This window comes from Zea mays, chromosome 2, assembly GCF_902167145.1.
Source record: "Zea mays cultivar B73 chromosome 2, Zm-B73-REFERENCE-NAM-5.0, whole genome shotgun sequence".
In the NCBI taxonomy this organism is placed as follows: domain Eukaryota; kingdom Viridiplantae; phylum Streptophyta; class Magnoliopsida; order Poales; family Poaceae; genus Zea; species Zea mays.
Window position 1 is genome coordinate 73,608,630 of NC_050097.1, and position 72,089 is coordinate 73,680,718.

The following is a 72,089-nucleotide window of genomic DNA, read 5'->3' on the forward strand; positions in this document are numbered from 1 at the left end:
CACTTTCTACTACATTATTATTTGAAAAATGCCAAACAGCTGATCTCCTATTTTTCCTAAGTTCTTAATAACAAAACATTAGTTATCCCAAGGGGGGGTGTTTTTACCTTGGGGTTTTTTTGTAGAGTTTTTCTAAGTTTCACTTGTTTTATTAAAACAAAAGGGATCCTACTTATTTTACACTAAAACAGGGTATGATATATTTTTCCAGTGAACTATATTGAATAAGTAACCTAACAAAAATAGAGGTACTATCTGGTTCATTAATTAAATTACATTTTCTATTTTCCTTATCCTTAAGCATATTATAGAATAAGGGGTAAAACTAACTTAAATGGAGTGGACAGAGAGGTTTAGCATTTTTATTTGGTTTAGTAGGTAGATACAAACTTCTCAAAATTTTTCTAACCCCAGTCAAATAGTGCAACTAATTTTGGCCCAATTATTAAGCTTTTGGTCAAAACTAAAATTAAATCAAAGCTTTAAAGTTTTCTATAGTACATAGGGGGTTTAATATTTTTCTTAAGTAGGTTACATTATTTAGAGTCTGACAAAATTGGTTTGACCAAATTTGGATCAATTAAACAGAAGTTATGCTTTTTTAAAGTTTCTGTCCAATTTAAAAACAGATTAAATAAAGGTTTTCTGGAAAAACAGTTTACACCGAGGTCCCTGGGTTTAAACTAAATTAACTTGCGCAAATCTACCCTCGCGCCACTATTCCCCTGTGTCTCTGACATTTCACAAAACCCCCTAACCTTCTCTCCCTCTCACCCGCAGTCCTTCCCCTTATGCAAACAGTAACCGCGGGAAAGAAAAGGGTGGTGCGGCTTACCGGCGGCGAGGGAGGTCCGACGAAGGGTGGGGTTGGCTCGGGGAGACTCTGGCGATCACGTCGAGGTACGGCTTGACGTCGGGGATGGTCGGAATCGCCCGGTCCACACGTGCAGGCGGGTGTCCTCGTCGGCGGCGAGTATACCGGCCAAACCACGGCGAACTGGTTCAATCCGAGGGCATGGTGAGCTTCACGGGGTAACGTAGCGACCGTGTGCACAAGGAATCGAAGGATGGTGGAGTGGTTTACCAGGTCCACGTACTCCGACGGGGTTGAGAGCTCCGGCGAGCGTGGACTGGCCTCTCCGGCGAAGCAAACTCCGATTCCTCGCTCGGGGAGCCTCACGGAGGTGTGCACAGTCTTCTCCGAGGGCTGGATGGAGTTGGGAATGGCTCCACTGGCCGGTCTACGGTGGCAGAGGGATTGGGCGGCCGCGGACTCGCTGCGCACGGGCAAACGGCGACGAGCTAGACTCCGGTGAGGTTTGAGGGTGCGCGGAAGGGTACAATCTAAGTCTGGGAGGGTTTTATAAGCGCGGGCGCGGGCCATGGCGCTGGCTTGGCTCGTGCGCGGCGCTGGGCATGCGGGGGCGCGCGTGAGCGTGCTCTGGCGCGGGCAGAAGGCGTCGAACACGTGGAGGTGTGTTTCTTCCATTGTTCAAACGTCTCCAGAGATCGCAAACGTGCGAATCTTGCCATGAATCTGGCGCAGACCTCTTCCTGGCACCTAGGGCTATCTCACATGTGTGAGTTCCAATGGAGGATACGCCCTAGATCAGGAGATAGACGGGCGCCAAATCTGGCTTGTCTCACTGCCCACATTGCGACAAAACTGATGTCAAGAGCTGTCAAACGTCCGAGTCTCGGCTTCCACTTTTTCCAGGGGGTGCCTTAAGTGGTATACCACATTTTTGGTATAGAACCCAAGTGGTTTTGGCGCCATCTTCAAAGTGAACACGGTTGAACTTTAACTTAGGGTTAGAATTTGACTTAGAGGGAAATAGAGAGCTCTAGCTCTCTCTCCACTTGGAGATTTGAATTGGGGTTTCTCCAGGGGCCTTTTTGCAATATTTCCCTCCCCTAATTGATGGTTACTAGGTTAGTTAAGGTTTGGGTAAAATTTACTCATGCTTTGCACACTTGTTCACTCTCTTTCCCTTCTTACCTAGGGTTTTGGGAGATAGGGTTTAGGAGAGGTCTAGGGTTCTTCTCCCCTCTTATCCAAGGTAGTAAGTGTGCAAGGATTAGAGTAATGCTTCTTATGTCATTGGCAACTTTATTAGCACTTGATCTCCAAGTTCTTATGTGTTGCCCTAAGCCTTTACCCCCTTGTGATCACAGCTTCTAGTGCCAAGGTGGGCTCTAGCCAAGGTAACACCTGGGGTGTTACATGACGCAGATAGGGCTGTTCCTGCTCCTGAAGAAAACGAAGTTGTGATCTACCGAAGCTTCTTCAAAGCTGGGCTTCGATTTCCGTTGAGCAGATTTGTTGTTGATGTTTTGAAGACATATCCGATTTTCCTTCACCAGATCACACCCAAAGCAATTATTAGAATGGGGATCTTCGTTTGGGCTGTGAGAAGTCAAGGTCTGGAGCCAAGTGAAAAATGCTTTTGCAGTATGCATGAACTGTGCTATGAAACGAAACCCTGGGGTAAAGAACAGTACCATAACAATTTTGGTTGCTACAACTTCGTTGCTCGTTCTGGCTCAAGCTACCCGGTGCCAACTTTTTGGAAGAGGTGGCCCGGGGCCTAGATGGAAGAATGGTTCTATGTAAAAAATGATTTGAAGGCGAGAGAAGATATTAAAGAGATCATCATGCGCCCCATTTGGTCCCGCTTCGGGCTTCGAAAACCGAAGGTAGAGATTGATGAGGCAGCCGAAGCATGCCAACGGGCCTTCAACACAGTCTGTTCTTTTATTGGGACAAGGGACTTAGTCCAAGAACATGTAGCCTACAGGATATGGCCACTGATAGACAGCTGGGAAATTCCAAAGGAGACCATCAGCAACCCTAGCGAAGGTGGTTTAGTTCGATTGAAATATACCTTCAGGTTTGGAGACCAATTTATCAAACCAGACGATGACTGGCTAAAATGTGTTGAAAATACTAGTGATGAACTACTTAGAGCATACTCCAAGTCTGAAGATAATGCACTATCTGCAACCTTCGGGAGCCGAAAAAAGAAAAGGCTAAATAGAGTTTTTGATGCTATTGGATTTGTGTATCCTGATTATCGCTACCCGCCGCGGGGGCAAAAAAGAAAGGGTGCAACTTCTGGGAAGGCTGCTGCTTCGGCTGCTCCAAGCGAGTCCGCACCGAAGAGGAAAAAATTGAAGGTCCTTACTCACCGACCGCGCTACATTGAAGCGGCCATAGTGCCTGAATTTGACGGTGAGACCTCTTCAGCTATTGAAGCCAAAGGACTTGCTCTTACGCAGAGGATTGAAGAGCCGGCTGCAATGCCGAAGATTGACAAAATTGAAGAATCGAGAATCGAAGGGGCAAAAACATTAGAAGTTCTAAGCCCTTCGGCAGGAGTGGAGGTGCCGAAGACACAAAAAGGTCTAGCAACGACCCCCAAGAGAAAAAGGATGGCTAGTGTCCTAGATGTGCTGGAGACAATAAAAGCTTCAAGCTCTACTCTAGGAAAAATTGCCAAGGCTTCGAAAGCGCAAATCGAAACCGAGACAAAGCTGACCGAAGCCGAAGCTACAATGAGCTAGGCCAACGCCGAAGCTGGGCCTTCAGAGTCCGCCACGGAGAAATCCTTGGAAACCGGAGAAAAGGCAGCGGAAGAAGAAGCTATAGAACAGATTCTGCCTGAAAAAGCTGCCACTCCTACTCTCGAAGCGCCTTCCAAAGTTCTTGATTATATTATTCGACACGCTTCGGGAAAAAGATTATCTGAAGAAGAAATTTTTGAAGCTAAACACTACGCCCGAGAACTGAAGTACCCGAAAGGGGCCTTAGTGTTCAATGGCACAGATGAAGATGACTTCTTGTATTGCCTCCCAGACAACAAAGAATTATCTGTCTGCCGGGAGATGACCAGAAGTATGGGCTTTCCGAAGCTCGAAGTTGGCCTTTGTGCCATGACGAAGGACGATCTCGCAGATAGCCTTGCATACAATAGTCTGAAGGTACGAAAATTGTGAATTTGGAATTTTATGAATTTTGAATTAGTCTTTTGTTCTTATATTGATCCATTCATTCTTTCGTGTAGGGCTTAATACTTAGCAACGCCTTAAGGGCGCAAAAGAATGCCGAAGACGAGAGTTGCACTATTGCTCTCAATAACCTTCGAACAGACGTTATTAAGCTGAGGAACGAAGCTTTGGGAAAAGACAAAATTCTTCTTACATTGGTGGACAAAGTAAAGGGGGATGAAGCTAACTTCAAAACCCAATCTGAAGCCCAAAAAATTGAGATTGAGGACCTTCGGAAGCAACTAGCCGAAGCTAAAGAGAAATGTGCGGTCGTAGAAGCTAAACGAGGAATTAGCGAATAGTGGACAAATCATTTAGAGAAAAACGTTGAAGAACTTCGCATATCTAAGGAAAGATGCTTTGAAAAATCTATGGACTGCGTGAAAAAGATAAAAACTAGCTTCGCCAACATTGGCGCATATTCAAGCAAGGACAACTTCATAAGAGGCGATCCTGAGGGCCCAATTGAGTGGATCAGCAGCGAAGCCAAAGCTTTTGAGGAAATTTTGAGTGACCGTGGGGATGTCTGTGCCTTCTCTGGTGCAAGAGGGGTTGCAGCTATTTTGGAGAAAGCAGGGTGCGAACATGTTAAAACTTTGGCCCAAGCCGAAGCTGCTTTCTCTGTTGACGATACGAAGGACCCCTCGGCCGAAGCAAGCTTAATAGGCGGAAAAATTTTCATTGATGTCTGGAAAAATGGCGGCCGAGGGATGGCCCATGAAATAATAAAGAAAAGCGAAAAAGATACTCATGACGCTAGAGAAGCAACGAAAACAGCTGAAAAAACTGCAGAACTCGAAAGACGGATAGGTATTACTTAATGGCTTTTAACTTTGTTATTTATTTTTGTGACTTCGAACTGATTTACGTTTTCTACCGCAGCTGAACTATCTCCTCCCCCAAAGCCCTTTGAGTCATTAGCCGACCCAGAGGCAAAGGAATCAGCAGAAACTATTGTAGACGAAGTCGTTACCCAACTGCTGACCGAAGCTGCAGATAAAGTTTTGAAGGAAGACGAGTAGCTATTGTAAAAACATTGCTAGAATATTAATGTAACATTTGCTGGACCATGCTTGTAATATTTGGTGCTCATGGGTTTTGAATGTAAAAGGAGAATTATATAAAATGTAAGAAATAACACGAATAATCATGTAATATTATCAGCTTATTTCTGTTTTATTACCATGGACAAATGGAAATGAATCAAATTATAAGTGTACCTTTGGCTTGATGGAAGGTAAAAGTACAAGTGTGATGCACCAGCAAATACAAGTCAGCGTGAACAGTACGGGAGCACTGTTCATCTATTTATAGGCACAGGACGCAACCCATGTAAAATTACACCCATGCCCTTTACATTTGCTAATGACTCTATAGTGATCCATCGAGGTCTAAATAGCCTTTTCCCTTTTAAGTCGGTTTCCTTTTCTGCTGTCATGCCGAAGCTCCCTTGCGCGTAGCTTCGGCGCTGCATCAACCTTCGTATCTTTTGTGCTTCTCCTACTGTGGTTCTGATTCGAATCCGAAGGTACCTGTTCATGTATTACAACTCCGGAAACGTTGTTAAATCATGTTTTTGAGGACCTTCGGAAGACGAAGGCCCCCAACAGCCATACACATGAAAACTGCGGGTCCACTGCAATCTTTGCCTATCCTGACTTGGAAATGGGAGGACATTAGCATGGACTTCATTGTGGGGTTACCCAGGACAACAAAAGGGTTTGATTCCATCTGGGTTATCGTTGATCGACTTACCAAGATCACCCACTTTCTTCCAGTCAAGGTAAAGTATACAGTGGCCACATATGCGGAACTATATATTGCATGTATTCTCAGTTTGCACGGTATTCCGAAGACAATAGTGTCGGATCGTGGACCGCAATTCGTATCCAAATTCTACGAGGTACTCCACAAAGCTATGGGTACTAAGTTGCTCCACAGTTTGGCCTATCACCCTCAAACCAGTGGGCAGACTGAAAGAGTAAATCAAATACTCGAGGACATGTTACGGCCATGTGTTCTAGAATTTCCGCAGAAACGGGATGACTGTTTACCATTGGCAGAATTCTCATATAACAATAGTTATTAAGAAAGTATCAAGATGGCACTCTTTGAAGATTTATATGGACGACGGTGCCGTACTCCATTAAATTGGTCTGAACCAGGAGAAAGGTGGTTCTTCAGACCTGATATGGTTAAAGAAATGGAAGAAAAAGTTCAACGAATTATACATAATTTGAAAGAAGCACAAGCTTGACAAAAGAGTTATGCAGACAAACGACACCAACCCTTGTACTTTCAAGTTGAAGATTATGTCTACCTGAAAGTATCACCAATGAAGGGTGTATCTCGTTTTGGTGTAAAAGGAAAGCTTGCACCCCGGTACATTGGTCTATTTCCCATTCTTGAACAATGTGGGCCAGTGGCATACCGACTCTAACTACCCGAAACATTGTCTGCAGTGCACAATGTGTTCCATGTATCCTAATTGAAGAAGTGCCTTCGGGTTCCAGATCGAACCATTGAAGTGATGGATGTTACCTTAGAACCAGACTTAACATATTCAGAATATCCTATTCGAGTCCTGGATCAAAAGGACAGGGTTACCCAAAGAAGAAATCTCAAATTTTATAAGATACAATGGAACCAACACACAGAAGATGAAGCTACATGGGAAACCCAAGACTTTTTAGAAAAGAATTTCCCAGGCTTTTTAGCTTCATGTAAATTGTGAGATATGTACAATTGTTGTAAAAGAGGAGTAGACCCCATACCACCCCTGTCTTGTACAAGAAATAAGGAAATAAAAATATGTCGTGTTTCCTTTTCCACTACTTGTCCTAGGACTTTTAAATCTCGGGACGAGATTCTTTTATGGGGGGAAGGATGTAACACCTCTGGTGTTATTGTCACTAAAACTTGAGCATAACATCATGAGCATTAGCATATCATGTGTTTGTAACACTTAGAGTGCATTCACTAGGCAAAAATTTCAAACAAGTTGTATTGGTGTGATTTGATATGTGTGAAACCCTAGGATAGAGTACTTAACCCTAAACTAGGCTTATGAGTGAAAATGAAGCCTACATAAGTTAAAATCTCAAAACTCATTAGAAATGGTCATAAGATATCACCATTAATGGACTTGGAAAGCACCAAAACCCTGAAGTGTTGAATTGGTTTGAAGTCTGGCCGTCAGACTAAGACTCTATGATATTCAGAGAAAGCAGTGTATTGGATCAACTTTGGGACCATGTGGAGCTTGATTTAATGGATGTTTAACTAAAACCCGTCTGACAAAGTTAGGGCTGGTTTGTTAAACTACAATTTTGATGAAGAATGTTGATCTGGTCACCACACGAAATTTGGAGCAAATTGCCCCCAAATAGGCTATGTCAAACTGACTGAATGGGCAGCGCGGTGGTACAGTGTTCGGATCAGATCGCCAAGTGCAGGTACCTCACCGCCGGTGACCTTGCACGCGGATTCGTGCTATCGCCCCTATTCACGCCCGAATTAAACACGGATAACGATCCCGGGTGAAAAATCTATCGCTGAGGATGAGCTTGGAGCACTGTTGCGTTCGGTCACTCATCCACCGCACCAGCGACGTGGCCAACCGGCCGTCGTCGAGGTAAGCATCGTCGCTGTGATCGTGCCATGACCATGACCCTTTAACCACGTCGCTACTAGCCGCAACAGCTCGCCAATGACCGTCGTAGCCCTCAGCCAGTGAGTGCCATGGTTAACCACACCGGTGACTCATCTCTTCTTCTCGGCCGCCAACGCAATCCTTTCGAATTGGACACCACCGCTCACTGACTCTATAAATTGAGTACGCCATGAGCTCCATAAAGTAATTACCCAGCCAAAGCACCAGCATTTGCCTCCAATTGTTCACCAGAGCCTCCGAATTGCTCACTTCCCCCAAATCGGTTCTCCGCCGCCGTGAAAGACTCTCACCATGGCCAGCGAGTTACAGGTCCATTCCCACTCTCTTTTCCTTTGTTTCAGTGCTCTGATATGTCCTTGAAGCTCATCGGCCCAACCAATTGTACTAGACCAGGGTAGATCGTCGGGAACGCTCCATGCTGTCCAGTAATCGCGCTGTCACCGTGGGCAGTGTGATTTAGAACTCAAATCTTGCAATTAAGTGAGGGGAAATGGCCGTTTAGGGTTGAATTTGGTGTCCAGCAAAGGGAAGGGCTAGCTGTTACTTATTCTGACCAGTACAAGCTCGCCGGAGCTCGACCTGTCGCTGTTCGCTGTCGAGGATCGCGGGTTGTAAAGAAAAAGAAGAAGAAGGGCCTATCTGCATTGGTCAGTGACTCAAACAAATAGTGCACAGGGTTCTTCGCTAGTTATTCGAATTGCTGAGGGCCTTGGTGCAAACCCGCCATGTGGGCACGCGCGCGTGGAGGCATTTTGCCTATCGAGGGCTGGCTCGGGCCAGATTAAGCCCAACACTGTTGATCTTTTTCCTTTTTCTTTTTCTACCAGACTTAGAAAATCCATAGAAAATTCTAGGAAAATACTAAAAATGTGAGACCAATTTTGTTAGGCTCCTAAACTTCTATAGTATTTAATAAAAATGATTTCAAGATTTTTTGTCCAAACCAGAAATTATGAAATATTTAAAATAGCTAAATCCTATACTCCTAAAATTTTAGAAATTAATTAGTAACTCCAAAAATCACCCAACTTTTTGGATAAGCTTAAAATGATATTTAGAAACCTTGGGTAAAGTTTGGCATAATTTGGGCAATGTTTGGTACCTAAACCCCAAAACCCTAGACTTCTAAGTAGTGCCTACCCTATGAACTAAAATACTGACTCCACAAACCCTAGTTTTCTGGAGTACCGTGAAGGAAAATTGTATTCAAGACTTAATACGATGTATCTTTATTATTATTGCATTTTTATAAGCATCACATGAGCATTCATGGTTATATATGATATATATAGAGAACGAGGAAGAAGTAGTGGTTGAAGAAGAAGAAGTTGCAGCACCACCACCTGAAGACCCACCTGCCAGGAACTGCTTTTATTTTGATATTTGAGGAGCAGAGCCCGACTCTCCTATAACACAAGGCAAGCCCCGGTGCATTTGCTACCTCCTTGCTATTTTAAAATATTTCTCACTTGCTTGATGCATTATGTGATAGGAGTTGTGTGCTAAACAATTGATGCATTTCCTTCCTTGGAAAATTGGTTACTTTTCCTTGATCACATGTTTTATGAAAAGGTTTTTCTGATGCTTAGTCTTGCTCTAGAAAAACAAAATGTTTTGTTTTAACAAAAGATAATGCTTCAAGTGGGATGGGAAGATTTTCAAAAATAAAACTGGATGGTGGATCCGTCATGGCCGTGATGGGTTCAACATCGGAAAAGATGTACCTCTGTCAGGTACCAAACTTTGGGTTTGAAATGATAAAGCTGACACCGGGCGGGTGACTTGCACGAGAAGAGAGTCTCGGTGTAGTGTCTCCGTCTGTGACGATTAAGGACCGTGTCGATGTAGGCTTGCTGATCGAGGACCTTTTAACTGGTCACATGCCTCATCATGGGTAAGGTTTGCCTCGGGCAGACTAATACTAGAATAAGAAAACATGCAATGGGAATGGAGAGATGGCAAGGGTAGCGTGTACCCTCCGTGGCAAGAGGCTGGACGATGGTGTATCTGTGCTCTCGGTTGGCGTGAACCTGATCTGGTCTTAAGAACCCAGTGGTGAGTTGACATATGCAAGGGTTAAGTGCTACATATGTCGTGTGATTGGAGATCCCCAGCTGGGTATTAATCGATTCGGATCACCGTTACTTCTCGGACATGAAGACTTGGTCACTTCCCTACACGTAGCAATCCAGTGAACTAAAGGGATGATGAGAAGCCGGCTAGTATAGGTCAAGTGCTTGAACTAGGGTAGAAAGAACTCTAAATTCAGGTAATGACTTAACTTGCTAATAAAACTGGATTTTTAAGGATCCACTATTAGTAAGCATTTTTGCAAACAGAGTCTTGATTCTTGATTCAGCCTTACCTTGACTCCCTCAAGCCAACATATCCTTGAGAGTCTTTTATTTTGACGAGTAAGACTTGCGAAAGTACACTTCGTACTTAGGGTTTTCGAACCCATGTTGTTGTAGGTGAGGAAGCAGCAAACTTTTGTTGCTTTTGTTCTAAGGTGGTGCCATAGGAACAATCTCAAGAGTGAAGCCTCGGGAGGATGTCATCCTCCTTAAAAACTTTATACTTTTAAGCGGGAGGGGTTTTTGCCTCCCGAGTTTGTAATAATATTACTTTTGCACTTATATATTACTGGTCTGTAATAACAACACTCTTTCTATATTTTAATGTAAATTAAGTTACTGTAATTGCTTCCGCTTATTCGTTCCTCCGATGTGTTGTAATATCTACGTGACGGGTGAAACGCTCTTGGGAAAGGTAAAGAATGCAGATACCGAACTTATCAAGTGATCAGGTGCATCTACAGGGCTGTCTAAGGTCCGCTTGACGAGGACAACTGTAGGTGGGCCTAATGACTTGGAAGGTTCCGTCACACAGTCTAGAAGGGTTCTAAGGGTCCCAAGTTGGGTGGTGGTGGGAAGCATTATTTTCATTTTATTTGTGCTATTTTTTGATCCAACGTTGTGATTTTACTACCTCGATGCTCGAGTTGGTTTGCGTCGACATGTAATTAGTCGAATTAGTGGAAAATGTGTATAAGTTTACCTTTTTTAATGTAGAAGATAGATTCATTTTTTGAGCTTCTAATGCTGTGTAGTTGCACCTCTGCATTCCTGCAACTGCACTTTGGATTTCTCTGTCTGCTTGCATTTGAAAAAAGAAACAAAATCCAAATGCTTTGCATTCTATCATTTTATCGATATATTGGTTTCACCTCTGAATTCCTATAACTGCACTTTGGACTTGGAGATCAATCATTTAGTCAAACCAGTGGTGGTTAATTGTAATCTACTGCTAGATGATAGAATTTGGACTTTTAAGCATCAGATGAATTACTAGGACAATTTTATATTGTCTCTAAAAGTTTATCAAATATCTATGTGTCGTAGCAACGCACGGGTATATACCTAGTAAATCATTAGGGACTAGCTAGTATTTTCCTCTTCGGCTCAGCATCATGCTTGATCTTTGACACCACTTTAGGCTGAAGCTGTCACTCTTCGGCTATAGCTTCGGCGTTCATTGTTGTCATTTTCGGGCTATATCTTCGTCTTAAAGACCTTCGACAGAGGAGAAAGCTCCCATCATGAACCTTAGATTGTGACGAAGCTCCTGTAATAACCAACATTTTGCTAGAAGCGAATGGTTAGTCGTGTTTTTGAGGACCTTTGGAAGAGGAAGGCCCCCAACTATATATATATCATGGATGCAAAGAAATATGCTCATCTATATGATTATCTCTAGGGCATATTTCTAACAATAAGGACATCAATAGGCTTCAAGAATGTTCACCTTAACATGTGTGCTAAGGCTCTAAATGACTATTTCAAGATGAAGCTCACTGGAGAACAAGTGAAGAACCATTTGAGGACATGGAAGAGAAGATATGCGAAGATAAACAGACTTAGGAAGTTAAGTGTTGCTTCTTGGAATGAGGATAACTACATGATCACTCTTGATCATGAACATTATGCAAAACTATGTGCAGGTACCATTACTTTTACATGTACTGTTACTATATGTCAGCATATATTATCAGTCATGAAGAGTGTGGTTGGGTAGTGTTATAAGGATATTCAGTTTTGTATTGGCAACATAATTTCCATATGGTTGCTCATATCTTGTTTGGCTAACTACAACTTTAATTGGGAATTACAACTTAAGATGCTTTGTTTATGCTTTAGACCAGAAGTAATGATGATTGTGGTAGTGATTTAATGAAGGCATCCTTCAAAAAAAAGATCTAACTAGCTCATCTTTGTCTGTTTGTGCTTCGATCCACTTTTTACATGTTGAAATCTGACAACACTTCATTACTTTTACATGTTGAAATTTTATTTACCAAAGAACATGTTGCTTTTACATGCATGATCACAAATCTGATGCTGAGTTTTAAACAAGCCTCTAGAGAACTATAAGGAAATGGTCACTATCTTTGGAAAGAGTATGGCTACAGGGAAGTATGCAAAAGGATCAAATGAAGCTCTAGGAACTAAAGATGAAAATAGTATGGCTGAAATAGAGATCGATGAGGGAGATGGCAATGATGTTCATAGTCCTACTGATGATATTGGGACTTTCATCCTTAGCTCCTAGACCTAGGAAGAAGGCAAAGATTACTGGTAATGAAGAGGCGGGGCTAATTGGAGCATTCAAAGATGGTGCTGAAAGGCTTGCAATAGCTATTGAGAAGGCCGGTTCAGATGACCTACCACCTGACTTACTTCAAACATTGCAAAGTATTCTAGGTTTTGATGACTCACACAAGGCCTTTTACTTTGCATATCTAGTGAAAAATCCTAGACTGGCAAGGCAATTCCCTACTCTCCCATTGACATATCAGATAAGTTTGTTTGTTCAGTTCGCACTACACCAAAATAGTGAACTTCCTAGAGCCTAAACCCTAGGAAGTTAGCCCTAAACTCTAGGAAGTTAGCTAAGCTCTCAGAAGTAAAGCCATCCCGTCGGAAGTTTGGCTCTCGAAAAAATTTTGTCGGAAGTTAGCTTAACTTCCTAGAGCCCTCTAGGAAGTTAGCTAACTTCCTACAGCCAAAGGAGCCTCTCGGAAGTTAGTAGGTTCTCAGAAGTTAGTAGCTTCACGCCGTCAGCGCCGTCAGCTGACTAACTTCCTACGACTAACTTCCTACGGCCGACTGTAGCCCCTAGGAAGTTAGACAGCCCAATTGGCCTGTACGAAGTTGATTTGACCAGCATTACAAATGTTGTTTATTTTTATTTTACACCACATTTCACAACATAACAAATATATCAACAGCTATATAGCACAACATATTTTCACATAAAACATCTTACACACAATCACATAACAATATTTAAATCCATAGTCTCATCAATTACATTACAAAAGTCTCATCCATAGTCATAATAAGACACATCTCATTCAGTACTAATAAGAGATAATATCTCATACATAATCATAATAAAAGTCTCAAGTATCAGAACACATAACATGGAAGCTCAAGATCGCCGATCACCATCGGGGTACAGTGACGAGTGATGGTCGATACCTCCACTAGCGAAGAGGGTTTCGACAAAGTCTAACCCGTCTTCTCGTTCATGCGTCGGCAAGGTAGCTGGAGGGGTCTAATATACATGTACAAATGATATTTGCTGAGTTACATCATAATATAACTAACAACAAGTAAATGATGATGAATTTGCATACCTGATGTTTGGTAGGTGGAGATGTAGGTGTAGGTGGAGGTGAAGACCAAGAATAATGAACGGGAGGTCATGGTGGTGGGGGGGCACCGGAACGTGTATCCCTTGGGCACGTGCTAGTTGCTACAAAATTGTCGAACTAATTCTTGTGAATTGGCTTTACCACTCTGAAACCATTCTATTCATCAAAACTGATTCAAAGCAACAACAGAATGAAGGTAACCCCGCTAACCACCAACGGCAATTAGATTTGACCTCAAATAAAATCAGTTCACAACATAGTTGGATCTGTCAACCCACATCATCTAGTTCTCAAGAATCACTAACTCCACAAAACAAAACGAACTAAGTATCACATTAAGCAGCACAAAAATAAGGAGACAAAAGAAAGCACACATGTTAAATAAAGGCTCAGATAAACAATGGGTAGAAAGTTTGCTTGTCGGCCCAAAGAGAGAAAATCCCTCATTCAGAGTGGTGCATGACTTTGCATCATCATTGCCCTTACAACCTAGCTTTCCGCTGCTTTCCTCTGCATCCCAGAAAGAAAAAGGAACAACATAAGAGATAACAGATAAAAAATCAAGCAGTGACACACGATGGCAATCAAAATATAGGACACAAAAGAGAAAACAGATCCAAATAAAACAATAGAAACACATGCAGAATAAAATGACGACTTGGCTGGCTCAGGCAGACAGACATGGCGACGTGCCGAGGCAACCTTAGCTGTTGTGGCAACAAAGACAGGGTAGGACTGAATAACAATTAAACATACATGAGTGTATTGACTACCTAGTAAAGCAGAATTCAAACAAGACAAACCATGTATATAATACAGTTTGCTTGCCCATATCAATGTGTCAACAAATTTTCAAATCCGTAACATAGTTTAAAACTGTTCAACAACCTAGCGAAAGATAGATACAGAATCGCCTAAATAGAAAAGCATATAATGCAGGGCCCAATACAATTACACAATAATCAAACAGAACTATCTCAAACTCCAAACATTTGCCACGCGAGAGAACACAAATTTAAAAGACACAAATAATGAATGTTGTGGTCATTGGAGGCAAGGCTGTGAGGAAGCGATTGATGAGACACCCATCAGTCAAAGTACAGCCTCGTACTATGAGACCACTGCATTTGCTCTAGGGCCCCAACATCCGAGCACCCCGCAGAGAAACTGCGGGTATTTCGAAGCTAAAAGGAGAGCTTCCCCCAAATGGCATGGAACCCTTAGACATAAACAATAGAAGCATCAAATACAGAGCAACCTAATACCACAGCTGCAAATTTGCGTGCCAGGTTATCATGCATACCATGCCATTAAAGGGAACATCACATTGTCCTTAATCATAAGACATTTACATTACCCTTATAAACACTAGGTAAACATGTCTACTAAAGCTCCTTCATATTACTAAGTTCACCATACTCAGAAAAGAAACTCCAAACAAGCACCTTAATCCTTTCTGATTTTTGGACAGCAGAACAGCAACTATTCGTTTAGCTCATAACTCATAAGATATTCATCTAAAAATAGTAAACTAGGACTTTCTAAAAATCTTATAAAGTCTTCTACATCTTTTGTATTACAATAAGAACAAGATTCGACCTTTAGAAAGGTCAAATAGTGCTAAACATAAATTCTGTCCAGATTTGGACATAATTCGACTACTTACTTCAAAAATCCATAACTGGAGTTTCAGGCATCCAAATCAGGTGATCCTATACTTTTTAGAAAGCTAATAGAATTGTCTACAATTCATTTATAAACATCCCAGGTTAATTCAATATATATCAAGGTCAGAAAACATGAGAAAGACTCTACTGTCCAAATTTGGACATATTAAGAGATCGCACTTCAAATAGATGTAACTTAACTTATAGATCACCAAAAAGGGTGATCCAAGACTTTTTGGAAAGCTTAAGAAAAGTACTATAATTCTTCTATAATTACTAAGGGCTGATTGTCAGTTTAGCTTAGCCAAACAGTCCAATTTTCGAAACATGTATAGAATTTGGACAGATTCTGAAACTGGAATTAAGAAAATCGTAACTCCTAAACTACTAAACCTATGGCCATGAAATTTTTACACAAGTAAGATAAAGAAGTTATATACAACTTTCCTATATAACATTTCTACAGAAAACATGGTTTACTTCATTGAACTAGCTGCTTACGAAACTGGACATGCAGTCCCAAATAGCAAGCGTTCCATTTAGCTCCTATTTGGTTTTTACAATTATCATGTGCTTGACACTTTCTAATCGCATATATAGATTTCTGCTATTTTATAGCCATGAATCCATTTACTTCACATAATCTAGTATTTTGAACCTACTCTGACATTATGCAAACAAAGAATCAATTTAAGTACACTATGCATATACATATATACATCCAAGCACATTCCATACAATATCATCACCAAGAAGAACTCATTTTTATTACACTATGCATATAAAGTCGCTCTCTCTATTCACCAAATATATGACATACAACATACCATCACAAGGACAAAAGGGAAAAGAGAGAAACAAGCATTCCCTGACAACCCATATTCGCCTAGAGCCTTTGATTAATCAACATGATAGAAGATAATGATGACTAAGACTGATCTTCAGCTTCATAAAACAATTGGCTAATTTACTTGCAATAACACTACCTCCCTTGTGCATTCCTCGGCACACCACTACACTATATGCCTATCAATAGTATTCATCTCATAATCTTGTAATAACCCATCTAATATTATATCAAATCATACATCTACCTGTCAAACACGCATATAACCATATTACGACATATAAGGAGTCATTTCATCAAAAATTCATATCGAAGCTACTCCTAACAACACTCCGAAACATAAACGACATACCACTTAATTTACTTTTTTTCTACGAATATGCGATCTACACCCAGACACACAATAACAACTTGAAGCTATAGGTACCGGGTGGGGAATGAATGGAGAAGGAACAACGAGTCTCACCATGATTAAACCAAACTGCGGATGCGATGAAAATTTCTGATTCAAACATTTCGTCAAGCTTAAGGTGTGTGATGCACTAGAGTTCCTTTCTTATCCACCTCCCAACTCACATAAAAACATACGTATAAACAACAGTAAGGATTTGATGCTGGTACGGAAATGAGTAGGACAAGAACGACAAGGCCTCACCAGAACTGCAATAAGGTGACGACGCAAGATGAGAGTGCCGTGACGGCCCAAAAGACACAACAAGTCAGGGGATGGGGCGAGCTGCAGGAGCAAGGGAGCGGTCTGCAGGCACGACCGAAGTTGAAACCGAGCAAAGGATGGGCGAGCTCGGACCTTCCTGGTGGTCGGCAAGTAGGGAGGGAGCGGTCTGCAGGCACGACCGAAGTTGAAACCGAGCAAAGGATGGGCGAGCTCGGACCTTCCTGGTGGCCGGCGAGCAGGGAGGGAGCGCTGGCGAGCTGGAGTACTGGGCTCCGAGCGCAGGAGTAGAGAGGGAGGCGCTGGGGAGGGAGGAGATGGAGGAGAGGCCGCCATGGTTGGGAAGTCGAGGGAGCAGGGATGATCAGCGAGGAGAAGGCGCAGCCAGCCGTCTGCGTTGGAGAGCTCGCGGCCGACGGCGACCAGTAGCCAGGGCCGGCGAGGTGAGGGCTGGAGGGAGCGGTTGAGATGGGCCTGGTGAGCTCAACCACCAGAGAGGAGCGGCTTGGGGAGAGAAAGAGACGTGAGGGAGAAGGGGATTTGGGGGGGGGGGCGTCGGCTCTCTACTGCAGGTCGTAGAGTAAAAAATATAACTTCCTAGAGTAAAGCCGTAGAAAGTTAAATAACTTCCTAGAGGTTGTGCATGTACTCTAGAAAGTTAATTAACTTCCTAGAGGCGGCCATAGGAAGCTAGCGGCTCGTTTGACCGCACCCGCGGATCAGCAGCTAAAAGCTAACTTCCTAGAGGAGGCCGTAGAAAGTTAGCTTTTCGTTTGACTGGTCAAAAGCTGAAAGCTAACTTCCTAGAGGAGGTCGTAGGAAGTTAGCATGGGTAGCTAACTTTCTAGAGGCGGTCGTAGGAAGTTAGCGACTCGTTTGACCGCACCCGCGGATGAGCAACTGAAAGCTAACTTCCTAGAGGAGGCCGTAGAAAGTTAGCTGTGCATGTTAACTTCCTAGATGAAGTCGGCCGCCAATAGAAAGTTAGCGGCTCGCTTGACCGCACACACGAGTCAGCATGAGAAAGCTAACTTCCTACAGTTTTTATAAAACACCGTAGGAAGTTATGTTTATTTCGTAGAGCTACCAGTTGCCTCTCGGAAGCTATTTATTTCCTACGGTTTGTTATAAAAGCTGTAGGAAGTTAAAAAACTGTAGGAAGTGTATGATTTTGGTGTAGTGTCGTTAGTGAGACCTTTCCTTAGATTATGAGGGAATTGGTACTATGCTTACAAAGAAATTTCTTTGCCGAGTGTTGAAAAACACTCGGCAAAAAAGTTCTTTGCCAAATGTTTTTTATTTGGCAATCAGCAAAGACCTTTTTTGCCAAGTGCCTGAAAAAAAACACTCGGTAAATCAATTGACACTCGGCAAATAGCCGAATTCCGGTAGTGCTCCATTGTGATATGCATTGTATTCAATTTTTTTTCTCTAAAATCTGACGTGAGGATTAGAGTTGGCTGCCCAACGCTTGAACATGACATATTGCACGTTCCCTAGCTACACGCATGACCAGCATTCTGGTAGTCCTCACGCATATATATAAAGCTAACTCGAGACAGTGTAAGGTCAGCGTCTCTCCCCCTTTTCAAATGAGCTGACCAAATGTGTAGCCTGCAAATGTTGACAACACACCGCCGCACCCTATACATGGAACTCACAGTCACACAGGAACTTGTACTGTGCAGTCTTGTGATGTGCCCAAAGCAGTGGCTTTTTTTTTTTGGAGCGGCGGTTTCCTTGGAAGTGCAAAAGCAGCAAGGGATAGACCGAGCTAGGTCTCGTATATATATGAAAAGTGAAAGAACAGTCCAAGATGGAACGGGCAAAAACCATAGACCGGAGAGTCTGGTTCATGCTATATGCATGCATGCCTAATAATATAAATAATGGCCAAAGGCTCTCCTCTCTCTTTCACCTGGTCAAAAACCATAGACCGGAGTCTTTCACTGCTGCTGGCCGCCTCTCTGGGCAACGTTGATGGACCATGATGCATAAATCATTGTCCAAAAGGAGAGGCTCTTTGTTGCCGTCAAGTTTACCAGTGTGTATATATAACCAATAACAGCTCATGAGTAGCAGACTACTAGCAGTGGCACGAATATATTGGTGCAGCATTGTATTGCAGCAGCCAGCAGCAGTATAGCAGAGGCGAGAATTAAGTTAGTGGAGAGCACGTACGTACACAAGGGCCCCCAAAACCAAAAAAAAAGCTGGCCGTGCTAGAGTTTACATGCATGCATGTATACAAATATTCATGGTGGCCTGACATGCTCCATGTCCCCTTTGATCCCAGCTTTTTTCCCCCCCACATAAAGCAAAACCCACGCACTCGGATGCACTTGTTGGATCTTGTGCAGTCTTTTCCTATCCCTTTTAATTTTTTTTCGCCCTGCGCTGCTCTGCCCGGCCTGCCTTCTTTTTACCATGCTCTCCAGCAAAAGCTACTGCGTGCACCCAAAAGTGGGATTTGGCATGCTATATATTCTCTGTAACCTGCTGATAATTAACCAACGACATCACTTTATTTGCTCAGTAGTAAGCTCTCTTGACGACAGGACCTCGGACCTCCTAAATGCAGTACATTTCTTCCACACACAGAGAGAGAGAGAATATATGTACATTTCAGTTCACTGTACTCTCTCCAACCGTAGTTCAAACAGAGTACGTATTTTGTGTAATCTGCTATAAACAGTAAATCGATTTCATATTTAGTTTCTCTCACCTTCAGCAATTAAGATAACCATATGTATGTATATATGGGCATGAATCTATCATAGTTGACGAACAGCCTCTCCAAAATCAGCTGAGCTAATAAGGTCTGTAACACCAGCTGCAGGATGCAGGATCTCTCCCAAAATCGCATGGCAGACAAGGCCTACACATGGTGATGTCATCTCCCGGGCAAAAAGAGAGAGAGGGCAGCCGCGCTTTTACCCCATGCAGACGCGCGCCGTGCGATGATTTCATGCAGGTGTCTGGCCCCTGGCGCCAGCAGCAGCAGCCAGTCGGGGCCGTTAGCCAGTGACTGATTTGGAGTCACCCTCACCCCCTCCCATCTTTTTCTCGCCACTAAGGTCTGTTCTCTGGGAGAACGCGCGACCACCCTCTGCAGGCTGCAGCTGCAGGTAGCAGGTAGCAGGAGCACACAGCACACACTCACACGGCCGGTGTATGTAGCATGCAGCAGAGATCCCCAGGGAAGATAGAATCATGCATCTTTTTATGGCCCTGCAGCAGGGAGGGCTAGCTCTTGTTGATTTTTTTTTTTTGACTAGTATGTATCGATCGATCACTTTGATTGATGCAATGCAAGGGTGAGTTAACAGCTGGGGGCATTGCAGTCTCTACCACTTTGGGCAACAAGCACACAGCAGTTTTTATCTATCTATCTATCTTCTCCATATATACGTTCCATAAACAAAAACAAAAACAAAAATGCTTCGAGCCAATGCAAGAGATCGATCGATCGAGCGACAAATTCTTTACAAGCATGCATGCATGTGTGTGTACATAACTTGTGTACTATTTGCTGCAGCTGTGTCATTAATTCTGTCCTGCATAAAGCAGGGAGATTAATTAGAGCCTGCAGTAACAAGCATATATAGAGACAAACAAGAACACCACACTCGCTCGCACATCAATTAGTGAATGATCCCAATACGCAAAGCAGTAGATCGAAGCTGCAAAAGAGCAAAGGCAATAAGCTCCAAAGAAGAAGGTCCATTGCCTGTAGCCGAATAGTAGTATTTCCATCTCCATCTCTCTCTCTCTCCTCACTTTTCGAACCCGGCTTACCTTTGTGTGGTTTTCTATCTTTTTTACAGGACGGACAACCTAGGCCTACCAGTAAAGCTCTCGCTCAGCATGCACCCAAGCAGGCATGCATGCATGAAACTTCTCCCAAGCTCTCTCTCTCTCGCGCGCGGGAGAACATGTGCATGCATGCAACGCATTATTGCGCCATTGCCAACCCGTAAAGCTAGACACGCAGCATGTGGAACAAAAGCGGCCATGAAACAACATCTTGAGCTCCCCCTGTGCCCCCATTGGGGATTTGGTCGGCAGATCCCTCCATGAGCTCATCAATGGTGGTCATGCATGCATGCATGCATTCAGTGAGCAAGAAAATAAAGTCTTGTATGCATAGTAAAGAGTGAAGAGACTGCAAAGGGGGAAAAAGAAACAAAAGGGCATAGCTTTTTTTTTCCTAAAACAAATAACATATTTTGATAAGATAGAACAAATTTCTTCACTAGCTAGTGATCCTTAAATTTGTCTTGGCTTGTCATTTTGGAGGCTAGGGTGGTATATAGGGGGGTCACAGACTGTCAAATTACTTTACCAAGACATTACAATTGTTCTTAGTTTTTAGCTAGGTTGGTCGAATACGTTGCACTGGACCACTCTTGCATGGTTTGGGAAAGAGTCTTGATCCTTAGGCCTTGTTCGTTTGTATCGGATTACATCCGGAATCGTTCCAGCTAATCAAAGTTTATATAAATTAGAGAAGCAATCCGGTTAGGAATCGTTCCGACCCACCAATCCGGCACAAACGAACAAGGTCTTAATGATTTTTTTAGTTAGCTCTAGCTCCAGTTACTCCATGCACTAAAGCAAGAAGCTGGTTTCCCCTCTCCTCTCAAAATAAACTAAGAGTCAATGAAACCACTATATTTTTTGTCCACCGTCGTCTTCGTCGCTCCACGCAAGCTAGAGTTGGAGCCATTTATGATATTTTGGTTGATTACAAATGGTTCAATGGAAACCAAGGCAGCAGAGAAACAACACGTATATTGAAGTTAGTGTACAATACTACCATGTATATAAGCATGCTCGATCGTATAGAACTTTGAATCATAACAAGTGTTTGATATACTTAACTAGCATGAGCCACACAACATAAAAAGTGAGTTTGTAATAACATGATTTTATTAGCAAAGCTCCGTGTGTTGATTGCTGCCAACTGCAACGAATTTTGGTTTTTGTATGTCCTTTCCCTTCAGAGCTGAAAACAACAATAACAGACAGAATAATTGTAATTTTTGTCAGCTTTATTATTTTTCTGTATATTTTATGACAAACGATAGAATAAATAAAGATTTTTGTAGGTTGATCCCATGCTAACAAGAATATTTGAGGTTTCAGTAGTGAAAGCTTCGAAATTTGGTCGTACTTTGCCTAACTTTTCTGGTTCTTCAATTCGGACGACTAACCTTAGGCAAAATGTAGCACAGTTAGCCACGAACCAAACAAACCATAATGTACCAAAATCGCTAATCACATATACATCCATTTCAAATTATAAGTCGTTTCCCTTTTTTATATATACTCCCTCCGTCCCAAATTAAAATTCACTTTACCTTTTTACTAAATTAATATAATAATTAATGTATGTGTTCTATATATATATGTCTAGACTCATAATCATCCATATGAATATAGACATAAAAATATAGAGTTAAAACGACTACTATTTTAAAATGGAGGGAGTATTTTAGTATATATATTGACATACATTATATCTACTAGTTAGGTGTTCATATGTTGCTACGGTTTGTATTTACATTTGGGTATAAAGTATAAAACACAAATATATGTCTATTCTGTTGGCTAGATGTGTGAATGGGACCAGAGAGAGGTGATGTCCAAGTCCAAGCCTTTTTCACAACACGATGCGGATCAGCGGCTGCCTAAACCATGGATATCCCTAATTAGATATCTAGCTAGCTAGTTAACCTGCAGTGTCTTTCAGATAATAGTAATAACAAGGGCATCCCAGTAAAATCACATCTATCTGCTCACAAGCTAGCGCGCTCCCCTCTTTCTCAGAGAAGATACATATAGACACCCATACTACACGCAGCAATAATATTACAATCCAAACACGCACACACACCCCACCTACCTACCTAGCAAGCTGGAGTAGGAAGCCGGCCAGCAAGGAAGGAATACCTCGTGGCAATTTCGTCCCCTCCTCTCTTGGATTCTTCCATGGAGGAGCAAGGTGAGCGACACATCCAGCTTCAGCTACTGCTCCTCCCTGCGCCTGCAGGTCATCATCAAGTCCTGCGTGACGTACCGGCGGCGGTGCCAGCCAGCGCCGTGGAGCCCCCCCAGCTGGACCTCGATCTGACCATGAGCATCGGGCCGAGGCGGCATCCAGCGGCCCAAACACCGGCGCCTTCGCCGCCGCCGCCGCGCGCGCGGTCGCCACCCACGAACGAGAACAGGAGGGCGTCGGCAATGATGATGAGCACGGTGCTGGCGCCGGTACCGGCCAGCGCGAGGCAGCATCAGAAGCACCAGCAGTATGCGGGCGCTGATGTGCGCGCCGTGAAGCAGCAGGCCGCGGACCAGGCCCGCATGGCGTCTGCCGAGCGCGCCTACGCGGAGCGCGTCCGGGAGCTGGCGCGGCGGGAGCTGGAGCTCGCGGAGCGGGAGTTCGCGCGCGCCAGGGCCATCTGGGAGCGCGCCCGCGAGGAGGTGGAGCGCGTGGAGCGCATGAAGCAGATCGCGGCGAGGCGCCTCGTCGGCTCGGCCGCTTCGTCCGCCGCGGTGCTGGAGATCACCTGCCACGCCTGCATGCAGCGCTTCCACCCCTAGCTAGCTAGCTAGCCCCTGCTGCTCTACTCCGGGCCAGATCCTAGCTAGTACTAGACTACTAGCTCCTACACTTCTTGATGACGAAGTGTAAGGGCCGGGTGCCCGGGTGCCCTCTCTCTCCGCGACGCCGGCAGTTCGACCGTGGATATGGCCACCATTGCTGAAACTCTCTTTCTTCGTCATAGCTTTTGTGCACCTCTTGTGAATTAATGCCGTACGTACGTGTTCAGCTTGAGTTCCAGCGTCTTCATCGTCTGGTTCCTGTGTTTGATCGATGCACGCCTCATATCATCAATGCAACGACGAGCAAGTTCTTCCTTCTCTTATTACATTCTAAGTTTACAGAAGGTGGTTCATGAGAGATGATGAACTAATAAAACAACAGCAGCGTTGTGGAACAAACGCTGAGGTCGTGTGGCGGTCGTTTTGTGATCGGTTGTGTTCCTAATTTTGTGTATAATAGATCTGGTTTTCTATTTTGTCCATGATCGAGCAGTGGAAGTGGAACCCCTGCGGCTGAGGCGTGCAGTCTGACTGAAATTACTGTTCTGCCCATGATGCTTTGGCTGAGTATAGGGCGAGCAGGGAAACCAGCCAAGTCAGACTGCGTGCATTCCATGCATGTATTCAACCTGCTCATTCCAGTCAACCATGATGAGGTATCAGATGCTGCTTGGTTACTTGTCACTCGCGATCGATCTTACTGTATATGCACACTGTGTAATTTGAAAAAAATAAAACTGTACGATCGTGCATATACTTATGCATGCACATGCATGCGAGCGAAGATGGTGCCCTACGCATGCATGCGAGCGTAATAGCCACACATGTCATGTTCACATAGACCTGAATGTAGCACAACAGTTTCCTTCCATGCCTTTTGAGTTGAATGGTCTTTAAATCGTGCATGTGCAAAATACGGTTTTACACCGTAGATCATACTATTCACAAAGATAAGTTTGAAATAGAAGATAGAATAGAGATAGAATGAATAAAGTTGCTCGAGACATTTTAAATGTAGCACAGTAATTTCTACATATATATCTTCTAATTTCCTTCAGAGATTAAGGAAAAAAATTAGTTCATTTCTCCGTCAAATTGGTTAACACATTATCAAATTGGTTAACACATTATTACACCGGTGGTTCCAACGAGATATATAACATATAGATATTGTACGTACATATATAGAGAAAGTACCCTTTTCGAATAAAAATTCATCTGAGTAAGTAAATAAAAGTTACATAATTTCTAAAATAATAATTAAAAATACATATAACTTGAAAAGATAAAAATAATATAATTTACAAAAAATAAAATCTAATTATCAAGAGCTTATATATTTTTGAAAGGGAAATGTGCCTTTGGGCCATTTCTAAGTATTTTGGTGATTGAGTGCCAACACAAGTGGACTTATGTTAATCTATGCAAAGTGATGGACAAAGTGCAAATCAAGTAAAAAGGTATGTTTCTAAGACTTAGTACATTGTTTTTGAGACTAATGTATTGTGTCTAAGTGCTGGAAACAGAAGAAATCAAGTTGGAAAAGAGATGACTTTGTTCAGCCAAAGACAACTCGGTCTGGGTGCACCGGACTGTCCGGTGGTACACCGGACGGTGTCCGGTGCGCCAGGCCGGAGTCTGTCAACTGGCTGCTCTCGGGAAGCAATTAACGGCGTACGACTATAAATCACCGGACTGTCCGGTGGTGCACCGGACTGTCCGGTGAGCCAACAGTCAGCCGGGCCAACGGTCGGCCGCGGAATCCGCGCGCGACGCGTGGCAAGTGCCAACGGTCGGAAGGGGCACCGGACAATGTCTGGTGCGCCAACGGCTCCAAGACTGCAACGGTCGGCTTCGCCAAATAAGGAAAGAGATCCGCACCGGACAGTGTCCGGTGGTGCACCGGACTGTCCGGTGCGCCAGGCGACAGAAGGCAAGAATTGCCTTCTTGAAATGCTCTCAACGGCTCCTAGCTGCCTTGGGGCTATAAAAGGGACCCCTAGACGCATGGAGGAGTATACCAAGCAACCTTTGAGTATTGTTGATCACTCACACTTCATTCTTGCGCACTTGTTCGACATTCTTAGTGATTTGAGCTCCATTCTAGTGAGAACATCGAGATATTGTCTTGAGCTCAAGTCTTGATCTTGTGTGTGCGTATTTGCTGTGGATTTGAGTGTGTTGCTTCCCTCCCTTACTCTTTGTGCTTCATATTGATTCTTATTGTAAGGGCGAGAGACTCCAAGTTGTGGAGATTCCTCGCAAACGGGAAAAGAGCAAAGTAAAGAATAACACAGTGGTATTCAAGTTGATCTTTGGATCACTTGAGAGGAGTTGAGTGCAACTCTCGTCCGTTGGGACGCCACAACGTGGAGTAGGCAAGTTTTGTACTTGGCCGAACCACGGGATAAATCCTCGTGTCTCTTGTGCTTGTCCTTATTGTGTCTATTGTGCTTCACAAGAGTTCTCCTCTCTACTTACTTGATTTCATTATACTAACTCTTAATCAAGTTTGTTGTGTTAAGTTTTAAGTTTTACAGGATCACCTATTCACCCCCCCTCTAGGTGCTCTCAATTGGTATCAGAGCCGTTCTCTTCAAGAAAGGGACTAATCGCCCGAAGAGATGGATCCTAGGGGCAAGGGGATGGTGGTCAATGATAAGGAGAAGGAGTCATTCGTCAATGATCCAAAAGATGACAAGCCTACTGACTCGGGCTCAAGCCACAAAAGAAAAGACGGGAAGAAGAAGAAAACAAGGCGCATCAAGGAGATCGTCTACTACGACGACAGCGACGAGTCCTCTTCTTCCCAAAAGGATGACGACAACTACGAGAAAAAGAAAACAGTCAATTCAAACTTTTCTTTTGATTATTCTAGAATTCCGCAAAATACAAATGCTCATTTACTCTCCATTACACTTGGTAAACCTCCTCACTTTGATGGAGAGGACTACAGATTTTGGAGTCACAAAATGCGTAGTCACTTGTTCTCTCTTCATCCAAGCATATGGGAGATAGTAGAGAGTGGAATGCAATTTGATAGTACTGATAGTCCCACATTTATCAATGAGCAAATTCACAAAAATGCACAAGCTACTACTGTTCTTCTAGCATCTTTGTGCAGGGAGGAATACCATAAGGTGAGCGGCTTGGATAACGCCAAGAAAATTTGGGACACCCTCAAGATCTCTCATGAGGGAAATGACGTAACCATGCTCACCAAGATGGAGTTATTGGAGGGCGAACTTGGGAGATTCGCAATGATCAGGGGCGAGGAGCCAACCCAGACGTACAATCGGCTCAAGACCCTTGTCAACAAAATAAGGAGCTATGGAAGCACGCGATGGACAGACCACGACGTCGTCCGCCTAATGCTAAGGTCTTTTACTGTCCTTGATCCGCATCTTGTGAACAATATTCGTGAAAATCCTAGGTACACCAAGATGACTCCCGAGGAGATACTTGGAAAGTTCGTGAGCGGGCGGATGATGATCAAGGAGGCAAGATACGTTGACGATGCGTTGAATGGCCCAATCCAAGAGCCTCAAACCATTGCTCTCAAAGCAACGAGAAGCAAGGAGGCGCTACCTAGCATGGTGGCACAAATTGAGGCGGTCGGGCTTAATGATGAAGAGATGGCCCTCATCATCAAGCGCTTCAAGACGGCGCTAAGGGGTCGCAAGGAGCATCCCAACAAGACCAAGACAAAGGGGAAGCACTCATGCTTCAAATGTGGTAAGATTGGTCATTTTATCGCTAATTGTCCCGATAATGATAGTGACCAGGAACAAGGGAACAAGAGGGAAAAGAAGAAGGCTTACAAGAAAGCTAAGGGCGAGGCACACCTTGGAAAGGAGTGGGACTCGGATTGTTCGTCGTCCGACTCCGACAACGAAGGACTCGCTGCCACCGCCTTCAACAAAGTGTCCCTCTTCCCCAATGAGCATCACACCTGCCTCATGGCAAAGGAGAAGAAGGTAAACTCTCAAAAATCCACTTATGTTTCTTCTAGTGAGGATGAGTCTAGTGATGATGATGAAATAGACTATGCTAGTTTATTCAAGGGACTAGATAGAACTAAGATTGATAAAATAAATGAATTGATTGATGCTTTGAATGATAAGAATAGATTGTTAGAAAAGCAAGAGGATCTCTTATATGATGAGCATGATAAGTTTGTAGAGGCACAAAACTCCCTTGCGTTAGAAATTAAAAGAAATGAAATGCTCTCTTGTGAATTGTCTACATGCCATGACTCTATTTCTAGCTTAAAGAGCATAAATGATGATTTGAATGCTAAGTTAGAAATAGCCAATAAATCAACATCTTGTGTAGAACATGTTGCAATTTGCAATAGGTGTAAAGATTTTAATATTGATGCTTGTAGTGAACACCTAGTTTCAATTTCTAAATTGAATGATGAAGTGGCTAGTCTTAATGCCCAACTTAAGACTAGCAAAAATGATTTTGATAAACTAAAATTTGCAAGGGATGCCTACACGGTTGGTAGACACCCCTCAATTAAGGATGGTCTTGGCTTCAAGAGGGAAGTTAAGAACTTAACAAGCCATAAGGCTTCCATCTCCATCAAGGAGAAAGGGAAGGCCCCTATGGCAAATAGTATTCAAAAGAACCATGCTTTCTTATACCATGATAGGAGATATTCTAGGAATGTTTATCATGATAGGAGTTGCAATGATGTTGTTTCACATGCTTATGATTCAAATGCAATGTTTGCTTCTAGTTCTTCTATGCATCATAGAAATTTGGCTAGGAAAAACGCTATGCCTAGAAGAAATATTGTTCATGTTCCTAGGAAAGTAATGAATGAACCTTCTACAATTTATTATGCTTGCAATGCTTCCTTTACTATTTGTAGAAAGGATAAGAAGGTAATTGCTAGGAAATTAGGGGCCAAATGTAAGGGAGACAAGACTTGCATTTGGGTCCCTAAGACTATTGTAACTAACCTTGTAGGACCCAACATGAGTTGGGTACCTAAGACCCAAGCCTAAATTTGCCTTGCAGGTTTATGCATCCGGGGGCTCAAGCTGGATTATCGACAGCGGATGCACAAACCACATGACGGGAGAGAAGAGGATGTTCTCTTCCTACGTCAAGAACAAGGATCCCCAAGATTCAATCATATTCGATGATGGGAACCAAGGCAAGGTGAAAGGGTTAGGAAAAATTGCTATTTCATCCGAGCACTCTATTTCTAATGTGTTCTTAGTTGAGTCACTTGGTTAAAACTTGTTGTCTGTGAGTCAACTGTGTAATATGGGATATAACTGTCTATTCACAAATGTAGATGTGTCTGTCTTTAGAAGAAGTGACGGTTCATTAGCTTTTAAGGGTGTACTAGACGACAAACTTTATTTAGTTGATTTTGCAAAAGAGGAGGCCGGTCTAGATGCATGCTTAATTGCTAAGACTAGCATGGGCTGGCTGTGGCATCGCCGTTTGGCACATGTGGGGATAAAGAACCTTCACAAGCTTCTAAAGGGAGAACATGTGATAGGTCTAACTAATGTAACTTTCGAAAAAGATAGACCTTGTGCAGCTTGTCAAGCAGGTAAACAGGTGGGAAGCTCTCACCATGCCAAAAATGTGATGACAACATCAAGACCTCTGGAGTTACTTCATATGGACCTCTTTGGACCCGTCGCCTATCTAAGTACAGGAGGAAGTAAGTATGGTCTTGTTATAGTTGATGATTTTTCCCGCTTCACTTGGGTATTCTTTTTGCAGGATAAATCTGAAACCCAAGGGACCCTCAAGCGCTTCCTAAGGAGAGCTCAAAATGAGTTTGAGCTCAAGGTGAAGAAGATAAGGAGCGACAATGGGTCCGAGTTCAAGAACCTTCAAGTGGAGGAGTATCTTGAGGAGGAAGGAATCAAGCACGAGTTCTCCGCTCCCTACACACCACAACAAAATGGCGTGGTAGAGAGGAAGAACAGGACGCTACTAGACATGGCGAGGACGATGCTTGGTGAATTCAAGACGCCCGAACGATTTTGGACGGAAGCCGTGAGCACGGCTTGCCACGCCATAAACCGGGTCTATCTTCATCGCCTCCTCAAGAGGACTTCATATGAGCTTCTAACCGGTAACAAACCCAATGTGTCTTACTTTCGTGTATTTGGGAGCAAATGTTACATTCTAGTGAAGAAAGGTAGAAATTCTAAGTTTGCTCCCAAAGCTGTAGAAGGGTTTTTGTTAGGTTATGACTCAAATACAAAGGCGTATAGGGTCTTCAACAAATCATCAGGTTCGGTTGAAGTCTCTAGCGACGTTGTATTTGATGAGACTAATGGCTCTCCAAGAGAGCAAGTTGTTGATCTTGATGATGTAGATGAAGAAGACATTCCAATGGCCGTAATGCGCACCATGGAGATGTGAGGCCACTGGAACAAAAGGAGCAAGATCAACCTTCTTCCTCAACAATGGTGCATCCCCCAATTCAAGATGATGAACAGGTTCATCAAGAAGAGGCGTGTGATCAAGGGGGAGCACAAGATGTTCATGTGATAGAGGAAGAAGCGCAACTGGCACCTCCAACCCAAGTTCGAGCGACGATTCAAAGGAATCATCCCGTCGACCAAATATTGGGTGACATAAGCAAGGGAGTAACTACTCGTTCAAGATTGGTTAATTTTTGTGAGCATTACTCCTTTGTCTCTTCTATTGAGCCTTTCAGGGTAGAAGAGGCCTTGCTAGATCCGGACTGGGTGTTGGCCATGCAAGAGGAGCTCAATAACTTCAAGAGAAATGAAGTTTGGACACTAGTGCCTCGTCCCAAGCAAAATGTTGTGGGAACCAAGTGGGTGTTCCGCAATAAACAAGACGAGCACGGAGTGGTGACAAGGAACAAGGCACGACTTGTGGCAAAAGGTTATGCCCAAGTCACAGGTTTGGACTTTGAGGAGACTTTTGCTCATGTGGCTAGGCTAGAGTCTATTCGCATATTGTTAGCCTATGCTACTCACCATTCTTTCAGGTTGTTCCAAATGAATGTGAAGAGCGCTTTCCTCAACGGGCCAATCAAGGAGGAGGTGTACGTGGAGCAACCCCCTGGCTTCGAGGATGAACGGTTGAGAGCACCTAGAGGGGGGGTGAATAGGTGATCCTGTAAAACTTAAACTTTAATGCCACAAAACTTGGTTAGGAGTTAGCACAATAAAGTCAAGTGGCTAGATAAGAGTCTTTGCAAGACACGATAACCACAAAAAGATCAATCACAGATAGGCACAGTGGTTTATCCCGTGGTTCGGCCAAGTTCAACACTTGCCTACTCCACGTTGTGGCGTCCCAACGGACGAGGGTTGCAATCAACCCCTCTCAAGCGGTCCAAAGACCCACTTGAATACCATGGTGTTTTGCTTTGCTTTACTATATCCCGTTTGCAAGGAATCTCCACAACTTGGAGCCTCTCGCCCTTACACTTTGATTTTCACAAAGAAGCACGGAGTAAGGAAGGAATGAGCAACGCACACAAGACACGAAATCAGAGTACCAACACGCACACAAGTCACAACAAGAGCTCACAACACAACCCGGCGAGTTCACAACCCAAATGGAGCTCTAGTTGCTATCACAAAGAATCAAATGCGCGGAATCGAAGTCTTGGTGCTTAGGAATGCTTAGAGAATGCTTGGTGTCCTCCTCCATGCGCCTAGGGGTCCCTTTTATAGCCCCAAGGCAGCTAGGAGCCGTTGAGTGCATTCCAGGAAGGCAATTCTTGCCTTCTGTCGCTTGGCGCACCGGACAGTCCGGTGCGGATCTCTTTCCTTCTTTGGCGAAGCCGATCGTTGGCCCTTTGGAGCCGTTGGCGCACCGGACAGTCCGGTGCCCCATCTGACCGTTGGCACTTGCCACGCGTCGCGCGCGGATTCCGCGGCCGACCGTTGGCCCGGCCGACTGTTGGCTCACCGGACAGTCCGGTGCACCACCGGACAGTCCGGTGATTTATAGTCGTATGCCATCGTCAAAGTCCCGAGAGCAGCCAGTTCGCCAGAGCCAGCCTGGCGCATCGGACACTGTCCGGTGCACCCAGACTGAGCAGACTCTTGGCTGCTTCGAGCCACCCTTTTTCAATTGCACTTTCTCTGATTCTAACACTTAGACAAACATGTTAGTACACAAAAACCAATGTACTAAGTCTAGAATCATACCTTTGTATTGATTTGCACCTTATCCATTATTTGACATAGTTTATCACTTAAGCACTTGTGTTGGACACTAAATCACCAAAATACATAGAAATGGCCTAAGGGCACATTTCCCTTTCAATCTCCCCCTTTTTGGTGATTTATGCCAACACTACCTAAAGCAACTAAAAGATGTGCAACATCAATTCAAATGAGAACACAAATTTGTTTTGAATCATTCTTTGCCACCACTTGGTTTGTTTTTGCAAATCAAACTCAATTTCCTATCTCTAAGTCAAACACACTTGTTGAGACATAAAGAGAGTTGTTCCAAGAGAAATTGATCAAAGGTTTCAAAAACTCCCCTTTTTCCCATAATCAACCATTTTCCCATAAGAGGCCAACTTTTGACAATAAGAGACAAACCAGAGTATTTTGACAAACAAAAACTCTAACTCTATTTTTAAAAAAATTCTCAAGTGGTAGCTGATCCATTTCTTGCTTTGGCCTTATTTTCTCCCCCTTTGGCATCAAGCACCAAAACGGGATCAATCTTGGCCCTTTAACCCAATTGCCTCACCAAAATCTTCAACTAAGCGTAAAAAGGCAATAAGAGTACAAAGATGAACTTGGAATAAGTTACTCTTTCATCGGAGTGCAGTGGAAGTCTTGCATGGTCCAAGTCCACCTTTTCCCTTTCAAACCTCCTTTGAGACTAAATTAAGCAACTCAAGCACATAGTTAGTCTCAAAGGGTCAAGTTGTAGCACATCTCCCCCTAAAGTTGTGCATCACTTGCAAATGGACGTGTAAGGTCTGGGGAGTGCTTGTACAACTTAAGCACCATAAGTAAACAACAAAATGCTTAAGGAACATGATCAAGGCATAAAACACATGGATGCTATAAATCAATCTAGGTTCCGCGAATCTAAGACATTTAGCTCACTACGCAGCCTGCAAAAGGTCTTCTCATCTAGAGGCTTGGTAAAGATATCGGCTAGCTGGTTCTCGGTGCTAACATGGAACACTTCGATATCTCCCTTTTGTTGGTGGTCTCTCAAAAAGTGATGTCGGATGTCTATGTGCTTTGTGCGGCTGTGTTCAACAGGATTGTCCGCCATACGGATAGCACTCTCATTATCACATAGGAGTGGGACTTTGCTCAGATTGTAGCCAAAGTCCCTGAGGGTTTGCCTCATCTAAAGTAGTTGCGCGCAACACTGTCCTGCGGCAACGTACTCGGCCTCAGCGGTGGATAGGGCAACGGAGGTTTGTTTCTTAGAACTCCACGACACCAGGGACCTTCCTAAGAATTGGCACGTCCCTGATGTACTCTTCCTATCGACCTTACATCCAGCATAGTCGGAGTCTGAATATCCAATCAAGTCAAAGGTAGACCCCTTTGGATACCAGATCCCGAAGCAAGGCGTAGCGACTAAATATCTAAGAATTCGCTTCACGGCCACTAAGTGACACTCCCTTGGATCGGATTGAAATCTAGCACACATGCATACGCTAAGCATAATATCCGGTCTACTAGCACATAAATAAAGTAAAGACCCTGTCATAGACCGGTATGCCTTTTGATCAACGGACTTACCTCCTTTGTTGAGGTCGGTGTGTCCGTCGGTTCCCATTGGAGTCTTTGCGGGCTTGGCGTCCTTCATCCCAAACCGCTTGATCAAGTCTTGCGTATACTTCGTTTGGGAGATGAAGATGCCATCCTTGAGTTGCTTCACTTGGAACCCAAGGAAATAGCTTAACTCGCCCATCATCGACATCTCAAACTTTTGAGTCATCACCCTGCTAAACTCTTCACAAGACTTTTGGTTAGTAGAACCAAATATTATGTCATCGACATAAATTTGGCACACAAAAAGATCACCATCACATGTCTTAGTAAAAAGAGTTGGATCGGCTTTCCCAACCTTGAAAGCATTAGCAATTAAAAAGTCTCTAAGGCATTCATACCATGCTCTTGGCGCTTGCTTAAGTCCATAGAGCGCCTTAGAGAGCTTACAGACGTGGTCGGGGTACCGTTCATCCTCGAAGCCAGGGGGTTGCTCCACGTACACCTCCTCCTTGATTGGCCCGTTGAGGAAAGCGCTCTTCACATCCATTTGGAACAACCTGAAAGAATGGTGAGCGGCATATGCTAGCAAAATACGAATGGACTCTAGCCTAGCCACAGGAGCAAAAGTCTCCTCAAAGTCCAAACCTGCGACTTGGGCATAACCTTTTGTCACAAGTCGTGCCTTGTTCCTTGTCACCACCCCGTGCTCATCTTTTTTGTTGCGGAACACCCACTTGGTTCCTGTTGGGGACTTGTTCTCAAATGTTATGAATTAAGAACAAGGCAAAATAAAATGTTAAATATCAAAGCCCTTCGTCCTTCGAAGCATTATTTCCCTTTGGATATAATGGATGTCGGACGTTGGGGACCTTCGGCATCCGAAGGTCCTCAAAAACAGGATTTAACAGTATTTCTGGAGTATAATGTGTGAACAGGTATCTTCGGACTCAGGTCGGCATCACAGCAGACCAGAATAATACGAAGGTCGGTACAGCGCCGAAGGTGTAAGCAGGAAAGCTTCGGCGTGACAGCAGAAAGCGGAACCGACTTAAAGATGAAAAGGCTATTTAGACCTCAACAGATTACTATAGAATTATTATCAAATGTAAAGGGCATGAATGTAATTTTGTATGGGTTGTGTCCCGCGCCTATAAATAGGTGAACAGTACTCTCGTACTGGTCACGCTGACTTGGCATTCGCTTTCTGCGTCACGATTGTACCTTCATTTCATTCTGATTAAAGGTACACTTGTAATTCAACGATATTTCTGTTTATACCTAATGATAATATATGATTGTCCATGTTGTCTTTTATATTCTTTATATTTCATTCCTCGTCATTGTCTAATGAATCTAAGAAGGTACGTCCTTCATAACCTTCGTCCGTAAACCATTATATCCTAAGGGAAATAATGCTTCGGAGGACGAAGGACCTTAACGATTAACATTTTCTATGTTGCCTTGTTCTTAACTCATAGCACTTGAGAACAAGTCCCCAACATTGGCGCCCACCTCCGGTGAACTCACTTCCACTCTGAGTTTTTTGAACACCTTCGGCGATCATAAACCTTCGTTATGGCGCCGAAGAAGGCTTCAGCGACTGGGGCTGCAGCTCTGCAACCTCTGGACCACAATCAGGAGACAGTATCCTTGCGAGAGGCCCGAAGCCAGAAAAGGAAGGCTGTCAGTCCAACACCACCAGAGGACGAGATAGATCAAGAAATCAGAGATATGGAGATGCTTCATCAACAAGTACAGAGGAAGAAGGAAAAGATGGCCAGGCTAGCTGAACTGCAGAGGCAGATAGACGAAGCCTCTGAAGAAGTTCGTCATCTTGTCCAGGATGAGCAGCACCGAAGGCCTCAACATCAAGATCTTCATCAGGAGGGTTTCCCTAACGAAGATGACTGGTATGACAATTTCCATCATGGGAATTTTGTTTTTGATGACGCTTCTCCTCTGTCCGCTGAGCTGCAGGCTACACCGTGGCCTCCGTCTTACAAGCCGCCCCAGCTTCCTATATTCGATGGTCACTCAGACCCGAAGCAGTTTTTGATGAGCTACGAAGCAACAGTATCTTCGTATGGTGGCAATGCTTCAGTCATGGCCAAATCTTTCGTTATGGCTGTCAGGAGTGTGGCTCAAACCTGGTATTCCTCCCTTCGACCAGGAACGATCACCTCATGGCAGAAGCTGAAGGACTTGTTGTTAACTAGCTTCCAAGGATTTCAAACGAAGCCGGTCACTGCTCAGGCTCTGTTCCAGTGCACCCAAGATCACGAAGAATACCTTCAGGCATATGTCCGAAGGTTCTTGCGTTTGAGGGCACAGGCACCAACGGTGCCTAATGAAATTGTCATTGAGGCCATGATCAAGGGGCTTCGGCCAGGACCGTCAGCTCAGTACTTCGCTCGGAAGCCTCCTCAAACTTTGGAGAAGCTGCTCCAGAAGATGGACGAGTACATTTGAGCCGACAATGATTTTCGCCAAAGAAGGGAAGAAGCTTTCAGGTTTTCTGAAATGACCAGGGGCTTCGGAGGGAGGTTTTACCCGAGGCACGTGAGATCAATTCATAACTCTACACAAAATGATGATAAAGGCAGCCAACAACAAAGGCCACAATGTTCCTCACAGGCTTCGGGACAACACCAAAGCTCCTTCAGACCACCAGCTCCAAGAGGCAGAGGCGCCAGGGGTTTTGGAGGAAGATTTGGCGATCAACCGAGAAGAATCTTTTGCTTATTCTGCGGTGAGAACAAAGGCCATACTACCAGGATGTGCCATGTTACCATTCAGAAGCAAAAGGAAATAGCTGAAGCAGCAGCACAACAAGCTCAGCCGAAGCAGGTCATGCATACAACTTCGTATCATTCGCCCTACATTCCAGAATATGTGGGCAATCATCCTGCAGTTTCTGTTGCTTCGGCGAGTCAGCCTCAAGCTTCTTGGCAACAGCCTCCGCCTCCACCTCCGTTGCAACAAGGCCAGCAGCCAGAAGGGAGCCAGTATGCTCCACACCAGAGGGACTTCAGAGAGCAGTCCGAAGCTCGTATAGTCAATAGCACTGTGCCAGAGTCAAAGCACATCTATTGACAAATATCCTACCTTAATAGCAATCTTTTTCATTCAGTTTTATTTTCTGTAATAAAGGACATTGTTTAGGCTTCATGTAATTAGTTTCGTTGATTCCTACAAGGAAAATATATTTTCTTTACAGGCTTATATTGGTGACAAAAAGAGGACCTTCGAACTATCGAAAATTCTTTGAAGCAACAAAAAGTCGTTCTAAGGAACGCAGAGTAAGTTTGCCGAAGTCACAAAAAAGTCGTTCCAAAGGGAGCGCAGTGTAAGTTTTCTGCTCCAAAGTCGTTCCAAAGGGAATGCAGAGCATACAGCGAAAAGTCAACGCTGATACCGCCTAAGTAAAAGGCGAAGTGCGAAAAGTCAACGCGAATATCGCTGAAAGTAAAAGGCGAAGAAGCTCCTAAGGGAGGCTTACAGCGAAAAATAAACGCTGATTCCGCTGAAGTAAAAGGCGAAGAAGCTCCTAAGGGAGGCTTATAAAAGATTGTGTTTTATTGCAGGGATGCGTATGTGTCTTCGGAATAAACATCATCTCACATAACATAACATCATCGCATCATTTCGCATAGCATAAGCATCATACATCATTTTGCACATGGCACAAGAGGTGGACACATTATCAATCTACGGAAGAATGGTTTGATAAAAGAGAAAAATCAGTCACGGAAAGATACATCATTGATCTTCGGAAGGATAGCTTCGGAAAATATTTTTTACGAAGCCTGGATATTATTCATCAGAACATTGGATATTGTTGTGACAATGAAAAATTCTTCTTCACGAAGCATGAAAAGAAGGGAAGGTGTTTTTTCGTCAAAGACTCAAAAGCGGTACGTGTAAAGTTTCATGCATCGTAAAGAATTGACTAACAAAAATAGGTATATTACATTTAAGGTTACAAAATGTTACAGTATATTACATTTCAGAAGTTTTTTACAAAAAAAACTTAATCTTCTCTCAAAACGACTTCGGCAGCCTCGTTCAGGAGCCGATTGACGACTTCGTCCATAATATCTTCAGCCATCTTTTTAATTTCGTCGTCTCCTTTCGGCTGAGGGCCCGAAGACGCGTTAGCAGGATCTGAAGTAAGATAGGATACGGATACAGTGCTATTACAAATCGCAAACAAATCTTAAAGCCTAAGATTACAACACAATAAAACTATCAGTTAATACCTAATTGACCTTCGGCCTCTGCGTTCCTTTCAGCAGCCTCAGCTACTTCTCTAGCATCGTGAATTCCTTTTTCACTTCTTCTAATAATTTCCCCGGCCATTTCTCGGCCACCATTATCCCAAATATCGGTAAAAAATTTTCCACCAATTATACTAGCTTCGGCCGAAGGATCTCTTGCATCTTCAAAATACAAAGCAGCTTCGGATTGAGCTAAAATTTTTACATGTTCGCAGCCTTTCTTCTCTAAGATGGTGGCAAGTCCTCTGGCGCCAGAGAAGGCACATATATCTCCACGGCTATTTAAAATTTCTTCGAAGGCTTCAGCTTCGTGGTCGATCCACTCGATGGGACCTTCGGGATTGACTCTCGTAAAGTTTTCCTCGCTTGAAAATGCGCCGACCTTGGCGAAGCTAGCCTTCAGCTTTTTAACACATTCTATAGATTTGTTATAACATCGCTTTTTGGACGAACGAAGCTCTTCAACAGTTATTTCTAGGTGATCGGCCCATTGGTCGCTGAGTTCTCGTTTTGTTTCTTCAAGTATGCGTTCTTCCTTGGCTCTGGCCAGTTGTTTCCGAAGATCTTCAATTTCCCGCTTCTGAGCTTCAGCTTGACCTTTAAAAGCAGCTTCGTCTTCCTTTATTTTATTTATCAATGAGTGTAATATTTTATCTTTTTCAAGACCTTCGTTCCTCAGTTCAATAACTTCGGAACGAAGGTTGCTCAGGGCTATAGAACACCCTTCGTCTTCAACATCCTTCTGTGCCCTAAGGGCATTGCTAAGTATCAAGCCCTGCAAAGAGAAATATGTGTGCGTCAATAGGTTTAAATAAACGAAAAATTTTGGACTCAACAAAAGATACAAGGATTTCATTGGTCGTACCTTTAAGCTATTGTAAGCTAGACTGTCGGCCAGATCGTTCTTCGACAGCACCGAGAGCCCGTCTTCTAAAGTTGGGAAATCGAAGCTCCTGCTCATCTCCTGGCAGACAGAAATTTCCTTGCTGTCGGGGAGACAATACAAGAAGTCTTCTTCTCCACTGCCATTGAATATTAATGCCCCCTTTGGATATTTCAGTTTTTGGGCGTAGTGCTACGCCTCTTGCTTTTCTTTTTCTGATAGTTTTTTCCCCGAAGCATGACGAACAACATAATCACGAACTTTGGGGGATGCTTCGGGGGCAATGACATCGGCTTCTTCAACAAAAGTTGGCTTTGTTATCTTTTCTGCCTCACTTTCCAAATATCTTATCTTTGCAGGCTCTGAGGGCCCAGCTTCGGCTTCAGTCTCTTGCCCGGGAGCTTTAGAACCAGAAATTTCAGTTGTTGTTTCAGAAATGACAGCAACCCTCTTCGGAGGTGTGCTTGAAGATTTGATCGTTTCCAATACATCTAGCACATTAGCCATTCTCTTTCTTTTTGGAGTCACTGCTGGCACTTTTTGATTTTTTACTGTCTCAATGCTTGCTGCAGGACTCAAAACTTCTGATGTTTTGGATCCCTCAGTTGCTTCTTTTACCTCTTTCATTTTTTCTGTGGATGGCGCTTCGGCCTTCTCTTTCGTTTCTGATAACAGAATCTTTGTTTGTTCCAATTCTATCTTTGTTGGCACTTCGGCCGTTTCTGCAACTTCTGGCAGCATGGTTGGCTTGGCTGGTTTTTCGGCTTCGGTGGCCGAAGAAGTTTCTCCGGTAAACTCAGGCACCGAAGCTAGTTCAATATAGCGCGGCCGATGTGTAAGGACCTTTAATTTCTTTCTTTTTGGTTCTGGCTCGCTAGGAGCAGTTGCAGCTTCTTCTTTTGCAGAGGCTGTGTTTTTTCTCTTCTGTCTTCGAATGGGATAGCAATAGTCAGGGTAGACAAACCCGATTGCATCAAATACCCGATTCAGCCTCTTCTTTTTTCGGCCTCCGAAGGCTGCTGACATTGCAGTATCTTCGGCCTTCGAGTAAGCCCCAAGCAGTTCATCACTTAAATTTTCAATACTTTTTAACCAGTCATCATCTGGTTCAACGAATTTATCTCCAAATTTAAAAGTGTACTTCAACCTGATAAGTCCACCTTCGTCGGCCTCTTTTACTGTTTCTTGTGGCATTTCCCATTTCTCCGCAAGTGGCCATACCCTGAAGGCAATATGCTCTTGTACTAAGTCTCTCGTTCCAATGAAAGAGCAGACTGCGCCGAAGGCCCTCTGGCATTCTTCGGCAGCTTCATTCATTTCAACCTTCGGCCTCCGAAGGCCGAAGCTTTGCCAAATAGGGCGCATGATTATACCTTTGATATCTTCTCGTACTGTCAGATCATTCTTCACATAAAACCATTCTGTCATCCAATCTCCGGGCCATCTCTTCCGGAAGGTTGGCACGGGGCAGCTTGACCCGGACCGGGAAACGAAACTATAGCAGCCAAAATTATTGTGATACTGTTCCTTACCCCAAGGTTTTGTTTCGTATGATAATTCGTGTATATTGCAGAAGCTTTTTGCATCAGGCTGCAGACCTTGGCTTCTTACGGCCCACACGAAGATATTTAGCTTTATGATTGCTTCAGGGGTAAGTTGGTGAAGATAGACTTCGAAGATTTTCAGCACCTCCACGACGAAGCTGCTCAAAGGAAATCGCAGTCCAGCTTTCAAAAAGCTTCGGTACACAACGACTTCATTTTCTTCAGGGTGTGGGCACGTTTTTTCCCCTTCGTCGGCCCTCACAATGGATAAATCCCGGAAATACCTTCCTCTCATGTTGACAAGATGATTCTCTTTGATAGTTGATTTACCATAAACTGAATGGCTTGGTCGCCAGGGACGATCTTCGGAGTCCTCACCACCACTGTCCACATCATAACTGTCACTGTCACCAGTATCTTCAGATAAACCTTCCAGAATCTCCTTGGTGATTTTTTCTGTATTGGTCTTTGACATCGCTATAAGAAACCCCAAGTTTTTCTCTTCGTCCAGGCTCAGCTTCATCTCAGCAGCAGTCTTCTTATCCTCAGACATCTTCGGAGACACTAAAAACTATTTTCAAAGCCGAAGCTTCAAAACTAAAGGCTTAACAAATCTTAGTGCACAAGAGCTAAAAATTGAGTGAGCAGGAGCAATTGGCCAGAGAGCGTGTCAAATGAGTTTGCGGTATGACTGTATTTATACGCCAAGAGCGTTGAAAATTGAAAGACCCCGCTTGTCAGTGAATGTTGCTATTCTAGCAAAGGGAAGGTGTTTTTTCGGACCTTCGGCGTAAAGCCTTCGTCCATGTCGCAATCTAAATTTTTTATTTCAAACAAATTAATATTGTGAGGGGCTACTGTTGGGGACCTTCGGCATCCGAAGGTCCTCAAAAACAGGATTTAACAGTATTTCTGGAGTATAATGTGTGAACAGGTATCTTCGGACTCAGGTCGGCATCACAGCAGACCAGAATAATACGAAGGTCGGTACAGCGCCGAAGGTGTAAGCAGGAAAGCTTCGGCGTGACAGCAGAAAGCGGAACCGACTTAAAGATGAAAAGGCTATTTAGACCTCAACAGATTACTATAGAATTATTATCAAATGTAAAGGGCATGAATGTAATTTTGTATGGGTTGTGTCCCGCGCCTATAAATAGGTGAACAGTACTCTCGTACTGGTCACGCTGACTTGGCATTCGCTTTTTGCGTCACGATTGTACCTTCATTTCATTCTGATTAAAGGTACACTTGTAATTCAACGATATTTCTGTTTATACCTAATGATAATATATGATTGTCCATGTTGTCTTTTATATTCTTTATATTTCATTCCTCGTCATTGTCTAATGAATCTAAGAAGGTACGTCCTTCATAACCTTCGTCCGTAAACCATTATATCCTAAGGGAAATAATGCTTCGGAGGACGAAGGACCTTAATGATTAACATTTTCTATGTTGCCTTGTTCTTAACTCATAGCACTTGAGAACAAGTCCCCAACATCGGACGAAGGTTATGAAGGTCACACCTTCATAATCATAATAAAAGATAAGAGAAATTTATACACAAAAACACGGAAAATAACATGATTACTTTGAACATTATTATTAATTTATTTCTATTTATTTTACTTATTTAAACAACAACAAAATACAAATGTACCTTCGGCTTGAAGGAAAATAGGGGTACAAGCGTGATGCTAATGCCAAGTCAGCGTGAACAGTACGGGAGTACTGTTCATCTATTTATAGGCACGGGACGCAGCCCGTGTAAAATTACATTAATGCCCTTTACTTTTATCAATAACTCTATAGTAATTCTTCGAGGTCTAATTTGGCTTTTCATCTTTAAGTCGGTTTCCCCTTTGTGCTGTCATGCCGAAGCTCTTCTGCACATAGCTTCGTGATCGTTTCATCCTTCGTCATGATCGTCTTCCATTTCAGTCAAGCTTCGTCTTGACCATGCTCTTGTATACCCGCAACCTGATTCCGAAGATACCTGCTCGCATACTTGGAAAACATTGTCAAATCATGTTTTTTGAGGACCTTCGGAAGCCGAAGGCCCCCAACAGTAGCCCCTCGCAATATTAATTTGCTGGAATGATAAATTCATATTGCGACATGGACGAAGGCCTTAAGCCGAAGGTCCGAAAAAACACCTTCTCTTTGCTAGAATAGCAATAGTCTTTGACAAGCGGGACCCTCCAGTTTTGAACGCACTAGGTGTATAAATAAGAGCTCATCACGAGTTTATTTGGCACGCTCTCTTGCCAACTGCTTTTACTCACCCAACTTTTAGCCTGCGCGCAACAACACTTGCTTGGCTTTTAGTTTTTTAAGCTTCGGGTTCGAGAGCACTTTCTCAGCGTTTGCAAGGATGTCTGAAGATAAAAAGGTTGTTGGTGATTCGAAGCTAAGTCTTTCTGAGGAGATGCATCTGGGCTTTCTTCAATCAATGTCGAAGACTAATACAGAGAAGATTACTAAAGAAATTTTGGAGGGTTTATCTTAAGATACCAGCGACAGTGACAGTTATGATGTGGATAGCGGTGGTGAAGACTCCGAAGATCGACCTTGGCGACCAAGCCATGCGGTTTTTGGTAAATCAAGTATTAAAGAAAATCATCTTGTCAATATGAGGGGCAGATATTTCTGGGACTTGTCCGTTGTGAGGGCTGATGAAGGAGAGAAGACTTGTCCGACTCCTGAGGAGAATGAAGTCGTGGTATTCTGAAGCTTCTTGAAAGCTGGACTACGATTTCCCTTAAGCAGTTTTGTTGTAGAAATACTGAAGATATCTGAAATCTACCTTCACCAACTTACCCCCGAAGCAATCATAAGGATGAATATCTTTGTGTGGGCCGTGAGAAGTCAAGGTTTGGAACCTAATGCAAAAAGTTTCTGCAACATACATGAATTGTTGTATGAGACAAAACCCTGGGGTAAAGAACAGTATCACAACAATTTTGGCTGCTACAGCTTCGGCTCCCGGTCTGGGTCAAGCTGCCCCGTGCCTACCTTTCGAAAGAGGTGGCCCGGCTACTGGATGACGGAATGGTTTTACGTGAAGAATGACTTGAAATCACGGGAAGATATAAAAAGGATCATTATGCGTCCCATCTGGCAACGCTTCGGCCTACGGAGGCCGAAGGTGGAAATGAATGAAGCAGCCGAAGAATGCCAGAGAGCCTTTGGTGTTGTTTGCTCTTTTATTGGGACAAGGGATTTGGTCCAAGAACACATTGCCTTCAGAGTATGGCCACTTGTGGAAAAATGGGAAATGCCGAAGGAAACCATTAAAGAAACTGACGAAGGTGGACTAGTCAGGCTGAAATACACATTTAAATACGGAGATAAATTCGTTGAGCCGGATGATAACTGGTTAAAAAGTATTGAGGCCATCAGTGATGAATTGCTTGGCGTATACTCAAAGGCCAAAGATACTGCATTATCAGCGGCCTTCGGAGGCCGAAAGAGGAAGAGGCTCAATCGAGTATTTGATGCAATTGGGTTTGTCTACCCCGACTACCGCTATCCAGCGTGGGGTGAAAAAAGAAAGAATACGTCTTCGGCGAAGGAAACTGCTCCAGCCGCTCCTAGCGAGCCGGCGCCGAAGAGGAGAAGGGTAAAAGTTCTCACACACCGGCCACGCTATATTGAACCGGCAGTGCCTGCATTTGTCGGTGGGACTCCTTCGACCACTGAAGCTAAAGAGACAGCTCCCCTGCCAAATATTGAAGTGCTGGCTGAAGTGCCAGTGACTGAAAAATAGAAGAAACGAGAGCTGAAGAAACAAGGGCTGAAGAAGTAAAGACATCAGAAGTCTTGAGTCCTTCAGCAAAAACTGAGGCAACAAAAAGCCATAAGGGTCCAGCAGTGACCCCTAAAAGAAAAAAGATGGTTAATGTGCTAGATGTTTTAGAGACAATCAAATCTTCAAGCACAACTCCAAAGAAAATTGCTAAAACTTCCGAAGTGCACACAGAAACCTTTGACGCCGAAGCTTCAAAGCCACAGTCTGAAACTGAAGCCGGGCCTTCAGAGCCCGCCAAGGTGAAATCCTTGGAAGCTGAAAAACAGAAATGGCGGAACAAATTTTGAGTGAAGAAACTGGCACTGCTGCCCCCGAAGCATCTTCCAAAATACATGATTATATTATACGACATGCTTCGGGGAAGAAATTATCTGAAGAAGAGATTTTTGAAGCTAATCACTAGGCCCGAGAGCTGAAGTATCCGAAAGGGGCCTTAGTATTCAACGACACAGATGAAGATGACTTCTTATACTGCCTCCCAGACAACAAAGAATTATCTGTCTGTCGGGAGATGGCTAGAAGTATGGGGTTCCCGAAGCTTGAAGCTGGGCTCTGCGCTATGACGAAGGACGATCTTGCGGATAGCCTTGCATATAATAGTCTGAAGGTATGAGAATTGTATATTTGGAAATTTGTAATTTTTGAATCATTCTTTTATTCTTATACTAATTCTTTTTTCATATAGGGTTTAATACTGAGCAATGCTTTGAGAGCGCAAAAGAATGCCGAAGAAGAGAGCTATAATATTGCTTTCAACAACCTACGAACAGAGGTTATTAAGCTGAGAAACGAAGCTTTAGAAAAAGATAAAATTCTGCTTACGCTCGTGGATAAAATAAAGGAAGACGAAGCTACCTCTAAGGCTCAAGCTGAAGCCCAAAAACGCGAAATTGAGGATCTTCGGAAACAGCTGGCCAGAGCTAAAGAAGAACGCATACTTGAAGAAACAAAACGAGAACATAGTGATCAATGGGCAGATCATTTGGAAATAAATGTTGAAGAGCTTCGCGCATCCAAGAGAAGGTGCTATGACAAATCCATGGAGTGTGTTAAAAAGATAAAATCCAGCTTCGCCAGCGTTGGCGCATTCTCTAGCGAAGAAAATTTCACAAGGGGGAATCCGGAAGGCCCGATTGAATGGATCAGCCACGAAGCTGAGGCCTTCGAAGAAATCTTGAATAGCCGCAGAGACATATGTGCTTTTTCAGGCGCCAGGGGAATTGCTACTGTTTTGGAAAGAAAAGGCTGTGATCATGTGAAATCTTTAGCGGAATCCAAAACTGCCTTGTCTTCCGAAGATATAAAAGACCCCTCGGCCGAAGCAAGCCTGGTTGGTGGAAAATTTTTCACCGACATCTGGGACAATGGCGGCCGAGAAATGGCCCAAGAAATCATTCAAAAAAGCGAAAAAGGCATCCATGATGCTAGGAAGGTAGTAGAAGCTGCTGAGAAAAGCGCAGAGCCCGAAGGGCAAATAGGTATTAATTAGTGATAACTGACTCTTCGTTGTAACTTTTTGATTTCGAACTTGTTCATGGTTTGTAATAGTAATATATCCATATCTTCTCTTCCCTCAGAACCTGCTGAGCTATCACCAGGCCCCCTCACGAAGGGGGATGACGAAATTAAACAAATGGCCGAAGCTATCATGGATAGAGTTGTTGATCAGCTTCTAAATGAAGCTACAGAAGTAGTCTTAAAGGAAGATTAAATGCTGTTGTAAAAACATTTAGATTGTAATGCTTGCTGGGTATCATGTGTAATATTGTGTAACTTTGGATATAGCATTTTAGCTGTTTATAATTCTATTTTTGACGATGCATGAAACATCATATACGTACCGTTTTTGAGCCTTCAGCGAAAAAACACCTTCCCTTCTTTTCATGCTTCGTAAAAATCAATGATCAATCCTTGTAAAATCAATAATCAATAGGTCCTTCCATTTCAGAGTTTGACGATGGTATAACTTTTCAACGGCTATTTTTTGTGCATTGTCACTATTTCTTCAAAACAATCTTCGAATACCAATATCGAGACCCCCCTTCTTGCGTTGTTGATGCACTATGATGTATGATGTTATGCTATGCAAATGATGTAATGATGTAATGCTGTGCAAAATGATATTTCCCGAAGGTTGATATTAATTTTTCTCTGTAAGCCTCCCTTAGGAGCTTCTTCGCCTTTTACTTCAGCGGAATCAGCGTTTATTTTTCGCTGTAAGCCTCCCTTAGGAGCTTCTTCGCCTTTTACTTTCAGCGGAATCAGCGTTTATTTTTCGCTGTAAGCCTCCCTTAGGAGCTTCTTCGCCTTTTACTTTCAGCGGAATCAGCGCTTATTTTTCATTGTAGGCTCAGAAAACTTACACTGCGCTCCCTTAGGAACGACTTTTTGCTGCTTCGAAAAAATTGCGTTGCGTTCCTTAGAACAATTTTTTGATAATTTGAAGGTCCTCCTTGCCATCATAAATTCTCATGCTTCGGCAACTTAGGTCTATGGAGAAGATATATTTTCATTATGGTAAAAAGCGAAACTATTACAAGAAATTGAAAGACGATAAAAGACATTTAGCCTCCATAATTGTTCCTTATTAAAAAGAAAATAATACTGAATGTGAAAATGCAAAAAACTGCTGTCGAGGTAGGATATTTTCAGTAAATGTGCTTCGACTCTGGCACAGTGCTATTGACTGTGCGAGCTTCGGACTCCTCTCTGAAGTCCCGCTGAAGGTGAGTGTGCTGACTCCCTTCTGGCTGCTGACCTCGTTGTGTTGGTGGTGGCGGCGGGGGTTGTTGCCAAGATGCTTGGGGTTGGCTTGCCGAAGCAACAGAAGCTGCAGAGTGATTGCCTACATATTCTAGAATGTAAGGCGAATGGTACGAAGCAGTATGCAAGACCTGCTTCGGCTGACTCTGTTGTGCCGCAGCTTCTGCTATCTCCTTTTGCTTCTGGATGGTAACATGGCACATCCTGGTGGTATGGCCCTTGTCTTCACCACAGAATAGGCAGTAGATTTTTCTCGGCTGATCCCCAAATCTTCCCCCGAAGCCCCTGGCGCCTCTGCCCCTTGGCGCTGGCGGCCGAAAAGAGCTTTGCTGCTGCCCCGAAGCTTGCGAGGAATATTGTGGCCTTTGCTGTTGGCTCCCTCTATCATCATTCTGAGTGGAGTTATGAATTGACCTGACGTGCCTCGGATGAAATCTTCCTCCGAAGCCCCTAGTCATTTCAGAGAACCTGAATGCCTCCTCCCTTCTTTGGCGGAAGTCATTGTCAGCTCGGATATACTCGTCCATCTTCTGAAGCAGCTTCTCCAAAGTTTTGGTAGCTTCCTGGCAAAGTATTGCGCTGAAGGTCCCGGCCGAAGCCCCTTAATCATGGCCTCAATGACAATTTCATTGGGCACTGTTGGCGCCTGTGCCCTTAGACGCAGAAACCTTCGGACATACGCCTGAAGGTATTCTTCGTGGTCCTGGGTACAATGGAATAAAGCTTGAGCAGTAACTGGCTTCGTCTGAAACCCTTGGAAGCTAGTTATCAACAGATCCTTCAGCTTCTGCCATGAGGTGATTGTCCCTGGCCGAAGAGAGGAGTACCAGGTTTGAGCGACACTCATGACAGCCATGACAAAGGATTTTGCCATGACTGCAGTATTGCCACCATACGAAGATATGGTTGCTTCATAGCTCATCAAGAATTGCTTCGGGTCTGAATGACCGTCGTACATGGGGAGCTGGGGTGGCTTGTAAGACTGGGGCCATGATGTAGCCTGCAATTCTGTTGATAGAGGAGAAGCATCATCAAAAGCAAATTTCCATGATGGAAATCTTCATACCAGTCGTCCTCATTGTAGAAGCCCTCCTGATGAAGCTCTCTGCGCGGAGGCCTTCAGTTCTGGTCATCCTAAGCAAGATGACGAACCTCTTCCGAAGCTTCATCTATCTGCCTCTGAAGGTCAGCTAGACGAGCCATCTTATCCTTCTTTCGTTGCACCTGTTGATGGAGCATCTCCAGGTTTTGGATTTCCTGGTCCAAGTCGTCCTCCGGAGGCGTTGGACTGGTGGCCTTCCTCTTCTGGCTTCGGGCCTCCCTAAGAGAAAGGACGTCCTGATTGGGGTCCAGCGGCTGCAGAGTGGCAGCCCCTGTCGCTGAAGCTTTTTTCGGCGGCATGACGAAGGTGATGCTTGCCGAAGATGTTCAACGCTCAAGAAATGGAAGTGAGTTCACCGGAGGTGGGCGCCAATGTTGGGGACTTGTTCTCAAATGTTATGAATTAAGAACAAGGCAACATAAAATGTTAAATATCAAAGCCCTTCGTCCTTCGAAGCATTATTTCCCTTTGGATATAATGGATTTCGGACAAAGGTTATGAAGGTCACACCTTCATAATCATAATAAAAGATAAGAGAAATTTATACACAAAAACACGGAAAATAACATGATTACTTTGAACATTATTATTAATTTATTTCTATTTATTTTACTTATTTAAACAACAACAAATTACAAATGTACCTTCGGCTTGAAGGAAAATAGGGGTACAATCGTGATGCTAATGCCAAGTCATCGTGAACAGTACGGGAGTACTGTTCATCTATTTATAGGCACGGGACGTAGCCCGTGTAAAATTACATTAATGCCCTTTACTTTTATCAATAACTCTATAGTAATTCTTCGAGGTCTAATTTGGCTTTTCATCTTTAAGTCGGTTTCCCCTTTGTGCTGTCATGCCGAAGCTCTTCTACACATAGCTTCGTGATCGTTTCATCCTTCGTCATGATCGTCTTCCATTTCAGTCAAGCTTCGTCTTGACCATGCTCTTGTATACCCGCAACCTGATTCCGAAGATACCTACTCGCATACTTGGAAAACATTGTCAAATCATGTTTTTTGAGGACCTTCGGAAGCCGAAGGCCCCCAACAGTTCCCACAACATTTTGCTTGGGACGAGGCACCAGTGTCCAAACTTCATTTCTCTTGAAGTTGTTGAGCTCCTCTTGCATGGCCAACATCCAGTCCGGATCTAGCAAGGCCTCCTCTACCCTGAAAGGCTCAATAGAAGAGACAAAGGAGTAATGCTCACAAAAATTAACTAATCGAGACCGAGTAGTTACTCCCTTGCTAATGTCACCCAAAATCTGGTCAACGAGATGATCCCTTTGAATCATCGCTCGAACTTGAGTTGGAGGCGCCGGTTGTGCTTCTTCCTCTATCAAATAAACATCTTATGCTCCCCCTTGATCATGCGCCTCCTCTCGATCAACCTGTTCATCGTCTTGAGTTGGGGGATGCACCATTGTTGAGGAAGAAGGTTGATCTTGCTCCTTTTGTTCCTGTGGCCGCACATCTCCAATCGCCATGGTGCGCATTGCGGCCGTTGGAACGTCTTCTTCATCTAAATCATCAAGATCAACAACTTGCTCTCTTGGAGAGCCATCAGTCTCATCGAATACAACGTCGCTAGAGACTTCAACCAAACCCGATGATTTGTTGAAGACCCCATACGCCTTTGTATTTGAGTCATAACCTAACAAAAACCCTTCTACGGCTTTGGGAGCAAATTTGGAATTCCTACCCTTCTTCACTAGAAATGTAGCATTTACTCCCAAAAACTCGGAAATACGAAACATTGGGTTTGTTACCAGTTAGTAGCTCATACGAAGTCTTCTTGAGGAGGCGATGAAGGTAGACCCAATTGATGGCGTGGCAAGCCGTGTTCACGGCTTCCGACCAAAAGCGCTCGGAGGTCTTGAACTCTCCAAGCATCGTCCTCGCCATGTCTATAAGCGTCCTGTTCTTCCTCTCTACCACACCATTTTGCTGTGGTGTGTAGGGAGCGGAGAACACGTGCTTTATTCTTTCCTCCTCAAGATACTCCTCCACTTGAAGGTTCTTGAATTCGGACCCATTGTCGCTCCTTATCTTCTTCACCTTGAGCTCAAACTCATTTTGAGCTCTCCTTAGGAAGTGCTTGAGGGTCCCTTCGGTTTCAGATTTATCCTGCAAAAAGAACACACAAGTGAAGCGGGAAAAATCATCAACTATAACAAGACCATACTTACTTCCTCCTATGCTTTGATAGGCGACGGGTCCGAAGAGGTCCATATGAAGTAACTCCAGGGGTCTTGATGTTGTCATCACATTTTTGGCATGATGAGAGCTTCCCACCTGTTTCCCTGCTTGACAAGCTGCACAAGGTCTATCTTTTTCGAAAGTAACATTTGTTAGACCTATCACGTGTTCTCCCTTTAGAAGCTTGTGAAGGTTCTTCATCCCCACATGTGCTAAGCGACGATGCCACAGCTGGCCCATACTAGTCTTAGCAATTAAGCATGCATCTAGTCCGGCCTCCTCTTTTGCAAAATCAACTAAGTAGAGTTTGTCGTCTAATACACCCTTAAAAGCTAGTGAACCATCACTTCTTCTAAAGATAGACACATCTACATTTGTGAATAGACAATGATATCCCATATTACATAATTGACTTACGGATAACAAATTATATCCAAGCGACTCAACTAAGAATACATTATAAATAGAGTGCTCATTTGAGATTGCAATCTTGCATAAGCCCTTAACCTTGCCTTGATTCCCGTCACCGAATATGATTGAATCTTGGGAATCTTTATTCTTGACGTAGGAGGTGAACATCTTCTTCTCCCTCGTTATGTGGTTTGTGCATCCGCTATCGATAATCCAGCTTGATCCCCCGAATGCATAAACCTGCAAGGCAAATTTAGGCTTGGGTCTTAGGTACCCAACTCTTGTTGGGTCCTACAAGGTTAGTGACAATATCTGTTGGGATCGTGCTTCGGTACGCCGAAGGTCTCACACGAAGAAGCAGCTTCGGCCAAAGTCGTTTCTAAGAGATGGCCGAAGGTCCCTTTTCATGGAGCTTCGGCGTTTTAAACCGACATAGAGGCAGAATGACCTTTTTATACATGTATGTCCGAGTCAATGTTGTAAACTTCCGCAAGGGGCATAATTGTAATTTGTCACAGGCTGCGACCTGTGTCTATAAATAGATGAACAGTACCTCTGTACTGTTCACACGAACCTGTCATTGGCCTTCACATCACACTTGTATTCTTCAAGACCGAAGGTACATTTGTAATTTGAAATCATTTCTATTTTTCCATGTTAATAAAATAGAAATGATTCTATGATGATGCTTATATTATATTTCATGCTTTATATGAATCCTTCGTCATTACTTGTTATGTTTACGAAGGTATGTCTCTTATGACCTTCGTCCGAAACTCATTATTTCTCGAAGGGACATAATGCTTCGAAGGACGAAGGACTTTAACACTTAACACTTTTTATGTTGCCTTGTTCTTAACTCTTAGCATTTGAGAACAAGTCCCCAACATTGGCGCCCACCTCCGGTGAACTCACTTCCACTTCGAGTTTTTTGAACACCTTCGGAAGCTATAGACCCTCGCTATGGCGCCGAAGAAAGCTTCAGCGACTGGGGCTGCAGCACTGCAACCGCTGGACCCCAACCAGCTCAATACTTTGCTAGGAAGCCTCCTCAGACCCTGGAGAAGCTGCTCCAAAAGATGGACGAGTACATTCGTGCTGACAATGACTTTCGCCAAAGAAGGGAGGAGGCCTTCAGATTTTCTGAAATGACCAGGGGCTTCGGAGAAAGATCCTATCCGAGGCATGTCAGGTCCATCCACAACTCTACTCAGAATGATGATAAGGGGAGTCAGCAGAACAGACCGCAGTGCTCCTCACAGGCTTCGGGGCAACAACAAACTTTCTTCCGGCCACCAGCTCCAAGAGGCAGAGGCGCCAGGGGCTTCGACGGAAGATTCGGAGATCAACCAAGGAAACTGTTTTGCTTGTTCTGTGGAGAAAGCAAGGGCCATACCACCAGGACGTGCCATATTACAATCCAGAAGCAAAAGGAAATAGCCGAAGCTGCATCTCAACAAGCTCAGCCGAAGCAGGTCATGCATACTGCTTCGTATCATCCACCTTGCATCCCACAATACATAGACAACCACCCTGCAGCTTCTGTAGCTTCGGCAAGTCAACCTCAAGCTTCCTGGCAGCAGCCTCCGCCTCCACCTCCACTGCAACAGGGTCAACAGCCAGAAGGGAGTCAATATGCCCCACACCAAAGGGACTTCAGAGAACAATCCGAAGCTCGCACAGTCAACAGCACTGTGCCAGAGTCGAAGCACATTTATTGACACATATCCTACCTTTGATAGCAGTCTTTTCTATTCAGTTTTATTTTCTGTGAAACAAAGAACATTGTTAGTTTTCATGTAATAATTTCGTTGTTTCCCACGAGGAAAACCCATTTTCTTCACAGGCTTTACCCCATTCAAGTTATTATTCGGAGACGAAGCAATAACCCCGGAAGAAGCCAAAGCTGGATCAATAAGAGTAGTAGCTTCGGCAGAATCAGGTCCCGAAGATGCTTGCCTTGTGGAAAAGGATGCTTTAGAAGGGATCAGGCTTCAGGCCGTGGAGAATATCAATAAATATCAGGCTGAAACAGTCAAATGGCGAGATAGAAAAGTCCGGTTAAAAAATATTGAGCCGGGACACTTGGTGCTTCGGAGAGTGGCTAACCCAGATACAGTGGGTAAGCTACAGTTGAAATGGGAAGGACCATTCTTAGTAGTATCTTCGTCAAGGCCTGGATCGTACAGATTGAAGGACATGGATGGCAACGAAATTCCAAGGTCTTGGAATGCGGATGAGCTTCGGCGATACTATGTATAACATGATGTAATTTTTTATGTTTTTTCTTTTCTTTTTCATGGCACCCTTTTCCTTTCCGAAGGGGGAGAAAGGTTTTTAATGGGGCCATCATGTGTAATTTCCTTTTTTAGTCTTATAAGAGCAAAATCCCCCAAAAAATGTAAATGTAACAGCTGAGAACGCACCATCGAGTGCAGGAACTGAAAAAGAAAAAAGAGAAGAAGCTCCAAAGACGTCCCTAAGGGGATGCAGAGCTCTCAGCGAAAAGTCAACGCTGGTACCGTCTAAGTAAAAGACGAAGAAGCTCCAAAGACGTCCCTAAGGGGATGCAGAGCTCACAGCGAAAAGTCAACGCTGATTCCGCCGAAAGTAAAAGGCGAAGAAGCTCCAAAGTCGTTCCTAAGGGAATGCAGAGCTTATACCGTCTAAGTAAAAGACGAAGAAGCTCCAAAGACGTCCCTAGGGGGATGCAGAGCTTACAGCGAAAAGTCAACGCTGATACTGCCTAAGTAAAAGGCAAAGATGCTCCAAAGTCGTTCCTAAGGGAATGCAGAGCTGACGTGTGTTTGCTCCTAAGAAAATGATGGATGAGTGTGGCTTCGGACATACGCTTCGGACATTCATTTGCACATTACATCATGGCATTTGCATGCATAAGCATTCATTCATAGCATTTGTGTTCCTAAATGGTTGCTTCGGCACAGAGAAAAGTTTCGGATAAATGGTTTGTTATGATTCGTTATGTAAAAGAAAGGTTTCGAAGAAGTGGTTTTTTATGAATCGTTGTGTATAAGAGTAGCAGTCTTTTATGTTTTGTCATGTAAATAAAAGCTTCGGCAGATAAGAGTAGCAGTCTTTTATGTTTTGTTATGTAAGGAAAGGCTTCGGCAAAAAGAGGAAGCGGCCTTTTATGCTTCGTTGTGTACGAAAAGAAGGGAAGGTGTTTTTTCGCCTTCGGCTCAAAAAACTGATTTCGTCCACATCAAAGCACCTCAAGGTATGTACAAAGTTCCTTGAAGAACAGTTTAATTCTATTTACAAGAGTTGTTACAAAATTATCCTGAGTTTTTCTAAAGCACACTTCTGCTAGTCTTCATTAAGCTTCAGCTTCGACGACAACTTCGGCGACATATCCTAGGCATCATCTTCACCTTCGTCATCCTACATGAGTCAAGGAATCATAAGAATCAAGCCCAAAGGAAAAGGTAAGCACGAAATGTCATTTCTTACTGGTTCAAGATGACTTCGGGCTTCGTCTCCAGCTTTCTCTCGCCCGCCCCTTGTCCATACCATTTTTATAAATCTATTGGAGATACTTCGGGCGAGGTCGGGCATATCATCCAGGATTGATGAAGATAAGGTGAAGTTGGGCCTGTTGACAACCTTTCCATGTTCGCAGCCGGCCTTCAGAAATGCAGCAGCGGTACCCCGAGAAGCTACCCAGGCACAGAAGTCGCCGTGCCCGGCTATAACTTCGTCAAGCTCTTCGATTTCAGCTTCAATATGATCGAAGGCCTGGGGTAAATTTTCCGCCGAAGGGTTAAATTTCCCACTGCTGGCTCCAACAGAGTAAAATATCTTCTTTAATCGTCCAATACAATTATTGCCAAAGTTCAAGCATTTGTCTTGAAGGCTTGTTAATGCTTTCTTCAATTCTGAGCTGGTCTGGACTTCGGCTTTAAGCTTCGAATTCAGTTCTAGCTTCTCCTGATCAAATTGTTTTGATTGATTGATAAGCTTCGAATTTAACTCTAATATTTTAGCCTCAGTTTCAGCCAGCAAGCCTTCGGTCGATTGGAGCTCGAAGTCTTTCTTTTCAATGATGGCAGATTGCTCTTTTATTTTGCTTTCCAAGTTTTCAATTATAGCTTCGTGCTTTTTGTCCTCCAAGTCTTGTTGCATCTTCAGAGCTTTGCTCAGTAGCATGCTCTGAACAGAAACAACTTATGTTAAGTAATATTTTCATTGTTAACGGCAGTAAAAACCAGAGAAAAAGGTTGTTTACCTTGAAGTTAGAATAAAACAAGCTGCCGACGATATGTTGTCGTCGGTAGCGGCTGATGTCTGTCTCTAACTTCGGAAAACCGATACTCTTCGATAGAGTACAGATTACCTTAGCTCCAGTCTGGTCTCGAATACAGCCTAGTTTTTCATCATCTACACCCCCAAATAGAAGGGCTCCTGGCTTGTAGCCGCAAGATTTGGCATAATCTTTGAGTTCTTCTATTTCGTCCTTCGTCAGTTTCTGCCCAATGAGATTCTGGAAAGAATAGGCTTCGTCGTCCGGAGTTTCTTCGACTATTTCTTTCCCTTTCCCTGGCACTGTGGCCAGGATTTCTTCAGTAACGGTGGCAGCTTCTTCAATGTTTTCCGTCAAAATTTTGTCAATATTTTCAAGAGTAGTTTCTAAATTTACATCTTCGGGTGTGGCAGCTTCGGTAGCCGCGACTTCCGAAGCTCTACCTTCAGCAGCTGCCGTTTTCTGAATTGACAACCTAGGTGGAGTTTTGTCGATAACCTCAGTTACCGCAATAATTCTTTGCCGTTTGGGTTTGTTTATCTTCGGTTGATCCGGCTCGTCCACCTTTTCAAAAAGCTTCGTCAGTTGGAGCCCTAGTGGACTTAGCTTCGTAGGCATGGGTTCAGTCATTACCTTTAAAATTTCCTCCACGTCGCTGGTAGAAGGCGGTGTGGGGGTCTCCTCTTCTTCGGGTGATTTGCGCTTCGGAGCAGATATTTTTCTTTTCTTGAGAACTTTCTTCTCCTTTGCTGGTATTTCTTCATCCCTGATCAGAGCTTCGGCTACTCTTTTTCTTTTGAGGCCCTCGGCGCCCTTGTTCAATTGTTCGTAGTCTGGGTATTCGAAGCCTAGGGCGTCAAGCACTCGGTTCAGCCTTCGTTTCGGTCGGGCACCGAAGGCTGCTGTCATTAGTTGATCCTCTTTTTTGGAGTAATTCCCCAGGATTTCGTTGCACATCACCTCAACAGTGTCTAACCATTCTTTGCAGGGTTTTTTGAAGAACTTCTTGAACTTGAAGTAATAGGGAAGCCGGACAAGCTCCCCCTTCTTCTTCTCTCCCTCCAGCTTCGGCATCTCCCACTCTTTTAGAGTAGGGAAAACTCTGAATGCCAAGAACTCTTGAACTAGATCCCTGGTGCCAATATGTTCTGAGATAATTTCAAATTCACCCAGAGCAGCCCAGGTGGGACCTTTTAGGTCGCCAATGCGGCATTGTGGCCTTGTCTCTCCGAAGATTAACTCCAGAGGGCTTTGTACCAATTTTTCTTTGTCTTCATCGACTTTTACATAAAACCACTCAGATTTCCAACCTGCTGGCCATTTGCTTCGGTAGCTGATGACAGGACACTTTGTTGTCTTCCGGTAGGCAAAATTATAGCAACCGAAATTATCATGTAGCCCATCTTTTCTGGCCTTTGTTTGGTAATGTAATTCGTGAGCTCGGCAGAAGCTGTCAGCAAATGGTTCCACAGCTTGGCTTCGGAGAGCCCAGATATAAACATTGAGCCTAACGATGGCGTTAGGAGTCAATTGATGAAAGTAGATACCAAACCTCCTTAGTATCTCCGCAACAATATCGTGGAGAGGGAATCTAAGCCCGGCTTTTAAAAAACTCTTGAAAATAACAATCTCATCCTTCCTTGGCTTCGGGGTGGTTTCTTCTTCCCCGAAGCGGAGTAGCTTCTTCTGGTCCTCATTGAAATAACCTGCTTTCACCATCTTCGAAAGATCAGCTTTTGAAACAGTTGATTTCCCAAAATCCAGGTGACTGGGCTTGCTGGGCATAGCAAGGTGATAGTCATCTTCGGAGTCAGTCCCTTCAATGTTTTCTTTTCCTTCGGCAGTTGTTGGGCCTGCTTCAGCAGCAGGCATTTCTTCTGTAGTCAGTAGACCGGAACGCTGCATTGCTTCGGAGATGGGCACAGTGTCTGAACCTTCGGCTTCGTCTCCCTCACGTACAACTTTGGCAGTAGATCGTATTCTCGCCATTTGATTCTAAGTTTGGGAAGTCAAAAACTTTTTCCTTTTTTCTTTTCTCCGAAGCTCTTCTTTCTGACGAAGCGGACGTTGAGAAGCACCTTCGTTCGATTCTGAGACTTAAGCTTCGGCTATGGTGAAAAATTTTGGCAGCGAAACAGTGCAAATAGCAATGAATGCTGTGGTAACTTCACACCCACCTGTTTGTTTATATAGTGCTGCAGGTAGGAAGGCGAAGCGGTGGAACTGTTACACCAGGCGCGCAGTAACTCATACCCGCTGTGCAGTGGACCGCAAAGACCAAACAGTAACTCTACAAAGTGGGCTTGGCACGCGCTCGGAAGTCGGATCGTTTCTCCGCAACGAGCTCAGGGAAGGTGTTTTTTGGACCTTCGGCTTCCCGAAGCTGAAGAGGTTTTTTTTTCACGGGCCAAGCTCGTTACGAAGAACGATCTAGCACCGCGAAAGGGGCTACTGTTGGGATCGTGCTTCGGTACGCCGAAGGTCTCACACGAAGAAGCAGCTTCGGCCAAAGTCGTTTCTAAGAGATGGCCGAAGGTCCCTTTTCATGGAGCTTCGGCGTTTTAAACCGACATAGAGGCAGAATGACCTTTTTATACATGTATGTCCGAGTCAATGTTGTAAACTTCCGCAAGGGGCATAATTGTAATTTGTCACAGGCTGCGACCTGTGTCTATAAATAGATGAACAGTACCTCTGTACTGTTCACACGAACCTGTCATTGGCCTTCACATCACACTTGTATTCTTCAAGACCGAAGGTACATTTGTAATTTGAAATCATTTCTATTTTTCCATGTTAATAAAATAGAAATGATTCTATGATGATGCTTATATTATATTTCATGCTTTATATGAATCCTTCGTCATTACTTGTTATGTTTACGAAGGTATGTCTCTTATGACCTTCGTCCGAAACTCATTATTTCTCGAAGGGACATAATGCTTCGAAGGACGAAGGACTTTAACACTTAACACTTTTTATGTTGCCTTGTTCTTAACTCTTAGCATTTGAGAACAAGTCCCCAACAATATCCTTAGGGACCCAAATGCATGTTTTATCTCCCTTGCATTTTGCCCCTAGTTTCCTAGCAATCACTTTCCTATCCTTTCTACAAATCGCAAATGAAGCATTGCAAGCATGATAGATTGTAGAAGGTTCATTTATTATTTTCCTAGAAACATGAACAACATTTCTTCTAGGCATGTGATTAATAACATTTCTCCTAGCTAAATTTCTATCATGCATAATAGAAGAACTAGAAGCAACCATGGCATGAGAATCAAAAGCATCATAACTTTTATAAACATTTCTAGAATGTCTCCTATCATGATACATGAAGGCATGGTTCTTTTGAGCACTACTAGCCATAGGGGCCTTCCCTTTCTCCTTGGCGGAGATGGACGCCTTATGGCTTGTTAAGTTCTTGACTTCCCTCTTGAAGCCAAGACCATCCTTAATTGAGGGGTGTCTACCAATCGTGTAGGCATCCCTTGCAAATTTTAGCTTGTCAAATTCACTCTTGCTAGTCTTAAGTTGGGCATTAAGACTAGCCACTTCATCATTTAATTTAGAAATGCAAACTAGGTGTTCACTACAAGCATCAACATTAAAATCTTTGCACATATTGCAAATCATAACATGTTCTACACAAGAGTTAGATTTATTTGCTACTTCTAGTTTAGCATTTAAATCATCATTAACACCTTTTAAAGTAGAAATGGTTTCATGACAAGTAGATAGTTCACAAGAAAGCATTTCATTCCTTTTAACTTCTAGAGCAAGAGAATTTTGTGCACTAACAAATTTATCATGCTCTTCATATAAAAGGTCCTCTTGTTTTTCTAGTAATCTATTCTTATCATTCAAAGCATCAATCAATTCATTAATCTTATCAGTCTTAGTTCTATCTAAGCCCTTGAATAAGCATGAATAGTCTATTTTATCATCATCGCTAGACTCATCCTCGCTTGAAGAAGCATAAGTAGTATTGTTTCGAGTACATACCTTCTTCTCCTTTGCCATGAGGCATGTGTGATGCTCGTTGGGGAAGAGGGATGACTTGTTGAAGGCGGTGGCGGCGAGTCCTTCGTTGTCGGAGTCGGACGAGGAGCAATCCGAATCCCACTCCTTTCCAAGATGTGCCTCGCCCTTCGCCTTCCTGTAGTTCTTCTTCTTTTCCCACTTTCCACTCTTCTTTTCCTGGTCACTATCATTATCGGGACAATTAGCGATAAAATGACCAATCTTACCACATTTGAAGCAGGAGCGCTTCCCCTTCGTCTTGTTCTTGTTGGGGTGCTCCTTGCGACCCTTTAGCGCCGTCTTGAACCGCTTGATGATAAGGGCCATTTCTTCCTCATTAAGCCCGACCGCCTCAACTTGCGCCACCTTGCTAGGTAGTGCCTCCTTGCTCCTTGTCGCTTTGAGAGCAACGGTTTGAGGCTCGTGGATTGGGCCATTCAATGCATCATCCACGTATCTTGCCTCCTTGATCATCATCCGCCCGCTTACAAATTTCCCAAGAATTTCTTCGGGCGACATCTTGGTGTACCTAGGATTTTCACGAATATTGTTTACCAGATGTGGATCCAGTACAGTAAAGGACCTTAGCATTAGGCGGACGACATCGTGGTCCGTCCATCGCGTGCTTCCATAGCTCCTTATCTTGTTGACGAGGGTCTTGATCCTGTTGTACATCTGGGTTGGCTCCTCCCCTCTTATCATCGCGAATCTCCCGAGTTCGCCTTCCACCAACTCCATCTTGGTGAGCATGGTGACGTCGTTCCCCTCATGTGAGATCTTGAGGGTGTCCTAGATCTGCTTAGCATTGTCCAAGCCGCTCACCTTATGATACTCGTCCCTGCACAATGAGGCTAACAACAAAGTATTAGCTTGTGCATTTTTATGAATCTGTTCATTGATAAACAAAGGACTATCCGAGCTATCAAATTTCATTCCACTCTCTACTATTTCCCATATACTAGGATGGAGAGAGAACAAGTGACTCCGCATTTTGTGACTCCAAAATCCGTAGTCCTCTCCATCAAAATGAGGAGGTTTACCAAGTGGAATGGAAAGTAAATGAGCATTGGTACTTTGAGGAATATGAGAATAATCAAAAGAGAAGTTTGAATTAACCGTCTTCTTTTTCTCATAGTCGTTGTCGTCGTCCTTTTGGGAAGAAGAGGACTCGTCGCTGTCGTCGTAGTAGACGATCTCCTTGATGCGCCTTGTCTTCTTCTTCTTCCCATCTTTTCGTTTGTGGCCCGAGCCCGAGTCGGTAGGCTTGTCATCTTTAGGCTCGTTGACAAAGGACTCCTTCTCCTTATCATTGATCACAATCCCCTTGCCCTTAGGATCCATCTCTTCGGGCGATTAGTCCCTTTCTTGAAGAGAACGACTCTGATACCAATTGAGAGCACCTAGAGGGGGGGGGTGAATAGGTGATCCTGTAAAACTTAAACTTTAATGCCACAAAACTTGGTTAGGAGTTAGCACAATAATGTCAAGTGGCTAGATAAGAGTCTTTGCAAGACACGATAACCACAAGAAGATCAATCACAGATAGGCACAATGGTTTATCCCGTGGTTCGGCCAAGTTCAACACTTGCCTACTCCACGTTGTGGAGTCCCAACGGACGAGGGTTGCAATCAACCCCTCTCAAGCGATCCAAAGACCCACTTGAATACCACGGTGTTTTGCTTTGCTTTACTATATCCCGTTTGCGAGGAATCTCCACAACTTGGAGCCTCTCGCCCTTACACTTTGATTTTCACAAAGAAGCACGGAGTAAGGAAGGAATGAGCAACACACACAAGACACGAAATCAGAGTACCAACACGCACACAAGTCACAACAAGAGCTCACAACACAACCCGGCGAGTTCACAACCCAAATGGAGCTCTAGTTGCTATCACAAAGAATCAAATGCGCGAAATCGAAGTCTTGGTGCTTAGGAATGCTTAGATAATGCTTGGTGTCCTCCTCCATGCGCCTAGGGGTCCCTTTTATAGCCCTAAGGCAGCTAGGAGCCGTTGAGTTCATTCCAGGAAGGCAATTCTTGCCTTCTGTCGCCTAGCGCACCGGACAGTCCGGTGCACCACCGGACACAGTCCGGTGCGGATCTCTTTCCTTCTTTGGCGAAGCCGACCATTGGCCCTTTGGAGCCGTTGGCGCACCGGACAGTCCGGTGCACACCGGACAGTCCGGTGCCCCATCTGACCGTTGGCACTTGCCACGCGTCGCGCGCGGATTCCGCGGCCGACCGTTGGCCCGGTCGACTGTTGGCTCACCGGACAGTCCGGTGCACCACTGGACAGTCCGGTGATTTATAGTCGTACGCCGCCGTTGAAGTCCCGAGAGCAGCCAGTTCACCAAAGCCAGCCTGACGCACCGGACACTGTCCGGTGCACCACCGGACTGTCCGGTGCACCCAGACTGAGCAGACTCTTGGCTGCTTCGAGCCACCCTTTTTCAATTGCACTTTCTCTGATTCTAACACTTAGACAAACATGTTAGTACACAAAAACCAATGTACTAAGTCTAGAATCATACCTTTGTATTGATTTGCACCTTATCCATTATTTGACATAGTTTATCACTTAAGCACTTGTGTTGGACACTAAATCACCAAAATACATAGAAATGGCCTAAGGGCACATTTCCCTTTCAACGGTACCGTGACCACGTATGTAAGCTTTCTAAGGCGCTCTATGGACTTAAGCAAGCCCCAAGAGCATGGTATGAATGCCTTAGAGACTTTTTAATTGCTAATGATTTCAAGGTTGGGAAAGCCGATCCAACTCTTTTTACTAAGACTTGTGATGGTGATCTTTTTGTGTGCCAAATTTATGTTGATGATATAATATTTGGTTCTACTAACCAAAAGTCTTGTGAAGAGTTTAGCAGGGTGATGACTCAAAAGTTTGAGATGTCGATGATGGGTGAGTTAAGTTATTTCCTTGGGTTCCAAGTGAAGCAACTCAAGGATGGAACCTTCATCTCCCAAATGAAGTACACACAAGACTTGATCAAGCGGTTTGGGATGAAGGACGCCAAGCCCGCAAAGACTCCAATGGGAACCGACGGACACACCGACCTCAACAAAGGAGGTAATTCCGTTGATCAAAAGGCATACCGGCCTATGATAGGGTCTTTACTTTATTTATGTGCTAGTAGACCGGATATTATGCTTAGCGTTTGCATGTGTGCTAGATTTCAATCTGATCCAAGGGAGTGTCACTTAGTGGCTGTGAAGCGAATTCTTAGATATTTAGTCGCTACGCCTTGCTTCGGGATCTGGTATCCAAAGGGGTCTACCTTTGACTTGATTGGATATTCAGACTCTGACTATGCTGGATGTAAGGTCGATAGGAAGAGTACATCGGGGACGTGCTAATTCTTAGGAAGGTCCCTGGTGTCGTGGAGTTCTAAGAAACAAACTTCCATTGCCCTATCCACCGCTGAGGCCGAGTATGTTGCCGCAGGACAGTGTTGCGCGCAACTACTTTGGATGAGGCAAACCCTCAGGGACTTTGGCTACAATCTGAGCAAAGTCCCACTTCTATGTGATAATGAGAGTGCTATCCGCATGGCGGACAATCCTGTTGAGCACAGCCACACAAAGCACATTGACATCCGGCATCACTTTTTGAGAGACCACCAGCAAAAGGGGGATATCGAAGTGTTTCATGTTAGCACCGAAAATCAGCTAGCCGATATCTTTACCAAGCCTCTAGATGAGTCGACCTTTTGCAAGCTGCGTAGTGAGCTAAATGTCTTAGATTCGCGGAACTTGGATTGATTTATAGCATACATGTGTTTTATGCCTTGATTATGTTCCTTAATGCATTTTGTTGCCTATTTATGGTGCTCAAGTTGTACAAGCACTCCCCGGACCTCACAAGTCCATTTGCAAGTGATGCACATATTTAGGGGGAGATGTGCTACAACTTGACCTTTTGAGACTAACTGTGTGCTTGAGTTTACTTAATTTAGTCTCAAAGGAGGTTTGAAAGGGAAAAGGTGGACTTGGACCATGCAAGACTTCCACTGCACTCCGATGAAAGAGTAACTAATTCCAAGTTCATCTATGTAATCTTATTGCCTTTTTACTCTTAGTTGATGATTTTGGTGAGGCAATGGGGTTAAAGGGCCAAAATTGATCCCGTTTTGGTGCTTGATGCCAAAGGGGGAGGAAATAAGGCCAAAGCAAGAAATGGATCAGGCTACCACTTGAGGATTTTGAAAAAGTAGAGTTAGAGTTTTTTTGTTTGTCAAAAATTTTAATTATCTCTTTTGTCTAAAGTTGGTCTCTTGTGGGGAGAAGGCTTGATTATGGGAAAAAGGGGGAGTTTTTGAATCTTTGATCAATTTCTCTTGGAACAACTCTCTTTATGTCTCAACAAGTGTGTTTGACTTAGAGATAGTAAATTGAATTTGATTTGCAAAAACAAACCAAGTGGTGGCAAAGAATGATCCATATATGCCAAATTTGAATCAAAACAATTTTGAGTTCTCATTTGTATTGATGTTGCACTCCCTTTAGTTGCTTTTTATTGTGTTGGCATAAATCACCAAAAAGGGGGAGATTGAAAGGGAAATGTGCCTTTGGGCCATTTCTAAGTATTTTGGTGATTGAGTGCCAACACAAGTGGACTTATGTTAATCTATGCAAAGTGATGGACAAAGTGCAAATCAAGTAAAAAGGTATGTTTCTAAGACTTAGTACATTGTTTTTGAGACTAATGTATTGTGTCTAAGTGCTAGAAACAGAAGAAATCAAGTTGGAAAAGAGATGACTTTGTTCAGCCAAAGACAGCTCGGTCTGGGTGCACCAGACTGTCCGGTGGTGCACCGGACAGTGTCCGGTGCGCCAGGCCGGAGTCTGTCAACTGGCTGCTCTCGGGAAGCAATTAACGGCGTACGGCTATAAATCACCGGACTGTCCGGTGGTGCACCGGACTGTCCGGTGAGCCAACAATCAGCTGGGCCAACGGTCGGCCGCGGAATCCGCGCGCGACGCGTGGCAAGTGCCAACGGTCGGAAGGGGCACCAGACTGTCCGGTGTGCACCGGACAATGTCCGGTGCGCCAAAGGCTCCAAGACTGCAACGGTCGGCTTCGCCAAATAAGGAAAGAGATCCGCACCGGACAGTGTCCGGTGGTGCACCGGACTGTCCGGTGCGCCAGGCGACAGAAGGCAAGAATTGCCTTCTTGAAATGCTCTCAACGGGTCCTAGCTGCCTTGGGGCTATAAAAGGGACCCCTAGGCGCATGGAGGAGTATACCAAGCAACCTTTGAGCATTGTTGATCACTCACACTTCATTCTTGCTCACTTGTTCGACATTCTTAGTGATTTGAGCTCCGTTCTAGTGAGAACCTCGAGATATTGTCTTGAGCTCAAGTCTCGATCTTGTGTGTGCGTATTTGCTGTGGATTTGAGTGTGTTGCTTCCCTCCCTTACTCTTTGTGCTTCATATTGATTCTTATTGTAAGGGCGAGAGACTCCAAGTTGTGGAGATTCCTCGCAAACGGGAAAAGAGCAAAGTAAAGAATAACACCGTGGTATTCAAGTTGATCTTTGGATCACTTGAGAGGAGTTGAGTGCAACTCTCGTCCGTTGGGACGCCACAACGTGGAGTAGGCAAGTTTTGTACTTGGCCGAACCATGGGATAAATCCTCGTGTCTCTTGTGCTTGTCCTTATTGTGTCTATTGTGCTTCACAAGAGTTCTCCTCTCTACTTACTTGATTTCATTATACTAACTCTTAATCAAGTTTGTTGTGTTAAGTTTTAAGTTTTACAGGATCACCTATTCACCCCCCTCTTGGTGCTCTCAATTTTACATTAAATTATTTTAGAGTTGACTATGGACTCGACTAGCATAAATTGTGGTCTCACATTAAAGTATGACCGTAAAACTTAACTATGCTTTGGGGTGATGGTTGGTGCTGCAACAGAGAACTTGACTATCTCATAGTCGTCCACATCATATGCCCCTCCACACTCGATAACGTCAAGTACTTGGTCGGAATAAGAATTATCTAGGTTAGCAAGAATGTGGAAGCAAGCCCTGAGACCCCCCAAATGCTCTCTCTACGTACTTATGCACGTCCTCATGGCATGCAATAGACATCCGCTACTTCGAAGTCTCGGAGGGATTGATCTTCACAAACATCGACCACCAAGGGTAGATGACATATGTGGAGTAGTACACTTGGTTGTACTTGTTCACCATAAAGTTTATATTTGGTGCTTCTTCCTTTGAGTACATCTATGAACAACGACGATTGATTGACGCCATTGTTTGACCCTACTAACCCTAAATATACCAAATCCACAAGTATTATGAAGCAACTGCCTCAAGCATGATGGTTGGAGATCCAATGTCCCCATTAAACTGCCCTTTTCTATCTAATAATGGGATGATTTCTCCACTTTTAATGCATGAAATCTATAGTCCCTATCATACTAGGAAATATCGTCTCCTCCCTTTTATAGTCTAGCTAAAATTTGCCTAAGATCCTCAATATTGGGGCGAGGACTATACTCATCAAAACATAAAAAGACACCTCGACCCTATAGAAATATTCGAGACACTCTATGTAAAGCCCAAAAATTTGTATCAAAGAAAATAATGGTATAAATAAATAAATATATTTATGTTAGTATTTTAGAAATTTTCGAAGCCTTTGGAGATTTATTAGTTCCCTTTCTTTTTATAATTAGTGATAGTATTAAAATTAGTCAAGTAAACAATAAAGAAATAAAGGAATGTGTATCCCATGTTGATGTTTCTTTTTGTGTGAAGCATTTTATTTGAATAAAGGAATCATAACTTAAATTTGACCTCAAATTATAAATGAAAAATATAAAACAAGAAAATGAGTAAAAAGAAAGGAAATGATAATAAATTCATTATTTCTCCCATAATTGAATTATATGAAAAGGAATAAATAATAATATTACAAATACTAGGATTTATATTTACCTTAGGACTATATTTGAGATTGGAAATATGAAATTCAAAACAGAAATTTGAATTGGGCTTGAACATTTGAATTTGGAAAAGAAAGAAAATAGAAAAGGAAAAAAAGGAAAGAAAACCTAGGTGGGCTTGGTTCCTCACTTTTGGCCCAGGTATTCATTCTCGCTGCGCAGCCCAACCCCCCCTTGAAACGGCGCAGACGCGCGAGCCCGGCTTGACAGTCACTCTCTCCACGCGTGCATTGCCTCTGTCGTTGACACGTGGGCCCGAGCGCCTGGTGATGCTACCGCGCGCGCCACCGTCGCTTTCACTACTCAACGGGACCATTGACCAACCACACGCCACGTACCGCTGACTCGTGGGCGATGAGGCCCTGTTGATCTTCTAGCTCCAACCGCCGACCGCGATCTCTAGCTCTGCGCAACGACCGCGCCATCTAGGTGGGATCTGGTGCTCGTTGCGACCGCGGACTCCACACCCATATAAAACCAGACCGGATGCTCTGTCATCACCCTAGGCCTCGCCATTGAGAGGGAGGGAACCGTTGGGAGCTCGGTCCGCCGCAGCCGGCGTGCCTCGTTGTTAGAAGCTGTTCGGGGACCAAGGAGGGGCACCGGGTCTGCGCTCGGGCATGCTGCGTGTGTACGTGGGATAGCCGAGCCGTGACGTCGTCCCTGGCGTCGGCAATTGCTCACCGGCACGGCGACGCTACCGCGGAACCACTGTGCGGTGTGGGCAGCTACAACTACACCTTGAATCGCGGTGGTAAGTCTCCCGGTGCATTCGATATCCTTTCCGCTTGGTTTAGCACCGATCAAATCGATGAATGGGGCTCGGTGTCTCCATCTGTCCGGACTCCGGCGATGTCTACCACTATGAAGGTGGGTGGCGCCGCCTCAGCGAGGTTGGATGTGGGGAAGCGATCCCTGTCCATCGGATTCATCCTCAATGCACGGGATTAAAAGCGACGAACCGTTCACCAGAATGGATTCACCACCGTAGATCTGAAATCGTGTGGTGATCGGGTGGATCATGTTTCATTAAATCACGATTGCTGATCCCAGATCCTACGGATATGGCTGTGTACCGATTCACCTTTATGTGGATCTGATATGTGCCACTGATGTTAGATCGGGCGGCCAGAGCGTGCCAATCCCCCCTTGACCATTGATGCGTGATCCGAAGGCCATAAATGCGTAACGGTTCACCTTAAGTTAGATCTAACCATAGTTATCGATTTCTGGTCTGATGGTCCAGATTAGAACATACCCCTTCAGCCTAGCGATTTTGCATAAGGGACCCTAGGTTTTTAGTAAACAAACTCGCGGTCCACCGCAATAGAAGAACCATCGCCAATAGGTCCTAGACTTTATGTTTTAAACCCAAAACTTGGTTGAAATAGTGTTCGCAGTCCACAGTTCTTGAATTAAGTAAAATAATTCTGAGAAAATAATTTTTAGTATAAAAATAATTATAAAAAGTTGTTTAATTCATATTTAGTCCATCTTAATTCCTTTTTGATCCATTCTAGTTGCATTAAAGTCATGATAATATTGTTTATCATCTAGTAACCTTATTTTTTTATGAAACATATGTTAAAATTATACACTTAGTTTGTTTTATATCTAACACCTAAATCTTCGGAAAATCATAACTCTTTAACCGTAACTCCGATTTTAGTGGTTCTCAAACCTAGGATCTAGTTACGATACATAGAATATTATTATGCGGTTTGTTCTTATGTTTGGTGTGATGTTAATTTTGCCTATACCATGTTCGTTTGTATTGCTACAACTAGCAGCGAGGTTGCGAGTCACTTGAAGAGCAAGTTGCTACCTGGGAATCTCGAGTATAAGGCAAGTTGTGCCCTTGTTCACTTTTCTCTACTTAATAATGTTCCTGTTAATCACTGCGACATGCTTAGGTTAATTTGATGGGACCTAATAGGTTTCCCTAGCATTATTTATCCCCTATCTTGCAAACAGATGAATTATTGGGTAGATTTGCTATTGCTCTAACTGGTTTTGGGAAACTAATGTTTTACTATGGTCATGTTCCAATTATATTGTTGTTTAATTATTGCTCATGATAAGATCATATTGTTAATTGGAACATGGAGAACCACCCATGAATATAGTGCTACCACAAGGGTGGAATGGGACACTGTTGGGGACTTGTCCTCAAATGCTATGAGTTAAGAACAAGGCAACACAGAAAATGTTAAACATTAAAGTCCTTCGTCCTTCGAAGGACTATTTCCCTTGGGATATAATGATTTTAGGACGAAGGTCATGAAGGACATACCTTCATAAACACGACATATAATAATGAAGAAGGAATCGTATGAAATATAAAGACAACACAAATGGATATGCATTATTATCAGCTCATTTCTATTTTATTACTATGAAAAAATAGAAATGATATCAAATTACAAATGTACCTTCGGCTTGAAAGAAGGTAAAAGTACAAGCGTGACGCAAAAGTAAATGCCAAGTCAGCGCGAACAGTATGGGAGCACTGTTCATCTATTTATAGGCACGGGACGCAACCCATGTAAAATTACACCCATGCCCTTTACATTTGCTAATAACTCTATAGCAATTCATCGAGGTCCAAATAGCCTTTTCATCTTTAAGTCGGTTTCCTTTTCTGCCATCATGCCGAAGCTCCTCTGCGCATAGCTTCAGCTCTACGCCATTCTTCGTATTCCTTGTACTTCTTCACACTGTGGTTTTGATCCAAGTCTGAAGGATCCATGTCCGAAGGTACCTGTTCATGTATTATACTCCAGAAACATTGTTAAATCATATTTTTGAGGACCTTCGGAAGCCGAAGGCCCCCAACAGACGCCCTTGGCCAAGTAATTAGGAAAGCTAGGGAGAGATTACCTTACCCGGAAGGGGCAAGCGAGGAGGCGTCGCTGCTAGAGTATAGGGAGGTCCTCGGGTCGAACTGTCTGTAAAGCTTTTTGGACGAGGGATTCCTATGCTTCCTTCTTCCTCAATCTGTACCGGGTTTTCTCGAACTAGTGGAACTTTGAAAAGGCCTCGTAGCGCTACCCTGCCTCGCTTCCTAGGTACAGGTGTATGGGGTCCGTACAACCCTATGGCAAATGGGTAACATGACTTATGGGTAAAGATATGCAATCTCTGTAGAGTGTAAAACTATTATATCAGTCGTGCTCACGGTCATGAGCGGCTCGGACACTCACATGATTAATTTATGGAATCAAACTTAATTTTTCATATGCATTGTATGTGGGTGTTATTATCAATTGTGATCTCTTATTTAATTGGGTTGGTATCTACTTATACCTAGTAATTGATAGTAAAATTTTGACCAACTATAAAAGCAATGCTCAGCTTTAACCATTCTCTTTGGTAAGCCTTACATTTCACATGAGCTCCCACCTTTGGTGAGTTCATCCACATTATTCCCCATAACTTGTTGAGCAATGAACGTATGTGAGCTCACCATTGCTGTACTCACATCCTCCAGGTCAAGAACAGGTACCGCAGGATGAGGCGCATGAAGGATGTTGTGATGAGTTCGTGAGTGGTCTAGGCCGTCGTCTCCCAATCAACTTTAGTTGCTGGATCGTTGTCTTCGTATGATGTAACTATTTAATTATTTTATACAGAACTCTGCTATATATTAATGTTGTGACATTCGTTTTGCTACCATGATTCATCATATGTGTGATACTTGATCCTAGCACACTTGGTGATTATTTCACGCCCGGGTTTTGGACCTCCTAAATCCGGGTGTGACACTCTAAGACCAACATTTTTTCCATTTTGATATACTAAACAATGGATTTAGCGACGGTAGCGTAGATGATCATGTGAAGGGCAGCGATACATTTTTGGTGGGGAGGGGGACTGCTGCGTTTGAGTGCATTGGTTCTAAGAGTGAAATAGAGGGAATGCTCATGCAACCTCTCCAAGATTTGAAGAAAGAGACTCTAAATGTGGTACCTTCGATAAAAGTAGAGTGGATGATAGATACATAGATCGTTGATGTAGTCTTTCCATCAATTGATCGTGGGCGCAACTTCATGATCTTGATCGATGTAGTTCCGATGCTACGTCATTCACCTCCTCGTTGAAAACCCGGAGGAAAGCTTCATCGCCGCATCCATAATGATTAATTGTAGCATATTGAGTACCTTGTCTTCGATCATCTCAACATCCGAGTCCAAGGAAGATATGGTGCCAATGGTTTACTGAAGTAAAACATCAGTGCGAGGAGTGAAATAGAAGTGTCAATGAACTGAAACACTCTCCTATTTATAGGCTGAATTCTAATATTTTTTGAGATTTTTGAATTTTTTCGAATGTTCTAGACTTTAAAACGATGTGGACCAATCAAAACATAATATATGGATATAGACGGTCAGTACCGACTAGTTTGAATCGATTGATTTCCTACCGCAGGGGTCGGAACCGACCGATTTAACTCTAACATGATTGATATCGACCGATCGGAAGGGCAAACGAACTAGTTGCACTACCAGACATAGTTGCTTTGCCGAGTGCTGCTTCAGGCACTCGGCAAAGCCCATAAAACACTCAGCAAACTCTTTGCTGAGTGTGACTCTCGGCAAAAAGGACTCAGTGAACTGTACATCAGCAACAACTTCTTTGTCGAGTACTTTTGTCGGGCACTCGTCAAAGAAAAGTCGTTATGACGGCGACAAGTGATAGAGACGGAGACTTTACCGAGTGTACTCACTCGCACTCAACAAAAAGGGAGCCTTTGCCGAGTGGCTGCTGGCCAGGCACTCGATAAAGAAGGCTCCAGTGGGCCTCCACTGCAGCCTCTGTGCCGAGAGCCACAAGCTGGCACTCTAAAATGATTTATACCGACCGATCGGCAGGGCAAACTGATTATTGACTAGTGTTAGGCTGTCTCCAGCAATTCTACTATCACATCTTCTATCTCACCTTTGATTTCAAATTTTACTGTGTAAACAATGTTGTCTATAGTATGAAATAATATTTTGTACGGTTATATACACGATCTTCTGAACCCAGTCTTATTAGACTGTGTCCAGCAGTTTACCTATAGTTTATCCAAAATAATGTTTTGTACTGTAGACTACACTATTCGTAGAATGAAAATTGAGTTGCTGGAGATAGTCTAGGCCTGGCGTGGATGGTACTGACCGGCATTCACGCCACGCCTACGTCGGTAAACTTAATTCTGGTCAGGTGAATACAGGTGCATGCAGGCATGGATATCGATCCAGCTTATGTATATGTCCTACTACGTACGCTGCGTGCATCGCGGGCGCCAAGCAGGCGGTCAAATGATTGAGGCGGACGAATCATTCATCAGGGTTCATTAGGAACAGAGATGGTTGCTGGGTGGCCGGCTGCCTTGGCTTTGGTCATGTGCCGCCCGGCCGGCCTTTTCATCGACGGACCAGACCAAACAGGGCGGAAAAGAACAATCACGCACAGTACTTGTACTAGCTGCTATCAGGTCAGGGACTCTCAGGACTGAAACCACAGTGCAGGGAACCCATGTGCATCGACCCGAGTACTTTTGATTCTTCTATATGCTCACTCATCACTCGCATTTCATTCACCCAACTAGCTAGGTCAGCTCTTGCAGCATACTACATTACTACGTACTAGGAGTCAATGATTACACAGGGGTGTTTGGTTTCTTCCCTCTATTTTATTTTTTAGTCTCTAAATTATGAAACAGGAAAACTAAAATAGAGTTCTAGTTTCCGTATTTGGCAATTAAGAGACTAAAATAAAATAAAGAGACTAAAAATTAGCCCATAAAAACCAAACACCCCCTAAATATACATGGTCATTCCAGCAAATGGTGGATCTAGAAATGTGTTAAAGGATGTTGATTTCCTAATAACCAGGGGTAGAGGTGGCAAGCTAGTGGAGGCTCATTTTTCTCTCTTCTCTTTCGCCTCCCTTCTCTTCTACCATCCACTTCTTTCTTCAATGTAGTGGGTGCCCATTTTTCTCTCTTCTTTCTCCTCCTCTCCTCTCCTCTCCTGTACCCTTTAGTCCTCTACCTCTTATCTAATGTAGTTTCATAGATGTAAGGGGTTGGAGCCCCCGCCCTTTAGATCCGCCCCTGACTCCACTAGCACACCTACAAGCTAAGAAAGTAATTAATAAATGTCCTTTTGATTCGGCTTTCTAAGACATATTTACTATCAAAATCTGAAATTTCAACAAAAAGAGGTGAATGCATTCAAGAAAGTTTACAGATTTGTATGTTCAATCCAGAATCTTTTCTTACCCTAGATTTTTTGGATTCCTACCATCCAATTTTTCTAAAATATTACCTATTTGCCACTGTTTAATGGATCGAATCGTTATCTTTTCAATTCGAAGGCCCTCAACCCACTCATCACTCGATTCCCACCCGACAACACCATCCAACAACATATAGGGTCGCCATCACCTCCCTGCACACGACTCCAGCGATCAGCGATGCGACTCGGTCATCCCTAAACTATAGCACCTTTTTACTAATGATCCTTCAACACTGCTCATCGCCCTACATCTACAATTTCTATCCTCATCTGACGTTGTCCCTATAGCACCTTCCTAGCCCTTACTTTGATGTTCGATGACTGTGAGACTATGTCCCCATGAAATATGACAACATAAAACCTATACCTTTAGCTACAATGCTATTGTAAGTGTTGCTCATGTAGAGCACCTTGCACACGCTAGAGTGAACGTGACTACAACCACAATGCTTGGTTCTAGCGTTGTGGGTGTAGGGCCCACTTGATATGGCATACCGACATCTTAGTAGTGATGGCCTGCTATCGAATCAATTCATCCGAGAGGCTAGGGAGACACTCCTCCTACCAAATTATAATGTCATCATGCTTTTACATGA

At 43.7% G+C, this 72,089-nt stretch overlaps 1 protein-coding gene, 1 non-coding gene and 1 pseudogene across 2 annotated transcripts; 2 read left to right on the forward strand and 1 right to left on the reverse strand.

Moving 5' to 3' along the window:
• Window positions 1-7,607: 7,607 nt before the first annotated feature.
• On the forward strand, window positions 7,608-13,473 carry LOC118476240 (uncharacterized; annotated as a pseudogene).
• Window positions 13,474-13,821: 348 nt separating this feature from the next.
• LOC111591026 (small nucleolar RNA Z221/R21b) lies at window positions 13,822-13,918 on the reverse strand. The gene has a single exon (XR_004856790.1). It is a non-coding gene; the product is annotated as a small nucleolar RNA Z221/R21b (small nucleolar RNA).
• An 8,567-nt stretch (window positions 13,919-22,485) lies between these two features.
• On the forward strand, window positions 22,486-23,555 carry LOC103646579 (protein indeterminate-domain 16). The gene has a single exon (XM_008671282.3). The coding sequence runs from the start codon at window positions 22,618-22,620 to the stop codon at window positions 23,227-23,229; it is 612 nt and encodes a 203-aa protein (XP_008669504.1). The 5' UTR covers window positions 22,486-22,617; the 3' UTR covers window positions 23,230-23,555.
• Window positions 23,556-72,089: the final 48,534 nt, after the last annotated feature.

Bases quoted from the DNA above. Each gene is read 5' to 3' on its own strand.
- LOC103646579 (XM_008671282.3), top strand. From the start codon at position 22,618: ATGGAGGAGCAAGGTGAGCGACACATCCAGCTTCAGCTACTGCTCCTC.